This window comes from Plectropomus leopardus, chromosome 23 (assembly GCF_026936395.1).
Source record: "Plectropomus leopardus strain MGB_pleo_1.0 chromosome 23, ASM2693639v1, whole genome shotgun sequence".
Taxonomy (NCBI): Eukaryota; Metazoa; Chordata; class Actinopteri; order Perciformes; family Serranidae; genus Plectropomus; species Plectropomus leopardus.
Genome location: NC_142198.1, coordinates 18,613,747 through 18,683,907, shown reverse-complemented (window position 1 = coordinate 18,683,907; position 70,161 = coordinate 18,613,747). Strand labels below are relative to the sequence as shown.

General features: G+C 38.6%; 6 protein-coding genes and 1 long non-coding RNA gene across 7 annotated transcripts in view; 4 read left to right on the top strand and 3 right to left on the bottom strand.

The window, feature by feature from the left end:
• The window catches only part of smim20 (small integral membrane protein 20), a 2,838-nt gene extending 384 nt beyond the window's left edge, over nt 1–2,454 (bottom strand). Inside the window, exons 1-3 of the mRNA XM_088073779.1 lie at nt 2,278–2,454; nt 949–1,005; nt 1–573 (exon numbers count right to left, since the gene is read on the bottom strand). The exon at nt 1–573 is cut by the window's left edge and continues 384 nt beyond it. Coding sequence (XP_087929905.1) covers nt 530–573; nt 949–1,005; nt 2,278–2,386 — 210 coding nt within the window. The 5' untranslated portion in view covers nt 2,387–2,454 and the 3' untranslated portion in view covers nt 1–529. The remainder of the gene's footprint in view (nt 574–948; nt 1,006–2,277) is intronic.
• Nucleotides 2,455–2,504: 50 nt separating this feature from the next.
• On the top strand, nt 2,505–13,270 carry man2b2 (mannosidase, alpha, class 2B, member 2). Its single transcript, XM_088073778.1, has 19 exons — nt 2,505–2,753; nt 3,587–3,733; nt 4,299–4,404; nt 4,491–4,663; nt 4,780–4,895; nt 5,039–5,216; nt 5,317–5,515; nt 5,630–5,820; nt 6,330–6,501; nt 6,682–6,818; nt 6,996–7,273; nt 8,196–8,387; nt 8,469–8,712; nt 9,956–10,066; nt 10,145–10,337; nt 10,873–11,019; nt 11,858–11,970; nt 12,082–12,199; nt 12,985–13,270. Exons 1-19 carry the CDS (start codon nt 2,613–2,615, stop codon nt 13,080–13,082), a joined length of 3,054 nt encoding a protein of 1,017 aa, XP_087929904.1. The 5' UTR covers nt 2,505–2,612; the 3' UTR covers nt 13,083–13,270.
• Nucleotides 13,271–14,060: 790 nt separating this feature from the next.
• Nucleotides 14,061–19,165, top strand: LOC121962519 (uncharacterized). Its single transcript, XM_042512782.2, has 8 exons — nt 14,061–14,315; nt 14,612–14,683; nt 14,765–14,836; nt 15,588–15,778; nt 17,129–17,192; nt 17,276–17,441; nt 18,363–18,560; nt 18,726–19,165. Exons 1-8 carry the CDS (start codon nt 14,301–14,303, stop codon nt 18,848–18,850), a joined length of 903 nt encoding a protein of 300 aa, XP_042368716.1. The 5' UTR covers nt 14,061–14,300; the 3' UTR covers nt 18,851–19,165.
• A 2,651-nt stretch (nt 19,166–21,816) lies between these two features.
• Nucleotides 21,817–27,052, bottom strand: LOC121961792 (protein FAM43B). Its single transcript, XM_042511822.2, has 3 exons — nt 26,681–27,052; nt 23,613–24,344; nt 21,817–22,423 (listed from the first exon to the last, which is right to left on the bottom strand). The coding sequence occupies exons 1-3, from the start codon at nt 26,694–26,696 to the stop codon at nt 22,338–22,340; spliced, it is 834 nt and encodes a 277-aa protein (XP_042367756.1). The 5' UTR covers nt 26,697–27,052; the 3' UTR covers nt 21,817–22,337.
• Nucleotides 27,053–42,816: 15,764 nt separating this feature from the next.
• LOC121962029 (thialysine N-epsilon-acetyltransferase) lies at nt 42,817–50,723 on the top strand. Its single transcript, XM_042512209.2, has 6 exons — nt 42,817–43,067; nt 43,370–43,421; nt 44,359–44,442; nt 47,869–47,970; nt 48,051–48,091; nt 48,543–50,723. Exons 1-6 carry the CDS (start codon nt 43,005–43,007, stop codon nt 48,708–48,710), a joined length of 510 nt encoding a protein of 169 aa, XP_042368143.2. The 5' UTR covers nt 42,817–43,004; the 3' UTR covers nt 48,711–50,723.
• A 347-nt stretch (nt 50,724–51,070) lies between these two features.
• Nucleotides 51,071–51,465, bottom strand: LOC148185726 (uncharacterized). The gene is made up of 2 exons (XR_015775739.1): nt 51,287–51,465; nt 51,071–51,249 (listed from the first exon to the last, which is right to left on the bottom strand). It is a non-coding gene; the product is annotated as an uncharacterized LOC148185726 (long non-coding RNA).
• A 2,651-nt stretch (nt 51,466–54,116) lies between these two features.
• tnfsf12 (TNF superfamily member 12) lies at nt 54,117–67,724 on the top strand. The gene is made up of 6 exons (XM_042512787.2): nt 54,117–54,938; nt 57,549–57,630; nt 60,590–60,646; nt 60,796–60,819; nt 60,913–61,040; nt 63,245–67,724. The coding sequence occupies exons 1-6, from the start codon at nt 54,687–54,689 to the stop codon at nt 63,518–63,520; spliced, it is 819 nt and encodes a 272-aa protein (XP_042368721.1). The 5' UTR covers nt 54,117–54,686; the 3' UTR covers nt 63,521–67,724.
• The last annotated feature ends 2,437 nt before the right edge of the window (nt 67,725–70,161 follow it).

Genomic DNA, 70,161 nt, shown 5'->3' with positions numbered 1-70,161 from the left:
CAGGAAAGTCGTTTTTAAAAGTTACCATAAGGTATAATTATAATTCATTCAGTTACCTCACAGTTACATTGATTAAAACACACTGGCCAGTTAGTCAGTAATATTATTCAAAGGGTACACTCGTTACATATCGTTTTGTAACTTTTTATGCAACAGACTCTGAAAAAAAAAAACATGATGTATGAAACGGCTTGAAAAATGTTGAAGACTGCTGGTTTAGAAGCGAAGTGAACTAGCAGAAAATACACATTATGCTACTTGTCTCATGTCCATCTTGCACAAATTGTTTTTGTCATCACAATACCCACTAAAGCAAAAATGGTATTAATCCATTTCAATAATATTGTTTTAGTTTTCTTAGCTTTGAATTTTATTTTTATAGCATTTAAGGAATCTATTAACAACGAAAAAATGCACTCTGGGAAACACTCACTCACGCGCACACCAAGCACTCATCAAACAGGCGCTCTGTCTTCATCGTCCTCATCAGCATCAGTGTCGGTGGAATCGGTGAAGCCGTCGCTGGTCGTCATTTGCCTGCAGGCTTGAATGGATCCGACCAAATCTTCACACCTTTAGATTAAAAAAGAAAACAAAATAAACACTGTCAGCATGTATGCAACTGCAACATTACATCACTGTTAAGGCACTGAACTGTGTAAACGTATATAGTTGTATATAGTTTGTCCTGCATATTTTTTTTCTCTTATCTTGTTTGCAGTGTTGTTATTTTTAAGTGTTGTTTGTTACATGACTGAAGCTCTAAATATGCATGAGCCATGTATGAACTGACTGAATAAATAAGCAAAAACAAAAAAAGGTCTATATGGCTTCCTGCACGAGGCCCATTGACTCTCTCACTGCAGGTGTATTCATCTCGTGTGTTTCAGTCTCACTCATCTTCATCAGCACTAATTCACTATACAGAAATCTAATATATGCTCTCACCGACGGGTTGAACATCTGCCTGGTTGACTCCTGCCCGGTTCAGCTTTTGGACATCTCCTGGAGAAAAGAGAAGACACATTTCATTAGTATATATAGATTTGAGTAGTTTTGGAAAAGTTGAAAGCAAACATATGGGTCAGGTTGGGGAAAAAGCTCATATTACTTGCTTGCAAGTCTAGCTGGACAACCCTTTCAACTCTGACCACATTTAGCTAAAGTTGTAAAGTTGTTTTTATCCTTTTACTATTGTGGGAAGCTTTCGATTAATGATTTTTGGGAACATAAAGCCTCCAGTTCAGTATGTGAACCCTTAGGGACTGCTTGGCACATTTCAAGAGCTTTTAATTCTTATTTTTTTTGCTAATTCTAGCTTTGTTCATGCATATGGCAGAAAGATTGAATACTTTTGTTTAATGTTGTAATTTTCGAGCTCAGCTCCTATAATAAGTCTAAAATACACATGGAAACTATATTGTTACATTCATACAATGAGTCATTTAAGCATAAAAACATGCACTGTGTTATTTCTAGGTGGAATTTGTACTATTTTTCACCTTAAAAAATGGCATCAAGACAAAAACCTGGCATTTAAAGCATTAAAATTCAGAAAACTAATGAATATTTGATATTCATGATTAGGACTGATGTTGCTTAAAAAACAACTCAATGAATGAAGAAAATCATATCATTATATACTATTTTTATAGCCTGATTTTGACAAGCACATTTAGTGTGCAGAGGGGTATATGTGTAAAGATTTGAAACTGCACAAAAAATAAAAATGAATAAAAATCAATGTTGCTGCTTATCACTGACATACCCTGGGCTGTGATATTAAAAAAGATCTACTTAGCATGTAGTATATTAAAATAATTTATTTTTAGTGTCGTTTTTCTTTAGTTAAACATATAGTGGCATCAAGACAAAAACCTGACAATTAATGAATTAATATTTGATATTTTTGATTAGGACTGGTGTTGAGTCAAAAATAAATAACTAAATAAAAGTAGAACATAATTTTCATGTATAATATTTTTTAAAGTTTGACCCCGAAAAGCTCATTTTGTGCATAATATCAAAGCAGCTCTAAGGGTTAATTAGAAAGTATTATCAAACAGGTTAGCCAGCCAGCTAACTAAACAACCTATTAGCTTGTAGCCTCTAGCTAAACAAAGCTTGTTTTTTTGTCAGTAAATCGACATTTTGCTTAAATGTAACCATAGAAAATTACCACAATGCAAAACTTTATTCTCAGCAACACATATACTGACATTAATTGACTGTCTCGTTGTGTAATTGAAACTTTTCGGAAAGATTTAAGCCACTTACTGTACTCGTCTTTGTGCGCGAGCGGGTAGAAAAATATGGGGTAAAACGCGGCGGCAACAGCCGTCACAAAACCGCCAAATATCAACGCTATTCTGTTATTTCTCGACATTTTAATGCTGCATGAGGCGCTCCTCTCTCACCTCCAAGTGTTCGCAGTGTTTACAATAATTGTATCCGGTTTAAAGGTCACCAAATATGGACGAAAATCGGTTTTAAAGTAGTTTGGTTCTTCTGGGCTGCCGTACCCGAGTTGTCAGAGTCACGTGCTGCAACATAACAATAATAAGGAAGTCTATTGAAGATTTGGGAAGTTATTTTGCGCTTTTTTCCTGCAAATGCGGGCTAAAAAAATGAGATTTTTAGCCGTTTTCGCGTGTTTTCTTTGTTGCTGTTGCTCTGCAGGAGGAAACGAGCCAATTCAAACATTTGTGATTCCTCACAGTCACATGGATGTTGGCTGGGTTTACACTATTCAGGTGGGTTTGTGTCACAAATTTATTAATAAAGTGTTAAAGTTCACGTGCATACAGAGCACAGCCTCTCACGAAATCACTGTTATTATAAAGGTTTATAGTGACGATTGTGTGTATTTTTCATTTTTACATACTCTACCACAAAGAGTACAAGTTCTTTACTTGAGTATTTCCACTTGATGAAACGTCATACTTACTTTAACAAAGTACATTTGGTCAAGTACATTTACTCAGGTATTGCACTTAAGTATGAATTTCAGATACGTGTACTTTACTTGAGTATTGTCTTTTCATGCTACTGTGTACTTTTACTTCACTACATTCAGAGGAAAGTATTCCTTTTTACTTCACTACATTAATCTGACAGCCCACTTACTTTACAAATTAAGATTTTTACATAAAAAAAGAGTTTATCAAATATGATGTTTTGTTATAAATTAAATTACTAAAAACTTTATATAAGTACAGCTGTAACGGAAAGTTGATTAATCATTCAGGTGAGTTACGGAAAATGAATTGCCAACTATTTTGGTAAACATTTAAGTATTTTTTTTCTTAATAATTGTTAGGTTTTGGTTTCTTATATTTTTTTTAATTTAAAGTAATTTTTTAATTGTTTTGAATCATTTTGAGCTTTGGAGGTTTTTTGATTTTTTTGTGGGTTTTTTTTTTTATTTCCTGCATTGGGTGCTTTTACTTTTAGTACTTAAAGTGCATTTTCCTTATTTCTAATGCAGGACTTTTACCTGTAGTATAGTATTTTCATAGTTTCTCAGTTCTTTTACTGAAGTAAAGGGTCTGAATATTTCTTCCACCACTGTTGTATTTTTCCACAGGAGAGTATGCACGCCTATGCGGCCAATGTGTACACCAGTGTGACGGAGGAGCTGTCGAAGTCTGGAGACCGCAGATTCATCGCTGTGGAGCAGGAGTTCTTCAGACTGTGGTGGGACAACGTGGCCACTGACTCCCATAAGAAACAAGTAAGGACACATGATGGGTTAATACTCTGCACTGACATAAAATAGTTTCCTGCAAGCTAAATTGACTTACAGGGATACTCCTGTTTTGCATTTTAACCCTTTGAACTCTGGATTGACGTCACTTTTCTAGCGCTGCGTTTACACAAGCTCACAAATATTTAAACCTATCATAATTATATATTGATTAAATTATTTTACATTATTATTATTATTATTATTAAAACAGTTTCTTCAGGTCATTTTATTGTTTGTTTTTTAATTTTAACTTATTTTTCTTTGGGGTTTTATTTTGTTGGTTTTCTCTTTTGCTATTTTTTATGTAATTTTCTTTTTTTTTTCACAATATTTTTTGCTAATTTTTAGGTAATTTCTCCATAAGTTTCTAAGTGTGTTCCACACAAGTTTGGAAAGAAATCAAGCCAATTTGCTCCAGTTTCAAGAGTTAATAAAGTTTGAGGACTGGGAAGAAACAGATTACAGACAGAGTGCATCAGAGTTGTTGTTGGAGTGACCCTTTAAATACACAGTAAACATTTAACACATCACGGTGCGGTTGGCTCTGTAGGTACGACAGCTTGTAAAAGAGGGTCGACTTGAGTTCATCCTCGGGGGCCAAGTGATGCACGACGAGGCTGTAACTGATCTGGACGACGAGATTCTACAAATGACAGGTAGTGCAACACATTTCTTGCATCTGTAACTTACAGTTTGAGAGGAGGAGAAATGTAGCAGACTTTCTTCCTCTGCGCTGTCTCAGAGGGACATGGTTTCCTCTACGAGACATTCGGGGTGCGCCCTCAGTTTTCCTGGCACGTGGATCCGTTTGGAGCGTCTGCGACCACGCCGGTCCTCTTTGCCCTGGCCGGCTTCAACGCCCACCTCATCTCTCGCATTGATTACGACCTCAAAGACACCATGCAGAAAAACAAGGTATTAGTGTACGCATCAGTCCAAATACTACTGCAGTCAATAAAAATGTACAACTTATAAAAAGTATTCCTTTTAAATGGTAATGACAATGGTGTCTATGTATTGTTGTTTTGCAGAAACTGCAGTTTGTATGGAGAGGTTCTCCCTCTCTAAAAGAAAAGCAGCAGATCTTCACTCACACTATGGACCAGTTTAGCTACTGCACCCCATCATACCTGCCTTTCTCCAACAGGTACTCCATGTTCATCTTACTCCATGTTCTGTAACAGAAAGAAGCGTATTGAACTCACCATAATTCCACATCCACATTTATAAAATTAGTATAAGATAAAGTGGAGATTTCTAATAAAAAGGAAACATGTTCTTACTCGTCAGCTCTGGTTTCTATTGGAATGGCGTTGCCTTGTTCCCCGATCCCCCTAAAGACGGCGTTTACCCCAACATGAGCCTGCCCGTCACCAAGGAGACGGTAAAGGCCTACGCCAAGACGATGGTGAAGAACATCAAGCATAGGGCTGCGTGGTTCAGGACGAACCACGTGCTCTGGCCATGGGTGAGAAAAGAGAAAAACAAATAAATTTACTGGAATTAATTTTGCTTCTCTGCGCATGAACATGTAACTAAAATCCCCCCGCACTCTTTTTGTGTTTCAGGGTTGTGACAAACAGTTCTACAACTCATCCGTCCAGTTCAACAACATGGACCCTCTGATGAAGTACATCAACCAGAACAGCAAAGAGTTTGGGGTGACAGTCCAGTACGCCACTCTTAGTGAGTACTTCAAAGCGATCCACCAATCAGATCTGGTCTGGGATCTTCGTGGAAGTGAAGATTTTCTACCATACTCCACTGGTGAGAATCTACATCCTAAAACACGACACAAAGCATCAGTTACTGCGCATTAAAAGACGCAAAAAAGGCAGTTTTCTTGTTTTTATCATCTACTGTGGCTGATTTCATTCCCAGAGCCGCACCAGGCGTGGACGGGGTTTTACGCCTCCAGAAATGTTCTGAAAGGAGTGGCTCAACGTGCGAGCTCTCAGCTGCATGCAGCGGAGACGCTCTTCACCCGCTACCGAATCAGCTTCCCCGACGGACCTGTAGCTAAAGACTGGGCCCTGGACAAACTGAGGGCGCTGCGCTGGGCTGTCTCAGAGGTGATGTGTCGAAAATATTTGACTCTTTTAACAGGAAATAACTCCATTTTCAATCAGATTTTATATATAAAAGTTCATTATCACAAATCACAATTAGCCTCTGAGGGCTTTACTGCATACAGCGTCTCTCTGTCCTCGGACCCTCACAGCAACGAAGGAAAAACGTCCTCCCAAAAACCCAGATAAAAACCTCAGGAAGAGCGACCGGGGAGGGATCCCCCTTCCAGGACAGACAATAGACAATAGATGTCGTAAAGAACAATAAAATAATAGTAGATGACAAAATGATAAATAGGAAAGAGAGAGAGAGGGCAGAGTACACAGCAACAATAATAGTAACAATAACATATAACAATAATAATAATAATAATAGACATAAAAATGAATAACTGTAAATGGAAAAAGGAAATTTTGTCCATTCACAGTCAAATTCAGGATAAAGATTCAAAATGTGAGTCCGTATGTGTTTGATTTGAACAGAAAATGTTATTCACCGTGTGTGTTTTTAGGTGCAGCATCATGACGGCATCACCGGCACCGAGTCTCCCAAAGTGGCGGACATGTACCTGCAGCATCTCAGGCAGGCCATGATGGGCGTGGAGGAGCTGCTGGCTGCCCTCTTCCTGCTGCCCCACAGGCTCGAAATACCCAGCATCCTCGGCAGCCGCTACCACAGAAAAGGTGGAAACATTTAGTTGCACTTTGAGCTCAATGCTCCTTTAAGATTAATCAATGAGGGGTTTTCTGAAGGGAATATCTTACCCCAAAATGACCGTTTGTGTATCAATTACAAATTGTTGTATTCTTTTAAACATTTATGCTTCTGTTTAAATGACGCACTCTTAAATCTCCTGGAACCAGGTTTTCATGAGGCTTTGGAGCAGCACGTCATCGTTTACAACCCGTTAGCCTGGAACATCACCACCATCATCAACGTCACCGTAACCTTCCCCACTGCAGCCGTATTTGATGACGACGGACAGCCCGTCCCTGCTCAGGTAGCTGTTGTTTTTCATTTGTGAAAACTGACAGTAATAAGTGTTAAAGCGTTTTGTTTTTAAAGAAAAAACTATGAGACTTTTGCAAAACTAAGGCTACATGCGGCAGTTACAGGAACAGCAGCATTGTGAATAAAAGAGAGAAAATCTATGTAATGTACTATAACTGTGTTACAGATCCAGAGGTCAGCACAGTCCAGTCTGACCTACGACCTCTTCGTCGTGGTTAAACTCGGAGGCCTCCAGCACAGGAAATACCTGATTAAGTTCTCTGGGAAGAAATGCTCCGCGAGGTCCAAGTGTGGCTGGACTTACGAAGCTAAAGGGGTTTTGTTTGAGAGACGTTACACCCGGGACTCACTGAAAGCAGGGAGGAGGCTGCTGCCAGTTCTGAGTCAATGTTACAAGCTGATGTTTGACCAGGATACAAATCTACTGCACAGCATCACGTATCTGTAAGAATTTAGAGATTTTGTGGCACTGCATGCAGTTATGCTTCAGTAATAGCTGCAGTATACTTAAGGATGAATTTAAGTACAGTTTGCAGAAAATAAATCTGTAATTATTAGTCATTTAAGACATATTTAAGAAAAAATCACTGGTTCAAGCTTTTAAAATATCAACTAGGCTCTAAGCAGAATACATTTTTATTTTGGACTTGAAGGAAAAACTAGCAATTTAAGAGTCAATCTGTGCTTTTTCAAATTATGACAGTCACTGTTTACTTTTTTCTTACTCTTTAACCCTGTAAAAACTTTCAAACGCCTTTTACAAGTATTTAAACATTAGCAAATTGGTTTAACTTTTTTGAAAAAATGTGAAAAAAGGCAAAGAGCAACTTAGCAAGAAATTAGAAATTTAGATTTTTTTTTATCTAGAGGAAAATGTCCAGAGAACTGTATATATATATATATATATTAAATTATTTTACAGAATTATCAAAATTTTTAAGCACCTTTTTCCCTGGGTCATATTCTTTTTTTACTTGTTTTTTTGTTTGCTGTTTTTGTTTGTAATTTTCAGGTAATGTTTTTGTACTTTTTACAGAATTATTACAATTTCTAAGCACTTTTTCCCCCAGGTCATTTTCTTTTTCTTTTTTTTTTTTGTTTTATTATTTTTTACTTTGTTGTTTTTGCGCTTATTTTCAGGTAATGTTTGTGTAAACTGCTCATTGCCTTCCTCCCAGGTTTTTGAAAGAAATCAAGCTAGTTTGCACAGGTTTCAAAGGGTTAAAGACCAACAAATTCACCAGTTAATCAAGAAAATAATAATAAAATAGCTGCATTTATCATTAATGCATCCTAATTGTGCAGCTTTTAATGGCGTGTAAAATGCTCTCTGCTGCTCTCTGACCTTTGACCTCTGTGTTGGCAGTCAAGAAAAACGGAGAGTGAGGATGACTCAAGATTTCTGGGAATACCACGCAAACGGAGACTTAAAAGCCGGGCCCATCTCTGATAACTACATCTTCAGCGCTAACGGTTCGGCTGTGCGGGCGTACGCGGCTGTGGAGATGGAGATTCTCCCCGGGAAGATTGTGACTGAGATCAGGCAGCGCTTCTACAGGTGTGTAAACAGCTGTGGTGCAGTAAAATTAACCCTAACTGCGACATTCACACAAACATTTTGATAAACTGCATCTTCTAGAGAGGAAAGTGATAAAGACTTCACTTACTCCATCACCACCCGAGTCCCAGAATGCTTCAGGAGCAGACCGCGGTGTCGGAGGCTGGAGCAGACGTACTCGCTGGGCCCCCTCCATCTGAACACAGAGGTCGTCCTCAGAACCAGCTCCTCGATGAAGAACAACAGGACCCTGTACACGGACGACAATGGCTATCAGATGATGAAGAGGACGTACAAGAATTTCACTGATAACACTTTAGCGAGAGTAAGTACCTGGATTTATTTAAAAAAAAACTGGTTTTATTAAAAAACTTAAAGAGGCCCTATTATGCTCATTTTCAGATTAATATACGTATTTCGGTTTCTGCTATTGCCTGTGTCTTTATGATTAAAAAAAGGCCAGTGTGCTCTGATTGGTCAGTGTTTCTGGGTCATCCATATCTCTTTGTCTCTATTTATTTATTTATTTATGATTTTATTTCTACAGAGACAGTGCACATTAACAAAACAAAGCCAAAGGCAAATTTTCAACTGTTGTGCCAGGTGTTAAGAAAGACATAAAAGCAAGTAAACAATTAAAAGCATGAATGAAAAAAATATCCAAATTGTTAGCACTTTAAAAGCACATAAAGAAGAAAATTCTACGTGATAGAACATAAGCAATTAGTCTATTGCCGTATAGCAGCATTTTATACCATGAAAAATCTCCAATGAAAGCTTCTGAACACAACCAAACATGTTCCAGCAGGAATATGATTGAAGTTGCCCTGTTAGCATGTAGCTACATGTAGCATTGTTCTTACAGCTGAGGGAATAACTCTAATAGACTATGGGGGCACATTATACTGTGAAAAATCATCCAAAAAAAGCTTCTAATAATTCTACATTGACAACATCAGCAACCAAGGTTACAAATTTGCCTGGGGTTAGCATGTAGCTAAATGTAGCAATGTATATGCAGCCAAAGAATGACTGTAACAGAGAATAGTAGCACTTTCCATTATAGCAGGTCACCAAAAAAAGCTGCTAAACTAGAACTGCTTACTTTCTAACACGTTCCAGTAGAAATACAATCCTAAATCTGGGAGAAATTAACCACATCAGCCAGTTACCCTGACGTTAGCAAATAGCTACATGTAGCAGTGTACTGGCAGCCAGGGACTGTTAACGACGATAGCACCACTTCCTGCCACGAAAAAATCACCAAAATCTAAACAAACAGAAATGTTCCAGCAGGAATATGATCCAAAATCAGGCCACGATTCAGCTCTTCCCTGACATTAGCATGTAGCTACATGTAGCAGCGTAGCTGTAGCATTCCTGGCTGTCATGATCTGACGTCAGTTCACAGGGAGTACTTTTACGCACGTTTACCTCTTGAAACTTCGGTCTCCTTTAGTATGAACATCCGACACGGCAACATGATATATTTGACAGAAAATACGGAAAAGCATAATAGGTCCCCTTTGAACTTGTACTATAATCTATACATAATATGTATTTTGCAGAACTACTACCCCATGGTTCGTGCAGCCTACATTGAGGACGACCTCAGCAGGCTGGTGCTGGTCGGCGACAGAGCTCACGGTGTTTCCAGCCAAGCCAACGGACAACTAGAGGTACCAAAACATACATGCATATTTCTCTTCTAATTACACTAAAATTTAATATTAATATTACGTTTTTTTTCCCCGCAGGTCATGCTCCATCGTCGTCTCTGGAACAACTTTGCCTGGGACCTCGGCTACAACCTGACCCTCAACGACAGCTCGGTCGTACGGCCCACCCTGTGGATGATGCTGGGCTCCGTCAGGGACACCTCCGGGCTCTACCAGAGGGAGGCGATAGAGCTGCAGCACAGACCTGTCGTCATGCCAATAGACCAGCCTCGTGAGTACTTAAGGGCCACGCGCCAAATCTGGCCCCTGATAGGCTAACAGGTGGCCCCCAGACCATTTTCTATTTCACAATGAAAATAAAGTGATTCACACGGGGATTTGTTTTGGTATAAGTATAAGACAGCATCAAATAAAGCTTGTTTTTTTAGGAGGATCCCCCCCCCCGACCCAGAAATGTCCTAAAATCCTACAAACATCCTGAAATCCTCGAAATATCCTAAAATGCTAGAAATGTTCTTAAATCAGAGGGTTTTATTTAAACTGTCTAAAATTCCCAGTGTCCCAAAATCTTAGAAATGTCCGAAAATCATAGAACCTCCCTGAAATTCTAAAAACGTCCTAAAATCTGAGAAACATCCTTAAAACATAGAAAGGTGTATGGGGCTGCTGCGACTGGCCCCTGGCCTCCTGTCATTTTGTAAAAGTGGCCCCTGAGTAAAGCAGGTTGAGTATCGCTGCTTTAAGGGAAAAAACTACATGTTTCTAGTTTTTTTTAGCATTTATTTGTATTTTTCTGTCGCTGTCAGAGCGGCCCTGGCAGGAGAAGGAACCCAGAGTGAGTTCTCCGGTGCGTTCGGTGGTCCTGCCGCCAAACCTCCACCTGCTCAGCCTCAGCGTCCCCGGATGGAACTACAGCTCCGATCACGATGTTCACGTCAGCCACATAAACTCAGGTCAGCTGTTACAAATACTCCTGTTTATACTGCAGTGGTGGAACGTAACTAAGTACATTAACTCAAGTACTGCACTTAAGTACAAATTTAAAGTAACTGTACTTTACTTGAGTATTTTTTTTTTCATGCTTCTTTATACTTTTACTCCATAACATTTTAGAGGAAAATATTGTTTTTACCAAACAGCATTTATCTGGCAGATTTAGTTACTTAACAAATTAAAGTTAAAATGAGTAGTTGATTTATCAGTTAGCTGATTTTCAGAAAATTAATTGGCAACTAATTTTGATAAACATTGTCATTTATAAGTCATTTTCTATTTCTTTTTAAATAAGAAAAAAAACTGAAAATAAATTTTCAGTTTTTTATTTTTTGCATAATGTTGAGTTTTTACCAGTGTTTTTCTTTTTTTCTAGTTTTATAATTTTGAATTTGGGAGTGTTTTTTTAGTCTTTGGGCGTTTTTCAACTTTTTTGTATTTTTGGTGTTTTTTCTATTTATTTATTTTTTATAATATTCAGGTTTTTTTAAGTGTTTGGATGCGTTTATCTGTTGTTTTTTGGTGTTTTTTTCCATTTTCTTTTTAATAATGTTGAGGTTTTTTTTAATTAAATAATTTTTGGTTTTACTTTTAGTTTTAATACTTTTAGTACTTTTTCCTAATTTTACTTTTATTTAAGTAACATTTTCAATGCAGTACTTTTACTTATAAACTACTTAAGTAAGGAAACTGACAACTAGTTTCACCACTGTTATATTGTGAGGTTTTTAAAGCCTCTGCTGACTTTTCTCGGGCGTGTTTGTCCTGTGGATTAAATTCAGAAAATTTTTCATCAAGGTAAAGATTTGCACTCGGAGCCCGACTACGACCGAGTTTTGTTGAGAATCATGCATCTGTTCGAGGAGGGAGAAGACCCGGAGCTTTCGAAACCGGTCACCATAAACATGAAGGTTCAACAGAAATTTCTACATATTACTTCCATTATGAGGAAAGTGTGGTAATTTTAAAATAGTATTTACATCATCTTTTTCTTTTTAACTGGTCATTTCCTGTGTGAACAGGAAGTTCTGCAGGGCTTAGGGGAAGTAAAAGTGCTGGAGGAGCGTTCTCTCACAGGAACCTGGAGTATCCACAGTCTGCAGAGGTGGAAGTGGAAGACCGCAGATAACTTCGAAACGAGTAGGACAGACTTCGTTTTTTGGCTCATTATGGGATGTTTCGAATGACTCATTTTCCTGATGTTTAATGGCCAGAAAAGTGTTTTCACTTAACATTATGATGTCACAGTGAAGCCGACTTTTGACCATTTTAAAATAAAATGTCACCACTTTATCATTTTATCCTATAAGACATTTCTGTGAATTTTTTTTAAATTTGCGCATGAATTCTTGAGTTTGGACGTTTGTGCCAAATTTGAATAAATTCCCTCAAAAGGTTTTTGTGATATAAAAACATAATACCTCCAGCTGTTATAGGGGCATAAAAACACTCGGAAAACTGTCAATATTAAGACAAAACATTGTCTGATAAAGGTATTGCGTGATAGTAAGAGCTGTTTTAAATAATTAATTACAATTTTAAATATTTTAGTATTTTCAATGCAGCAGAATTACGTGGCAGTTTGCGCAGTGCTTTAAATAAATAAAACATTAATAGCTGACACAGACTTAATTTTTAAGAAGCAACGTGTGATGAGGAAGACATGACATTTCAGTGCCAGTCATGTCCGTATGTAATTCAAATGTATACGTCATTAAAATCCTAATTTTAGTAATAAATTTAACTGGCAAGTACTGCTGGTATTAATTATTATGGGAGTTATTATGGGAACAATGTTTAATTGAATAGTCGACTAATTGCATACATCCCTAATTTCAACAGACTCACATTAATATGTCCTTTTGAATAAAATGTTAGTCACTTCTCTTTGACGTACCTTGTTTTTTGTGTTTTCTTCACCTCAGGCAGCAGAAAGCGTTGTGAAGACGAAGCGTTTACTGTGACCGTCTCACCCAAAGAGATCAGGACCTTCTTCGTCCACTTCGCCTCCGCGAACTTTTAGCTCGTCTTCTGTGAAGAAAAACAGCCTTTAAAATATGACGTGATGCTTTTAAACATTTGATGCTTTGCTTCTCTGTCGATGAATGCTCTGTTTGCACTTTATGTTCATTTGTTGAGAAACACTGATGTGTTGATTGGATGTTCTTACTCTGAGTCCATGTTGACTGAATAAAGTGATTATTTTTGTCATTTCTGTACAAATGTCTGACTTCAGAGGCACTGACCAACCAACACCACAGTGAAGTTTGTCTGATATAGAACTAGATGTTACTAGATAGAAAATATGATGCTAAATTAAATTATTATACTACAGCTGCAACGATAAATTGATTAATCCATCAGTCAGTTCACAGAAAATTAACTGCTAACTAGCTTGATCAACATTTAAGTCTTTTTAATAGAGTTTTGAGTTTTTGGGTGTGTTTTTTCTATATTTGACATATATAATTTTGAATTATTTAAGTTTTTTTTATCTTTTCTGACAAGTTTGAGTTTGGGGGTTGTTTCCTCTATTTTTTTTTTTTTAATTTTGCATTTGGGGAGGTTTTTCTATTTTTATTTTTATTTGTTTATTTTTTTTAAAAGTCTTTTTAATATATTTTTTTTAATAATGTTGAGTTTGGGGGTGTTTTTCCTATTTTTTTATTGTTTGGAGTTTTTCTATTTTTTTCTTTTTTAATAATTTGGAGTTTGGGGTGTTTTTTATAATTTGGAGTTTGGGGATGTTTCTTATAATCTTGAGGTTTTTTTGTGTGTTTATTGTAGATTTTTCTGCATGAGTACTTTTACTTTAACACTTAAAGTGGGCCTTCATTTTTGTGATTATACGTATTTTTACTTAAGTACCATTTTCAATGCAGGACTTTTACTTGTAACAAAGTATTTTTCACAATCTTGTGTTAGTACTTTTACTTAAAGAATCTAAATACTTCCTCCACCACTGATATTTGCTGTAATATTTCAGCTTTAATCTGCAGTCCTTCATCATGGCCGCTGGGGGCGTCACTTCATCTCCATCACCAAACCAACTTCAGGCTGCGACAGTGAACCGAAACGGCAACACCCGAGGAGGACAAAACCTGTGTCTGTCTGTTATCATCACGGCAGCGAAACAGGACAATGAGACGTATTAAAAACAGCACAGTCTGAGCTTTTAGTGTCTGCATATTTCACGCCATGATCGCCGGTGAAGGAGACGTTGTCTGCAGTTTGGTCCAAGATGAGCGGCGGCAGTGTGAGTTGTGTTTCCATCATGATGAGCTCTTTTATCAGCTGCAGGGTCGGATCACAAAGATGATGCCTAAAGCTTGTTTCTGCATTTTGTTGCATGTATCACGTTTATACTCTGATTATTTGCAAAGTCCCGATTTCCCATCGAGTCTTTATTATCGACAGGGATGCAGGATGCTGAGGGGAGGTGTTATGTGTGTTGCTAGGAGACTGGGAGGGGGCTGATGGGTTTTATTGAGGTCACAATTGAGTGAAATTAATTTGTTTTTTTTGGCTTTTGCATCCTGTGTGACTGATCAGAAACGAGAGAGGGAGCAGAGGAGGAAACTGCAGCATTTTCTGAACGACCTGGCTTTACTTGGATCATTACAGGTTAGTGACAGAGATGATTTGAAGATCACATATCAAACTGTTTTATTTTTATTTTTGCAATTATTCTTGTTTTTGTTGCAGGGCTTTAAATACTTCCAGCCTTGGCTCAGAGGGAAAGAGGAGCTGCTGCTGACAGTCGTTAATGAGGATCTGGTTAGTTTCTGTACATCTCTGTGATAATCAACTTACAGCCCGCGGGCCAAGTCTGGCCCCAGACAAGGTGCTGGGAGCCCCCCAACCATCTTTTAATTTACATAATAATAAAGTGATTCACACTGGATTGCTTTTGTACTTTTAGGTGCCAGAGTGCATAAAACAGCATCAAAATAAAGCTTGTTTATAGAAAAAAGTGCCACTGAGGATCCCCTGCACCCCCGACAGAGGTCCTAGCTGGGCCCTAATGTCCTTAAATCCAAAAAAATGCTAAAATCTTAGAAATGTCCAAAAATCATCCTCAAAACATCCTAAAATCTAAGAATTTTCCTAAAATCCTAAAAATTTCCTAAAATCATAGAAATGTCCTAAAATCATAGAAATGTCCTAAAATCCTAGAACCATTCCAAAACCCTAAAAGCATCTCAAAATCCTATAAACATCCTAAAATCCTATAAACATCTTAAAATCCAAGAACTGCCCTAAAGTCTTAGAAATGCCCTAAAATCCTAGAACCATTCCAAAAAATCTTAAAAACATCCCCAAATCCTAGAAACGTCCTGAAATCCCAGAAATGTCCTAAAATTCTAGAAATAATCTTAAATCCTATAAACGTCTTAAAATCCATGAAAATGCGACTGGCCCCTGGCCTTCTGGCATTTTGCAAAAGTGGCTCCGTCTACATATTTCGATGTGTATTTATCATCATCAGCAGCAGCATGATCGATCTCGTACCTGTCCTCTCCTGCAGGGCTGGCGCTCCCCGGGTTTCGTGGTCTCCAGGGCCTCCTCCTACACCTCCAGCAGCAGCAGCGATGGCTCCCCCAGCAGCAGCTCCCCCAGCGTGGACAGCCGCAGCAGCTCGCCCCTGCCTGGGGAGCCTCCGGGCCCACGAGACCCTCCGGCGCACACTCACACCAAGACGCAGCCACAGACTGGAAGGTGATTGAGGTATATGTGTCTTTTCAGATGTGAAATTGGACTAACTTCGAAGAATCTTTAAGGACTTCCTTTGGTGCATCACTTCCTGTTGGTACTCTGCAAAACAAAACAAAACAAAACAGTATGTCAGGATTTTAATTAATGCAGATAAGGTTTCTGTGGCAGTTCTTCAAGTGAAAATGAAGAGCGAGCCACTATAATGATGCTCTGATACAATAATTATGTAGCTCAGAATTTGCTAACAATGACAAGCAGCATCGATTTCATGCACAGCACATCCCCCTCCATATTTACAACATGGTCCATTGTCCCCTTTAACAAAAACATGAAAGTAGCCAAATTAAAGATGATTACATCATACATTGATGCAGAAAAGGCAAAGATCCATGCATAAAAATTCACCATATTGCAGAAAATTAAGTGTTAAGTGTGCTTTTATTAAATTAAATGTTGTAAACTGTTTTTTCTCGCATGCCTCCACAGTGAACGAAGAATCCAAAAAGGTAGAAATTCTTGATGTACTTAAGTAAATCGGGCCCACATTTAACAACAAAAACTATATCAAAACATCTGTTTACAAATTCTCAAACAACTTGTGCATGTTCATCCAAGTCTCATTTATTCAGCTGTATGCACAGTACTTATCAAAAATATGCATTTTCAGTAAAAAACTGAACCTAAAGTGATATTTAACTATGCTCTCTTCACAGCCAAACTCCATTAACAAAAATGGTAATTTTACCTCGCTGAACACTGGAGCTGCTGGTATACCGCTGCCTCAATCAGTTAGTTTGATTTTGTTGTTGTGTGACTTTTGTGTTTTAACGGGTTAATTTGGGTTCTCCAAAGTCACACAATAACACAAACAAACTAAGTGATAGAGGCGGTCGTAGACCAGCAGCTCCCGTGTTCAGCAAGCTAAAATAACTGATTTTGTCAGTGGAGTCTGGCTATAAAAAAGTTTCACTCTTAGTTCAGTTCCTTGTAGGAGAGCGCAGTTTTTAAGCAGTACTGAGCCTACAACTGAACATATGAGACTTGGATTAAACTGCATAAATTGTGAGACCGTTTGTAAATGTATGTATTTATATAGTTTAGTTATTAAACATGGACCCCATGACTTCAAATCATCAAAAATTTGTTTTTGGATTCTTCGTTCACAGTGAAGACATGCAAAAAAAAAAAAAAGTTCTCTTCACAAATTCAACAAAACACAAGGGGAGTAACTGATATACAAATGGTCATTTTGTGGGTGAAGTATTCCTTGAAGTAAGTACTACTAATTACGCTTAAAATAAAGCATTGTATTGCAGACTTTAGACACAAAGTCATTGTTCTCTCTGTCTTTAGGGACCCCAGCAGTGAGGAGCATCTCCTCCCAGCTTCTCCCAGTGAAAGAGAGATCGCGGTGCCTGTGAGTGCTTCACCCAGTCTCACTTTAACAAACAATAACTCGCTCACTCAGGTCTCACAGCGTCGACTTTGCCCCCTCGACAGGAGGTGAACTGCACTCTGTTTTTACTGGCCGGCTACGTCAAGTACGGACGCCCCTACGCCTGGATACGCTCCAACCACGAGCGCCTGGTCAACATCGGGGGCACGGATTCGATGGTCAAGGACACGCCCATGAAACTCAAGTCCATCGCAGACTGGCAGACACGAGGTATGGAAACAATGTGAGGAATCCAAACATGAGAGAGCTATTGTTTCACTGCACAGATTCAATAATTACAACTTTTTCCATGAGCTTAATCAGATGCAGATGTCTCAGCTCGAGTTTAACCTTCTTAGAGACTACTGTTTCGTCTGGATTAGGTCTGTGGAAAAAGCTGCGGGTGCTTTAGGTTTAAAAATTACTCTACACACCAGAGATACTCTTCCTGTTTTGTTTTAGGGGCCACTTTTGCAAAATGACAGGAGACAGGGGCCAGTTGCACATACACGTTTCTAGGATTTTGGGACATTTCTTGTTTTTTAAGAGATTTCTAGGATTACAAAGGGCATTTTTTAGTATTTTGTACTTTTTTTAGATGTTTCCAGGATTATAGAACAGTTCTGGAATTTTAGCAAATTTCTAGGATTTTATGTATTTCCTAAATTTTTGGATGTTTCTAGGGCTCCAGGACATTTTGAGTATTTTAGGACGCTTCTAGCATTTGAGTACATTTCTTGGATTTTAGGACATTTTTTTGGATTTTAGGGAATTTCCAGGATTTCTGGATATTTCTATAAATTATATAAATATAAATATAAATAGAATTTTAGCACATTTCTATGACTTTTTTGAATTTTAAGACGTTTTCACGGCTTTAGGACATTTTTAGGGTTGTAGGACGCTTCTAGGATAAGAGTACATTTGTTGGATTTTAGAATGGTTCTTGGATTTTAGGATGTTTTTTTGATTTTAGGACGTTTCTAGGATTTGTGGATATTTCTAGGATTTAAGGATGTTTCTAGGATTACAGAACAGTTCTTGGCACCTGACACCATACTGGGGACCAGATTTGGCCCACAGGCCGTAAGTCAAATATTTATTCCAGTTTGTTAAAAAGGCACGTCTGTCTTTTATTGTTTCTGTTTTCAGGTATTCGTGTTTGGGACATCATCAGTGAACTGGTGTGTTTGTGCACCGTTCCTTCTCCCTCCAACCCCTTCGCCCTCGACATGCGTTACATCAAAAGCCTTCCCCTCCCCGACCGCTTCCTCGTTACAGGCGCTCTCCTAAACTTCCTGGAGATGTATGTCGTTTACGGAAACCGAGACGAGATGCACTATGACAAAGGTGAAAAACCTTGAAAAGTCACACAGAAGTACATTAATACACTATTATTATTATTAATAATGAGGCCAGCAGGTGATGCTGTTTAGCCACATTTCAAATTGATCTCACAACACTTCAGTCCACGCTGGGATTTCAGGGTATCAGTGAGTGTTTTTCTCCTTTCAGTGGTCGAGGAGGTGAAGCCTCTGAGGCGTCTTCACGTCCAGTCTCTGCTGGAGTTACAGCGACACAGAGAGAGCTCCGAGTCGAGCGGCACTCCAACAGTAAAGGACTCCTCTGGAGAAGAGTGACTGTTATGATTTGCATCCAGACGAGATATGGCTGCACTTTTATTGGCTTTTTTTTTAATAGAAAAAGACAGCAAATAGGTTCAAATGTGTGAATCTCATCAGGAGGACTGAATTTAGGTCATTTTTTGTGATGTTTTTTTGTTTAAAGAAGGCTCTCGCTCTTTCTCGTATTGTGTACACACTCGGGATGGGCACGAAAACTCAAGTACTCGATTTAGACGTTAGTAATCTTTCAGTGTACACAGTCACAGCCCAACCTCCCACATGTGAACATGACTTTTTTTTATGTCACTACATAAAATGCAGTGCAGTGTATTGTGGCTCTTTCTTGAAACTACCACTCCACTACTACTTCCCAAAACGTATTCCACATGCACAAACACAGCCAAAATTGGCAAAAAATGAAGAATGAAAAGTGTGTAAAATGCACTAAACAGGCTCTAAGGGTTAAAGTGCACGGATGGAGGTTGTCAGGCAGAGACCATAATCAGCCTCAGGATGCAGTCTTGACCTGTATCGGTTTTTCAAATAGGTGAGGGAAGAAACTCCATTTTCAAGTTATTGCAAAAAGCAAAATATATGCAATGCATGTAAATATGCATCTTCAGACATTTTAGTTTAAAAGAAAACTTCAAAGATTGCCAAAAATATAATTTGGCAGCCGTCTGCAGTAACACCAAGGACCCCCTAGAGGTCCCCAACCCCCTGTTGAAGACCCAGAACCAATAATTTAATGCAAGAACTGGAAAAGGGAAATGACTAAAAATGCACGTGTGGACTGTACAAACACAGTGCAGTTGTATCTGTATCTGAACTACACTTCGAAGGTCGTCACATGTACAAGAGTTGTCTAAAATATGAAAACGGCAGCAAAATAACCCTGGGAAATGAGTCACATGACTGAGATTAAACATCCCAGGACCTCTCTGAATGTCCTGCCCTGCTGCCACCCCCCCCCAAACCCTTCAATCCTGCTCTCCCACACACGGCCTCAGGCCAAATATAACATCTTAGAAGTCGAGCAGAATCATTCATCAGGGTCAAAGCTGCAGAAGTTAAAGCTGGTTAAATATTTGTCTTCTGTAAAGTTACAGCGGTTCGAAAATAAACACCAGCAGACAAACAAATGTTGTATAAAAAGTTTTAATATTCCATAAAATACATAATTAAATATGTTCAATAACATAAAAACAATACATTGATAAAATACGCTTTAAAGCAGGCACTTTGACCCTCTTTTGTGAGATCAGGGCTGCGCCGTTTGTAATGGAAAAGATACATCACGAGTACAAAAAAATGTTTAAATTAACTGATAAAAACCGTGTGGCACATCAGTCAAAAACACCTTTCCTGTCAAAAAATAAAAGGCGAAATCTCTAGCTTAGTTTTGGTCAGAAAACATGGTAGCCTCAGGGTGTACCACTAATCCTCACATCTCATTTGTAAACCTTAAGACTGAAATCACCACCACGAGGGCGAGTTACGCAACACTGCAAACATCAGTGCCTTTAACCGTCACTTCGGGCACCTTTTATGGCTTTGATAATGCGAACTAGCGGAGAGCTCGGAGTTAAAAGCACACTGTAGCATCTACTTGCTCAGGATGCAAAGTCATGGTTGGGCATTTCTCAAATTTCCCCCCATTAGGAATGCAGGTGCATGGCCGCGCATTCCTCACTGAGGCTCCACACAGGAACACAGCGTTCCCAGTGTTCGGACACAAACAAACCCGCAAGTCATGGCCGAGTGTGCTTTTCCCCACATAAATGCAAATAATTCATGGCAGTGGACAGTTGGGATGTGTTTTTTTTTGTTTTTGCAGGATGCTGCTGTGGAGCCTGAAGCAGGATTCTGTTGACCCTGCTGGTTCTTGTTCAATTTTTTCCATTTATGATGCAGGTGCTACTGACCTCCTTAAATATGGGAAAATGTAAAACTTGTGATTTCCTGACGAGGAATTAAACTAATGTGTTCAGATGTAGAAACTTAACAAAAAGTGCTCAGAAATTACTAACTGCATTTATGGGCATTTCTATGGAAGCGTAATGCATTCACTTAAGAAAAAAAGTCCCCTTTTGGCTAAACTGACAAGCTTATTATGTCAGAATTTTCTTTACTAATACAGTAATTATCCCAATATTCTGAAAAAAAAATTCTGCATTTTTTTTTAAATTAAAAAGATAATTATCTTAAAATTCTAGGGGGAAAAAGAAATTATTATCCAAGACTTCTGAGAAAAGATTTCACCGGGAAAAAAAACAACTTTATCTAATTCATTTTCATAAATCAGTTTTCAGAATTCTGACGTAATCTCATTGATTCTCGTTTTTCCTAAATTAACGACATACTAATCTTGTTAATTTGAAACAAAAAAAAACATCTTTTCGCATGAAAACTTAATTCTGAGATAAAAATCTCATTGCTTCAGTTTTTCTTGATTTAATACGGTAATAATCTTGCTAATTTAGAAAAACAAGGGCCGATTTTTTTCCTTGAAAACATTTCAGAATGCTAAAATAATATCATTAATTCTTGTTTTTCCAAAATAAGATGATTGTCTCATTCATTCAGAAAAAAATATTGTTTTTCCAATGAAAACTGTTTTTCAGAATTGTAAAATAATTTATTTTAAATTCAGTGGAAAAGGCATTTTTTAATTAACTGTCCCATAATTTTGAAGTGTAATCTTATTTTGGATAAAAAGCATTTTTTTTCTTAAGTGAATGCATTATGCTTCCGTATTCTGCAGACTATAATCGGTTTTACTAAACGTTTTTAAACGCATTTTATCTTGGTATCTTTACATCTACGTAATCTTGGCCAAAACTCTCACAATGGAGATGATAAAAGGTTGGTTTTGTCCATCCAATTAAAAATAAAAGAAACATACTAGTGCCACAGGGTTAAAAATAATAAAATGAAATCATGATGACCTGTCACAAATGTCAGTTAAATAAAAATCAGCCTTTTAAAAAAAAAAAGCTTGCCGTCTTTTTCCAGTTTGTGGTCGTCGTTTGTGGCTCATGTGGCCAACAGCCGCCGTCGTCGTCGGTTTAATTGTCTCTTTCCGACAGACCGAACTCTTCGGTGGCTTCAGTATCAAGAGGAACGCATAAAAGCAAACAAGCCGACCAAAAAAAACAGACGGAAACGAACCAGCCCCGTCCTCAAATGGCCCCGCAGCCAATCACATAGCCGCTGACAGGCGAACAAAGGCAGCCGCCGACAGCGTTTTGTGCAACGCTGGACGCCGCTCTTGCAACAGACAACTTTGCTGCACCAAAAAACCTTCACGTCCATTCACACACTGATTCAACATCCTCACAGAGTCCTCACACACCCAAATATGGACTCTTCACACTTCAGTTTCAGTCCGTTTGTCTTTCCCTCTGTGTTGTAATCGCTCCCTCCCATCAGTGCTGTCATCCTTGAGGTTGTCGTCAGGTTAACGCGGTCCCGTGTTTCAAGGGTTGAAGTGTTTCGGGGTTCAGTTCCAGCTGTCGGAGGCGGATCCTCTCCTGGTGATGCCTCTGAGGGGGCTGCGGGACACTGAGCCCCTCTTCTTCCAGCGAACTGAAAAAGGAAAAGAGTCAGTGATGAGTCAGCGGTGAGAAGCCGGACAGCTGCAGACGAGCAGCTCGGATGTTAATCATGAACATTTCAGACGGTTTGTCAGCTTCCACTCCCGAGCGTCCCGGTGACGGTGTTCATTTACCGCCAGCGACCTCAGCGCTCGCTTTTCATTACTTTCACTAAATGTTCTCGCCGCAGTGGAAATTTTATCTTTTTAAACAACTCGGCGGGCAAAAGGAAAGAATGATGAAGACAAAGACTCGGGGAAATTTAATTATCCATGAAAGAGCTTTTTGGTTTTGAACTTTTCCGCCCCGTAAAGCCAAAACGCAATTTTTACATAATCAGTCAAAACGGAGCCAAAATATAAAACTTATTTTACCACTAAAACATAAGCATTATTTGGTGGGAAAAAACTGCATTTAAAACTTGTAGGAAGAAGAGAAGAAATAGGACGATTTCTGATTCAGTAGTTCCTCAAAATGAAAAACATCAAAATAACTTCATAATTAAGTATATTATACTACGTAAACAAGGCTAAAACAGAGGCTAGCTTGACTAAAAGCTAATTTAGAGTTTTCTCTTAAATGCCTAAAGAATAAGGCCAAATCTTTATTGAAAAAAGTGACACTGGACGTAATATTACATTAAATAGATAAAAAGTAACCAGCCTAGCTTAGCATTATATAAAGCCTGGCTTATTTTCCCATGTTTCTGTGTCTAAGTGAAGAATTCAAAAGTTTTTGAATGAAGTTCAGTATTGAGCGTGTGACTGTTTGAATCTTTGTCAAAAGTGATTCCTGAACCGTCTCTGGTTCTCTCTCTGTAGAGATCCTTTCCATAATGTTGTCAAACACTTAAAATGTGAGCCTGTTGGTGGCAAAAACAAGCACTTTTCATGGAGGTAAAGTGACAAAACTGAACCAATTTCAAATTTGTTGTTCTAATTAGTGACTTAGACACAAAAACGTGAAAATAGATTGAAAAATACCAAATTTAACCTTTAATTAGATTTTTTTAACATAGGGTGCATTATCCAAGTTTTTTAGACTTCTTTGTAAAATAGGAGACAATGATCAGTATTTGAAGGCATCTCATTTTATAATGTATCATTTTTGTTGCAGTTTGGCTCAAACTTGTTCCCATAGTAACGTCTATCTGCCTGTATGAAGCAGTACTGTCATCTCACCTTTTCCCAGACTGGCGGGCAGCGTCGAGCTCTTCGTGTTGGCGGGAGAGTTTGACGACTCCTCCACACGTTTCCCCTTCCCCTCTCCTGGCTGCAGCGTGGCCGAGCCGTCCTGCCAGTCGCTCAGCGCCCGCTGGAAAGAATGCGCCAGACAAGCCGTCATGTCTCGCGCTCGCTCTGCTCGGCTGCACCAAAAAACCCGACACTGCAGCTGCTGCCCCTGATGCTTGCAGATGTACAAGAACACGTTGGGCCGGTTTGCGTCCGCCGCGCAGTACGCAATGTCCTGCAGGTACGTCTTCGTGAGCTGCCGACCCGTGCTCAGCTCTTTGACCTCTACGTATCTCGGGCGCACCACGAGGGCGTGATCTTTGCTCAGCTTCTTCCCGTTTGCGATACCCTCCAGCAGGCGGCTGATGGCGTCCTGGGCCTGCTCTCGATCCAGAGAGAAGATTTTCTCCGTGCCCAGGTAGTGGACTTTAAAAAGAGGGTCGCCGTGAGATAACATCTCGGTGCGGTCGCGGCGAAAGCGGCGACGCAGCGCAGCAGGAGAGTTCTTAAGAGTCTGCATGAGGTGGAAGGTGCTGAGGGACATGGTGCGCTTCAGGTTGAGTTTGGAGGAAATTTTAGCTGAGGCGTATGTGCCGCTGGCCAGCTGGTCCTCTTTAGAGCCTCTCCCACTCGTCCACCTGTCCTCCACAAACGGAGCGTAGTTGCATCCACTGCTTTTATCTGAAAAGAAGCAGGTGGTGACGTTAGAAGATGAATAATTGAGTGAGACAGATGCTTTAAAACAGGGATAATCAACTCGCTTTGCCCGAGGGCCACCAGGGGCCAGTCACCGCGGCCCCATACATGTTTCCAAGATACGGACACCTTTCGAGGAATTTAGGACAGGATTTCCGGACATTTCTAGGACTTTAGGTCTTTCCTCGGATTTTAACACGTTTGTAGGTTTTTAGGACAATTCCTGTGTTTTAAGACATTTCGAGGATTTAAGCACATTTTTAGGATTCTAAGACGTTTCAAGAATTTTAGGACAATCCTAGGCTTTTAGGAGGTTTCTTGCATTTTAGGACATCTCTAGGATTTTAAGTTGTTACTCGGATTTTAGGACATTTCTAGGATTTTCTTACACTTCTAGAACTTAAGGACATTTCTCAGATTTTAGGACAATTGTAGGAGAAAAGGATATTAGAGGTTTAGCTTCTATTTTGGTGCTGGTTTATGCATCTTGTGTAAACTAAAAGTACAAAAACATTTCCCATTGGGAATCATTTTATTTTATTTTGAATTGGAAAATGGTTGAGGGGCCAGATTCAGCCGAGGGCCGTAAGTTGAGTATCACTTGTTTTGACTTTTTTTCGTTGGCGTAAAAGCGACTCCTTTGTTATCATTTTTGTGCAATCTTATACTTTCAACTCCTTGATAAGGAAAAAAAAAACATGCACTCAGCACAACTTGTACCGCAGCATGGAAAAAACAAAAGGCCACCAAACAGGATCAGTTACAAAGGTGACGCACGGGAGGAATATTCATTCACCACAGACACCAGCCATTAAATATTTACTGTCAGGTTTAGGCTTTGTCGTCAGAGCAGTGAACCCGAAAGAGACACACCACAACCACTTGAAGGTTACTGTAACACACTAAAGTGGCACACGGATAATCACAGGTACATGAAACCAGTGCCAAAAATGACAAACACTTATATCAGCAGGTTGTTTCTTACTGGCAGACTTGAAGTATTCCTTGACCTTGCCAACCCAACTCTTATGCAATATCCACATCTGGCCCCCCATTGTCTCCTATCCTACAGAGCACCAGAACCGCCCGATCTCCATTGTGTCAAACTTTATTTTTTCCCCTTTCTCTTTTCTTGGCCATTCTCTCAACATCCGAGCTCCTCAGAAGTGAGCTGCGGAGAGTGAACCACCGACTGTTCCAAGGTGGCGGCCATTGTTAGCGGGACCCCTGCGCAGGAAACAGCTTTGCATTCCCCTCCTAAATATTTCTCCTGCAAACAATGGCGTGCTTTTGTGAGTGTGTCACATCACAAAAGAGATGCGAGTTGACATAGAGGCTGGGTCCGACCCCGGGCATGCAGACATACAGTTACATGTGTGGGTTGCAAACATGTACACAACTTTCACTTGAAAACTCACACACACACACACACACACACACACACACACACACACACACACACACACACACACACACACACAGGTGGCTAGCTATTTGCATTTAACCAATGTTACTGTGCAACACTGGTTTTCTCTGCAACTTTGTACAAGTCTAAACTCAATTATCAAACAAATAAAAACCAAATTTACACAGATTTAAGGCTCCTTAACTTTATGTGATCTAAATAAACAACTATCCTTCAATCCGTCTGCAGACAAAACATCTGCTAATATTAACCTTAAAAACTTAACTATAGAAGCAAGGGGATAGGTTTTGTTTCTACATTTCGGGGACAAATGATCAGGGGTGCCAGGATGTGTGTCCTATGTCCCCCAAAATCTACACCCATGTGTAATACATCATACTAATATTTTTGCCCTAAATCTATTCTAAATATGTGGTAAAAATACAAATACAGAGCATAATAATGTTAAGTATGGGGGGATAGTAGAGACTCTTCATTTCAGGATTTACCATACAAAGTGGAACTAATTTAGACAAAACATATAACGTGTTTGGTTCGCCTGATCTTAAAAGCAAATATGAAGCAGGAGCTAAAAAAAACATTTTGTTCATGTCAGGTCCTGCTCACGTGTATGCCGAATCCAAAAACATAACCTAGTTATTACAAAAACGCCTAAAAAGTTACGTTGTGGTACGTATACTTTCAGAAATAAGCGAGATGACTTTAAATTGGCAGATTTTTGTATGCGGTTCGGCGAGCCCCGTAGCCTCCCGTAAAACAACCGCCATACTACCGCGAACCAGTTACATTTCTCAGTACATACTTCCAGTTAATGTCAATTAAACAATGACTTAAGTATCATGTATTTCATTAACTTAACAAATCATAATTTGTACTTTTCAAAAAAGTGTCTTACCTGGCCACAGTTTCATGCAAACGATGTCCTCGTGCGTCTCAGGTGAAGTGCAGAAAGTCTGAGAGGTTTTTAAATTCACCGGGCAGGTGGAGGTTTCTGTGCTGCGCGTTCACACAACACTCGTTTGACTGTTAGTTCATGAGAATAAATGAATTAAGCGATGAACCGCGCGGTCGGTAACAGGTTTTCCAGGTAACTCAGTCTTCCTCGTGCGTAAATGAACGACAGAGAGGCGCGTGCAGACGGAGACGGTTCACGCGGAGACTGAATCATGCCCTCCTCTCCAGCCCGACGTGTTTGAGTTGAGTGAATCACGGAGCTCGTGGCACAACCGTTTTTAAAACAGCGTAGGCGCGAGCTCGTCACACACGTGGACGAGCGCTTGCGTCTGAGAGCAGCGAGGAGGAGGCTGATGTTAGAGCAGGAGGAGGAGGAGGAGGAGGAGGAGGTCTGAGGGGAAAGGAGTGATAATTTACAATAGAAGAAGGATTTACAGGACATGGCAGGATGGATAACAATTGATAAACATTTGTTCTTTTACTGGCACTGGTGTTTTAAGGAAGATTTATGGCACTCCGCGTTTATGCACATATTTACATACCGCTTATAGTTTTCCAGGGTAGACTGGGTCATATATTTTAATGTCCGCAGGAATATTAAATGGAGTTGTGGAGATATAACAATAGTGTATTTTTCTGCACATTAGGTCTTAGAAAAGTCTTTGCCTTATTTCTTCCTATTTTTATGAAAGCAACTAAACAGTCTGATGACTTCTTATAGGTTATAATTTATCATTTAGCAAGTAAAAATACATACTGGCAACATAGTATACATTGATGGATTATTTAAGGGAGCTACCAGGCCCCAAAGATTTAGCCTTATGTTTATAAGGAGATATAAAATGATGCAAAAAGACACAAAACTATCTATCAAAAAAACAAGAAGGAGTCACAAAATAACCACAAAAGGGGCAAAGCAACCTACAAGAGACACAGAATGACTACAAAGTAATCTAAAACAACCAAAAAAAAGACACAAAATCACTGAAAATCACTCAAATTGGTCACAAACTGCAAAAAAGGAGTAAAGCAAAAGGGATTAAACAATAACCAAACCACACACATTGACTGTAATGAGAGACAAATTGACCTTAAAGGGACAAACTGACTAAAACACACACAAAGTGACCTTAAAAAGCAAAAATAACTACCAAAAGGGGTAAAACAACCAAAAGGAGACACAAAATGATGTAAAAAAAAAAAAAAAACAAAACTAAAAAACAAAACACAAAGTCTGTATGTCTTGTTACTTACTATGTAGCAGAGGTGGTGGGGCCTTTTGCATGTTTTTGCTCAGGGGCCCATTTTCTCATGATCCGCCACTGAGGCAATTCCCCCTTGTATTATGAAGCAATCTGTTTTTGTTGAGTAAACCTGCAATAAAAAAAAAACATTTTTACAATATTACTCTGTCAGTTAATAATTTAGTCAGTAAAAACATCTAAAAAATAGCAAAAAATGGGCACCAGTTTACCCAAGCTAACCATTAAAAATAACTTTTGTCCGATTTACATATCGAAACCCAAAGATGAAACAAAATTATACAAAAAAATTGACAGAGACAGCAAATCCCTGCATTTTATAAACTGACTCTAACAATTAATAGACTATCAAAAATATTTAATTCTCTCAACTAATAATTTCAGCACTAACTGTCAATATCAACTGTGAAAAAATGTAAAATTTTTCCATCAACATGACTAATAAAATTTAAAAAAATTTTTTTTTTGTCAGTGTATTAGTCGCCATCATGTCACCAGCCCCTGACGCTCTGTTCTACCACCTCAAAGTTTCACATTGTTTACTACAAATATATGTTCAAAACAAGGCTGCGGAAACACGTGAAGCGCAGTACCTCTCATTAGCTCTGCACTGCGTCACAGCCCGTCTCTAAAGGGGATCACTGGCCTCACTGGTTCAGATCTGCCTCCCGTGTTTATTCTGGGGGCATTTTGAACAGTGGCAGAGGGAAAAGCTAAACGGTTCCATGTGTGTATGCGTCTGTGCATCATGTGTGTGCGGCTGGGTGTGCCTGACGCGGGGAAACAGTAGGGCCCCTGTTCCTCCTGGGTTTGGCCCAACAACAGTTAAGTTGTGAACGTCACACTGGCCTCAGTAACTCGCAGGACACACTGGAGCTATTCTCGGGGCACCGGTGACATAATGGACCATCTCAGACTGCGACACACCCTCCATACGTATCTTGCAACGGACAGCAAGAACGCAGTCAGCATCCAAACCGCCGCACAGGCAGAAGTGCAGCTGCAGGTCTACAGACTTTACAGGTTCAAACAGTCAGCAATGTTTCTTTTATTTTTAGCTCTATTTGGTTGTTCGGCAGTACTGAGATACTCTATTCACACCTTGTGTTTAATTCTGTCAAAGGCATATGCGGAGGAAGGCAATGAGTAACTTAAAAAAAAAAAGGAAATTTATGAAACTTTACAAGAAGATGAAACTGAAAATGAGCAAAGAAAAAAAACACCAAAAATGACGTGAAGAAAGAGCTAAAACAAAAGAAAAAGAAAAAATATATTGAAAAATGTTTTATTTTCTAGAATAACTCTAAATGTATAAGTTGGTTTTAGAAATGATCATTTTTGGACATTTATCCCTAGATTTTTGATAATAAAATATCACCCCCAGCTTATTTTCAGATGATTTTGTTATCACCGTGTACCTTTTTTTTTTTAGTAAGTTGACGCTTGTGTAATATTGTTTGTTTGCATTTCTATCACTGCTTTAAAACAGGGAAAATTAGTGGGTTGGGAATGAAGAATAGATGCATATACTAAAATGTGCAACTACTAAAAGTAAATGATAGCTACTAGGAACAAAATAACAAAATATATCATTTTTTAACCATCAATTTTTGACACTATTTCCATGCTTTCTGACATTTCTGCTGCCCTGAAACATCACGCAAATGTCACAAGTCTGCAACTTATTCCAATTTTTCACTTGGAATTACGAGTTTGGAGGGTTTACGCGCCTGTAACTCGTAAATACGAAGTTTCATACGAGTTTAAAAACCCTAACCCTGTTTAAATGCTGATGTTTTTGCATTTTAGGTAAAGTACAGTCTCAGAGAGCTGCAAGACTGCAGACTCTTAATTTTGTTAATTTTCCTGCTGCAGAATAATTTGCAGCTATATTTATAATTTTTTTCAGTGCCTCAGAATCAGTTCGCAAAGTCTTTATTTTAGATCCCACAATTAGCCAAAAGACATGATTATCAGTGGGTGTGGGCGCTATTACAGACACACCCAGAAACTAACTGGCCGGCATTAATTCGAATGTCCTGACTGCTACTTGTGGTGACTGAAACCAGCCGAGTGTCCGATTTTCTCAGGAGGTTATTAGCAGTCAGTGCGAGGAAACAAAGACAATGTCTTGCGACAGAAAGAGGCAGGACGAAGGGAAATGGACAGATAATGAAAACATTAAGTTCACAGTTAAGCTGGAAGGAAATTTGGAGATTTCAGTGGAACAAAATCCCACTGTGAGCCTTTAAAGAAGCAGAAGCAAGGCGCAAAGAAAGGGAAAATGAAACGTTTGTTGATTAAATTAGCCTTAAATTCACACTAAAACAGACAATAACTGACCCAGAGAGTCCTAAAAGAAGGTCATTGTTCCACGAAGTAGGTTTACCCAGTTATTTGATTTCCCCGAAAAGTTTTCATCACATTCACAGGGTCACACCCTCTGTTCTGTCATACTTTGTCTTGAGAAGTTGAACAGGGATGTAAAACTGCTATTGTTGGAAGCCGGGTAAACGCAAATTTAGGAAGTAAATTAAGCTCCCACCCATCCGTGGTAGAAATGTTCTCTGCTCAGTTCCCTTTTTCTGAGCTGCTGTAAATCTAATATCTGTGGCACTTTCTGATTTATATCTGCAGCAGCTCGGTTTGTCTTCTCCTGTCCCCGGCACCATCACAGCCGGTCACAAAAGAAGAACGAACTTTTACCTCCATACGATAATCACCTGAACTCTCAGTCACTTTTTGAAAGCATGAAAAAAAACTTTTCCATGATCTTGTCTTTGTGTTCAGTGCTAAGAAGCTAAAATTATCGTGCAAAACTAAGATAAAAAGGGTTAAGTAGCTAAGATTAGCATGCTAATGCGTCAAACAAAGATAATAAATGTGCTAAATAACCAAGATTAGCATGCCAAGACACTAAACTAAAATAATAAATGTGCAAAGTAGCGGAAATTAGCATACAAGGACGTTAGACGTCATCACACTGTACACAAAAACTCATTCAACCCGATCGCCCGCCTTTACAGCTTTATAGCAACACGCACTCCAACAACTAGATTTATGTTAACTGTTACGCTTCAAAACACACAAAAGTGGTGTTCATCTGTGAAGATTATCACGCTGAACAAGACGTGTAAATATCATAAACTTGTGTTTATCACAGAGCTTATTTTTGGTGATTGAAAATCAAATAAGGTTTTTGACAAGGGCACCAATGCAATGCTAACTTCGGGGATGGCCTACGAAAATACGCAAATCTGTTAAAGGGTCTTTTAAAAATTTTGTTGGCTTTATTAATTTGGAGTGTTTGATGTCTCCCAGGTACATTTAAGGTACCAATATTGCAGAAACAGTTTTTACTCAAGATTTTCTTACTACATTTCAAAAGGACACAATTAAATAGAAATGTTACCAAAGTTTTTGCTGCATGTTGTGTAACCTGACTTCCAGTATGTTGTTTGTCAGTGGCTCATTGTTCTGTTTTTGCAAAGACAAATGAGATTTTATCGCATTATTCCTTTGTGGCGACCATGAAAAAAACAAAAACAAATAGCCGCCTCCTGAGTCAAAAGAAAGAGAAAATCCATAGAAATAACGTCATAAATTGCCAGTTTGAGGTTCATTTCTACAGTCGACTACATAAAAAATATTTTCAAAAAAAAAGTGCAACATCATGAATATAATAACTGCCATAATTTTCATTTAAAAAGAGTTTTCATGTCATCATACATGTTAAAAACCGGTCTTTCTGCAACATGCCACATCTGACCCAAATTCCAACATCTCGTCTGATAACAAAAGTTATGTAATTTTTCCAGCCTGATCACTTCTAGTGTCACCACTTTATTGTTATTTACTCAAACACCACACACACCCTTACAGTGTGTTCCAGCAGAGCTTTTAACCGTACGGGGAAGTTAGATGAGGCGTGACGAACAGGATGGGTCGCCCTGCACTGTTCTCAAATATGAACTGCAACAGAGAACGAGCTGGGAGGAGGCAGACGAGTGTTTAAGAGTCATCCAGTCCGAGTGTCGTAATCGCAGCGGAGGCACGTTGCATAATTTTATCTGTCAATCAAAAACTGTGTGTCCAGATTGTGAGAATGATTTTGTCTTTTCACAGAAAAATAAAAAGAAGACAACAACCAAATGCTGAAGTTCCAGTAAACTGCTACGATAACAAGTTCGTACTGTTTATCAGCGTTAATCCTTTGAAGACTAGTTCAACTTCAGTTTTCTTGCTGTGTTTAGACGCCTCTGAGAAGCTATTTCGACCTTTGAAACCTGAGCAAAATGGTTTCATTTCTTTAAAAAAAAATTATATATATATAATTTTGTGCTTTTGCCTTGGAATTTGTACTTTTTACTATTTTCCACCTGATGATGTCATTTTTATTAAATTTTGGCATATGGAGAAAATACATGCTTTTCCCACGAGGTGCACTGTCACAATCAAAGCTGCTGCAAATCATTTACATATCCCAGGCTGTGATAATTTAAAAAAAATCTATTTTGCATGTAGTATATTGAAAATAATTAATTTTGTTATTTTTTGTGTTTTTTTTCATCTAAAAACAATAGTGGCATCATGACAAAAGCCCGGCATTTAAAGGATTAAAATTCTGAAAATTAATTCATATATGATCTTTATGATGCGGACTGATGTTGGTTAAAAAAATTAACTCAATAAAAGAAGAAAATAATATTAATATATAATCATTTTTAAAGCTGGATTTTGAAAAGCACATTTTGTGTGCAGAGTGAAACGTGTGTGTGTAATATTAAAGCGGGCCCTGGGGGGTGAGTGTGAACAATTACTCCTATACGCTAATTTGTGTGTTTTCTCGCGTTTGACACACTCGAGTGACGACAGCTGCGCTTCCAGTGAAAGTGACCGGATTCAGTCATGTAAATTCAAGTCTTTACCGACTCCCTGGTTACACCTTCCTGAACAAGTACAGCAGGCCGCTGGTTTCACAGAAGGAAACGGCTCAGTTACAGAGAAGTCGTCGGTGGGGGTTTATTGTATCTGCTGGCCTTGTCGACAGGTTTTCCTGTTTTTCACCCAAAATCAAAGCTGTCAAATTGGAGGAAATGACTAAAGAAGGATAACAAAAAAACAAAGAAATAGGTGGCCGCTGCATTTGAAATTCTCGCAAAGTTCGAAACTACAATCCATAGATTTTTTGTCTCTACAGGAGCTTTATTGCCACTTTCTTAATCTCACACACATTCCAGATTTTGGCAGCAGCCCGAGCTTTGATGTGTCGTTACAGTACGGCTTTGAAGGAGAGGCGATTTCCTCAGGATGTTGCTACAGTAGCTTATGTGCTCCTGAGTATTTGGAGTTCAGAGACGCTACGTGCATTTCACAAGCTGCTGTTTTTGTTGAAATAAAGGAATTTGTGGATCTAATGCACAGCCCTTTGTTTACCGTGTGCTCTCTTTGAGGGTGTCGGCTAAGTAAACTCTGCAGACACAACATGTGATTAAAGCGCACCGTTATCACATACTCAAAGCTTATTTTTAGAAACATGTGCATGGATAATAAATTACACATTTTAAATTAACCATATGCAATCATTTTACCCTGATTCATAATCATTTTAAATAAATCATGCAGTTAAATGTTTCTACTGCTAATGATTTGCTTTGTTTTTCTTATTTTTTTTAGGCATGTCAGCAACATAGCTCAGAGGCCGGGCGTCAAAATATTTTTTTGAATGGGGGCCAAATTGGATGATGTGAAAATATCATATGGATTATTTAAAAAAAAAAAAAATCACATGCAAATGACACAAATGTACGGAGCCCCTAAAGGGACATGGGGAAGAAACAAAAAGTTTCACTAGCAGCATATTAACATTGTCATACAGTGTCGAAATATAGGGCTAAGAGAACATACACAAGCTCTCCTTGGGAACTACCGGGGTCCAATTTAACCTGATATCAGCAAAAACAAACAAACAGTGCCGCATTTAGAAAGTTTCAAAGTTTAAAAAGGTCTTTATCAGGAAGTGCTAATCTGTGTGCAAATATGCAAGAGAGCTCAACATTTGCACAGCAGCCCTGAGGCGTGTAGGAGTATTATTACACCTGAAAACTACTCATAAGCAATGTTTACAGTTGCAACAGGTTTACACGTGAGTTGTTGTTGTCTAAACTTTGTTGACGTCGGTTTCCACCTGCCCTAAAGGCTAAAAGGGGGGCAGGAAATGTATCTTTTGCAATGCAAAGAGCTGGGATCAAAGAGAGGAGCTGGACGTGTTTATGAGTGGAATAGAAATATGAGGTCTGTAAATAACACTTCTTTATTTGAGTGTAATTGATTGATAGCACTGACGGGATGTTTGCCAGAAGCTTCCAGAAAGCGAAGTGTTCTTAATCCATTTAACTGGATACTGAAACATCCTTTCCTGACAGGAAAGCTAGTTGTCTATTTATTTTTACCGTACCTGCTGTGTTATTGTTTAATTTCCCACTCGGCCCCATGATGAGCAAGTGACCAAGTGACCTGACCTTCACATGAATCACATGACTCACAGCGTCTGAGCGATGTCATGAGAGGCACGGGGACCAGAGAGTAAACCAGAAAACAAAAAGCAGCATCTGCCAGGCTGTCAGCTGGCTGCACATGTCCTAATAAGGCATGTTAATGGGCTCGTGTGGCGCAGAGGGAATGACACCGCGTCTGCTTTTCTCTCCTCTAGTTATCTTTACATGAGGGTTGCGTCAGTCTGCTGATGAGCTAATTTCCTTTCTTTCTTTTTTTTCTTCGCCTGACTGAGCTAACTGGTGGGGGCTTAAGTGTAATAACATGAGCAGGGGGAACGGTACGTCTGGGGGAATTCCTTAAATCACCATCGTCATTCTGATAAAGCCTTTTTTGAAATAGGTGATTATTATAGCCACATGCAGCAGGACACATGATGCTAGTGACACTCAACTTATGCACTCTGGAGAGTGCATTAAAAAGGCATCAAAATAATGCTTTTTTATAAAAAAAAAATTTAAAGTTGGTGGAGGACCCCATGCACCCCCACAGAAACATCCAAAAATCCAAAAAATGTCCTAAAAACATCCTAAAATCCAAAAAATGTCCTAAAATTCAAGAAACACCCTACAATCCAAGAAATGTGCAGAAATCCTTGAAACCTCCTAAGATCCGACAAAAATCCTACACTCCTAAAAACTTCATAAACTCCTAAAAATGCCCCAAAATCCTAAAAATTACCTAAAAACAACCTAAAATGCTAAAAAAAATCCTAGAAATTTGCTGAAATCCTTTCAATGTCCTAAGATCCAACAAACATGCTAAAATCCGAGAACTGTGTTAAAATCCGTGAAACTTTTTTTTTTTTTTACCTAAAAACAACCTACAAACTTAAAAAAAAGTCCTAAAATCCGAGAAACGTCCTAAAATGTGTTAAAATCCTAAAAATATCCAAAAACCCTAAAAATGTTCCAAAATCCTAGAAATGCCCTAAAATCCCGTAAAACACGTATGGGGCTGCTGCGACTGGCCCCTGGCCTCCTGACATTTTGCAAAAGTGGCCCCAAAACCCAAGCAAGTTGTGTATCCCTGAATTGTGAGAGACCAACTTATTATATAACATCCCAGAATAAATCAGAAATGTGATTTTAACGTTTTGTCTTGTTGGCATGAATTCCCAGAGCGAGCTATTCACGATAAGCTCTTATCACACCGCTCTCCCTGCACTGGGCTGTGCATTCATGTACACTAATTTGGTACAGTATCTCATTATAGGGGGCTCTTATTTTGAAAGCAAAATAATGTCCAAAGATGGAGTTTATGTGAGCTGAAGCAGGGAGGGTGGAAGATGTCAGCTGCGATTCCTCTTTTGTTTTGACTGCATTGAAATCTCTCCCACTGCCTTTTTCTTGGGGCCACTTTTAGCTTTTTTTTAAAGAAATTGATAAATGTGGTGTTGACTGCTTTGTTGTGCTCTCGAGCCCAGGGACCAATCAGAATCTAGACTAAACAGGAAGAGGAGCTGGCTTCCTGTTCAGCCCTGAAGGAGGTGACATTATCCATTACTGAACCCTGACAGCAGCGTACAAATTTATCAAACTAACAAGAGCCCAAATCATGTTTTTGAATGAAATATTCAAGCTAAAGTCAGACAATTAAATACACAAGGTTTAGTGGGATTTAAAAGTTCAAACACTTCCCACTCAGTCTTCATTAATCATCAGCAGACTGCAGGCGTTTTATTCTGTATTTTTCTTTTTTCTAATAATTAACTCAACACTGGGTTGGCTTAATGACGCTAGCAGAACTTGGCTGTGAAGCTTTTTCCAATTGAAGTTGGCACACAGAAAGCCATCTTTTTATTTATCCAGAGGTGTGAATAATGTCGGCGTTATGTAATCAATGGTCTATTCATTAGTGATGAATAGGAGTGAGGCGATCTTGGGCTTAACTCTTTCACTGCTCGCAAGTGTAATTCAGCATCAAAGACGTAATTCTGTGTATGACAGCATTGTTACCAACATATGTGACAAATGACAATGTTGCTGCTTTTAAGCACTAAAAAGGAAGAAACAAACCAGTCCTATTTTCAGCTTTGCGACAATGTATTTTTCAGATAATCCAACATTTTTTAATTTTTAATTGTTTATTTATCTTAAGAAGAAAGAAATAATCAATCTACAGAGAAACATTTAATTCTTATGTTTATCTGAAAATTATTATAAAATTATTTTAAACAAATTTGGAGATATACTAGACATACTGCATAAAAGTTCGGACAAGTGAAGAGTATTTCTGTCATTTTCCAACATATATGTCAAATACACACACACAAAAAAAATAGTTATTACTTTTCAAGCAGAAGCCAAAGCTGACTGAAAAGGCTTGAAGTCTTCGCTTATTGCACAAATTATTTTTAGAATTTTTTTGTGCTGTGCTCTTTATATAATAAGCAGCTATGTGATTATTAAAAATGCAAATATGGTTGTTCACTAATTATCTAAATGTGAACACAAAGCATTAAATATATTTATATACTACCACGAAAAAGCAATCATAAATTGATCATGTAAAAATTTAGAGAGCGGACACAGAATTATAAAAAAAGGGACGCAGACAGACAAAATTAAGAAAGAAAAAAAAAAGATTTACTGCACACCCTCTGCCACATTGACTCTAATTCTGTGGGAAATGCTCAAGTTGCCATTTGAGGAATTGCAGTTTTTGGCACTTTCGCATTGTTTTTTTTTCATCCCCAGAGGCTGTGGCTTAGTTAAGGGTAGATATTATGGAAAAAATTCAGATTTTGAAATACATATGATGCACTCTGGCACAGCATCAGTGATGTAATGTGGGATCCCTGAAGGTTTCCAGTCTTTCATCACAGGACACCCTCACTCAGAGCAGCAGCGCTCCCACTGATCCCGGCCCTCACAAACACTAAGAATTGCCCTTTACTTGCATACCAATCATCATTTTCTCTGGGTTTTTGTGGCGTTTCTCAGACGCACACAGCCCCGTGAGCGGCCCCACTCTCTCTTACTCACAGTCCACTGACTAATATCGTCTACAATGTTTCTAGCTGCCTGTGAGTGGGTCTGTAAAAGCTGTCAGGGGCTTCTTACGCACGTCATCAGCAGCTCCAGAGAGGCTGGCTGATGAAAACGGTGGCAGAGCTCTGTTTTTTCTGCTTGCGTCGTATGAAAGGAGCCATTACTCAGTCTTAAAGCGCCACACCGTCCTCCTGCTGGAGCTATTAATAGCCACAACCTCTGTTTTTTGGGGGTTTTTTTGAGGGAGAAAGCTGCCTACAGCAAAATCCCCCATTCCCTGTTCATTTCCTCCCCACCCACCGCTCTGCAGAATGCCGTGTACTGTGACAAATCTCACATAAATGTATTTTTAGCCCCGAGCACACCGCAGTCTTCTATTTATACTGTAATTTCAGTAGAATTAACATGTAAATAACCAAAGACGCTGAGGTCGACACGGTTATAAACATGCTGTTTGTGATTCTGAACTTTAAACATCAACTCTGAGATATTTGGCTGCTGAGTCTTTCATCAATTATTAGTTGAAACCGCACGTGATGGCTAAACCAGCTGTGGTTTCTACGTTGTCTGGTTTCACTGAGAATCATTACGCTACTCTTTAACTAAAGCGTCACACTGAGAAAATTAACTTTCACTACAGCTCCATGGTTTTGTGAATAGCACAACTACACAAAAACATCAAGAAGTACTTCATAAACACTGTTGCACTGTAAGTGAAAGTCTGCTTTAATAGGTCTGAGTTAATTTACTTCAACTGTCCTAGTAGTGGAAAACGTACTCAGCTCTTTTACTCAAGTAATACTATTAATATTACAATGTATAAGTAGGGAAGAAGGGGGATGTTTGTATCATTTTTGACATTTCTTTTAAATCAGTGCATCAAAAATTCTGCTTTTACCTGGTGTGGCTGTTATATCTGTAACACAACCCGAAAAAATGCATGGTTTATGCATGCAAGTGAAATGTGACAATTGTAGTAACATAACCTTGAGTCAAATGTGACAATATGAAATAAGAACTATGAAAAAACCCAGCTTAAAACCTAAACTTCTTGACGATTTTGAAGTTAGCTTCGTCCTGGTTCCCTTGTCAAAAGGCCTATGGGATTTTTCCATTAGATTTTGGATTTCTTTTGCAGAAAATAGCCCCAGGCTCATCCTAAAATAAGCTTTCAACTGACCATCATCCAGGCGAAGCTCCTGCACAAGCTGGTTGCTGGTCTGAGAGTCTAATGATCCCACACGGATCTCTGTTTCCCTGCGACCAACGACCATCTGGGAAAAGCATCTCGCCCTAAATCAGAGCCAGAGCACGTGCCCTCTGCCTGGATATTTTTAATGCAGATACATTTTCAGGTATAGAGCTGTTTGCTTTGCAGAAAAACCGCGGTCAAGCCAAGGACATGCGATTCAGTGGTTGCGAAAATTACAAAAAGACGTTGATCAGGGCCTAAAAAGTCACAAAATAAGTCTAAGTTGCCATGAGATGATAAATGGCAAAATAAAGAAAAAGCAAAAAAAATCACAAATTTCTGTTCATGTTTTGGAATTTTCTCTAATCTTTGAGTTTTAGTTAAATATTGAACAATTTGACCTGAAACCTTGATTTAAAAAGTATCAGCTGGCAAATAAATGCAGGGAAGTGAACAGCAGAACTAAGATGTAGTTAAGTAGAAATCAAATGGGCTACCTCAAAATTATTCTTGAGTGCAGTATTTGAGGAAAAGTACTCTAAGAAAATGTTGTGAATGAAAATCCTGAAGGTTTTTGTTTTTGTGTAAACACAAAAGTTTGGCTTGAGCACAGATGTCACAGATGTCACTGCCTCAGCTTCAAAATAAGGGTCTCACAACTGCGACGTTTGGAGTTAAAAGACGACCTCGAGGTATGAGACGCATTTCACGTAATCACTACATCAATATCAACATTAGCTGGGAGCCTTTGTGGCATCCCATAGTTCCTGTCTATCTCTGCTGTCAACTTTATATTATTTGTAATTCATATTGTGAATTTTTGCTCATTTTCTGGTTAATATTTTGCACATTACAGCACAATCTCTATAGGTTTTCCACTTTAAAATGTATGTATTTTTACATATTTCTTATAGTTGTTTTGTTGTAATTTTTCTATTTTCTATTTAATCTCTTATCTTTTCGACTGTATTTATTGTTATGCACCAAAAAAACAAAACTAATTACTTGTTTGTGCAAACCTACTTGGCAATAAAACTGCTTTTTCTGATTCTGAACTACCAAAACAAAGTTCCTATTTCCTTCAAACCTTACTAATTTATTTATTATCCTTACAGTGACTAATACTGTATAAACATCATTGTGTCGAGTAGAACATAAATACTTTATTCATCCCGTGAGGGAAATTGTTTTGTTGCGGTAGTAAATAAGAGAGCAGCAACTGAATGAAATATTTGTTAAAAAGGGCAAAATAATGCAAATACATAAATACAAAGGAGGGCACTTAACATAGAACAGAATAAAATAACAATAATAATAATAATAAGATATGTACAGTATGTGCAGAAAACAAACAAACAAATGCTTAAAAGATTAAAAAGAGCAATAAAAAAGAAAAAATGTGTGTAATGACGTAGTGATGTTACTCATGCTTTCAGTTTTAAACAGATGAACATCACAGACTGATAATGACTAATGTGAAATGATGCAGGGGAGCCTGCAGGAGCGTTCGCTTCACCCTCAGGCTTTGGGTGCGGTACATAAAGTTTATTGACGTGTCTGCTGAAGCTCATTATGTAGCAGCTGGTATCAGAGAATGAAGCCGTGAATGAGGCATTTTGACAGATTTTTACGAGATAATGTCATTCTTTAGTCTCAGTCTGGAGAAATTTATGTGTCATTCCAACCCTTTTTTTCCCACAAATAATGGTTTAATTACTTATTTCATTGAAAGAAAACGTGGATTTTTTTCAACTATATTTTCTGATGTTTTTTGTTTCTGACTGACTAATGAGAACAACAGTTTTGGAAACTGGTCCTGCAGCTGGTAGCTGCAAAACAGGCTGCTGAGTAACCACTTAGGGCATGTTTGCACCATAAATGTGCGTCTACTTAAAGTGTTTTTTTTGCCACTGACAGGCTCAGATTGTTATTAGTCTGATAACATCATGGAAAGATCCCTACAGAGATAGACCTTTTAGTTGAGGAGTAAGATCATTTTTGTTTAACATGAAACAGCCTGAAGTCGCTTTAACCAAACCCACCAAACTCCATTTAAATAAACAGTATTTTTGGTGTGTATTGAGCCAGCATATCTTCACATCTTTCTGGGTGAATTTAGGGTTTATTTCCACCAACTTAGAGTTGGTGATTGTTGGAACGGCGCAAAAGATGACCCAAGACAGCTTTTGTGACATTTGTTTTGTTTCTGTCGACTTTGAATAAAGTGTTTTTTAAGATGATAAAATTACTGTTTATTTAAATGGAGTCTGGTGGGTTCGATGGTAGCGATTTTTGTTTTTTTTTTTTTTTGGTTAAACAAAAGAATCTTACTATTGAACAAAAAGTTGTGTCTCTGTAAGGATCCTTTGAATTGTGTTATCAGACACTTAGCACAATCTGAGCCTGTCAGTGGCAAAAATAAACACTTTTAGTGGTTAATGGTACGATATTACTGCTTTAGCACTCTTGCTCAATAATGCAGCAATTTCAAAAATAGTTGTTCCCATTAGTCAGACACAAAAACATAGGAAAATAAAGCCCAAGTTAAATTAAAAAAAAATGGTTTTTTTTAAAGAGCTACTCCTAACATATACATTTATATGAATTTCATTCAGACACATGCAGCTCTTCAGATAGTTTTCATTCATTCATGTGGTCGTTTTTCAGTCTAAGGCGTTCTCAGTTCCTCAGATGTTTGGGACTTACCGTTATGTCTGTCTGAAACACTAAATTCATGAGATCATTCTTATTTTTGGCGCTTAAGTTCACAGTATGCTGACATTTCCACAATGTGCGTCATCACAGGCAGCTTAAACGAAATATAGCCTCTCCAGTAGTGACACCTGCTGTGAAATTTAACTGTTTTTTTTTTTAGTTATATTATTTTTGGAAGAGATTAACACCCTTATAAATCTCATAGAGTATGATGAAACAGCCCTCCACCCAAACACAATAACCCACACAGACACACAGACTCTAGTATAAATATGTACTAATATATATAGTATTTTGTATGAAGCGAAAATGGCATGAAAAGTATAAAATGATGCTCCTGGGAATAAAGTGTTTCAGCCTTTGTGATGCAGGAAGTGAACTATTTCTGCTACTGATCCCACAGACATGAACACATTTATCAGAACTGCAAAAAGACTGAACACTATCAGTCCAACACCTTATAGCGCCCCCCAGAGGCTGCAGTGTTTATAACATCCCACAGAACTAAAGTATTTTACAGAAATGTAGGTTTATCCTGAAGAAACTCCATGTGTTAGTGACCTAAACCAAAGGGCTCAGCTCTCAGGAATTTTGTTTATCAGGTTCAGAAGCCAAATTCACAGTTTTAAGGTGAGACATGCAGGTTATTTTGACTCCATAACTATTATGACTAGTAGAGAAAAATAGTCAGAAAAATTCACACTTAGGAGTTTATTTCAGTTCACATTTATGTTCTTGGAATACAAATTTAATGTATGTTTAATTAAATAATGCCTCTTTTGCATATTCAAACCTAAATTTCAGAAAACTGGTTATTCAAAAAAATAACCATCTTAATGTAAATCATATCTCATAGTTATTATTTTTTTACCCTGGTCATTTTTTCAATCTATAAAAATTTTTAAAATTTTACAATTCATATCTTTAAAGGCTGTTTTCTCAAATTGAATATTTTTAATACTTTGAGCCAAAAAGTTTCCACTCCAGCAGCACTCTAGTACATAAGATTTTCAATTTATAATCCTACCTTTATTCTGAAGGTTTTTACAAAGGCGGCTTATATATCATCCCTAGCTTTATTTATATATTTATTTACATTAAATACTTTTGTTCCCAAAAATGATTCAAGTTAAAAGTACAAATTCAAATTATGAATTTCAAAATATTAAAAAAAAAAAAAATCAAATTATGCCACTCAAATTAATTTTCTTTCCTAATTCAGTTTCAAAATCAGAAATGTAAGTTTTCTAAAATCCGAACATTTTCTGGGATGCAGGACTGTGATAAATCCCAAATGGTTAGCAGCTGAAGTTTCTAAAGCTTTTCTACAGGATGTTTTGTGATCCGATAATGCGCCTGTTAGTCCACACGGGGAGCTGCTGGTTTGGCGACCCCGTCACTTCCTGGAGGAGGGGAGCGCTCGCAGCCCGTGTTTTCGGACCTCAGCTTCAGACCTCCACAGTCGGTTTTTTGGCGTTACATCCGTCAGGATCCACCGGAAGACTACCACGCACTGTGAGCATCACATCATCAGACCCACGCGACAACATGGACTTCTCTATCCGCGCGGCCAATGTGGAGGACTGCAAGGACATCGCGCGGATGATCATGGTGAGAGGACACGTGCAGCGCAGCTGGATGTGACACGGAAGACGTTTAGTAGCCTGTGATTCATTGAATTACGTCAATACATGCTTCAGATATACAGGATGCAGCGATTATTAGATTATTGAGATATTATTGGATGTTTTCTTAGAGCGCGCGCGCACACCAGATGTTAGTTTCAGTGCAAATAAGGCCGCAGGATAACGGACATTTCTAGGTTAAAGAATTGTGGTGTTTCAGAAATAGTAAAAACAGATCAATACTGATTATATTTGTGTGTGTGTGTGTGTGTGTGTTTTTTTTTACAGGAGTTGGCTGAATATGAGAAAGTCTCAGAACATGTGAAAATCACACAGAGAGGTACTGTATTAACAGCTGTTCCCCAAAAAATATTCAGCTAAAAATTACTGTAAATGTACCGTTATATACTTTGACCTTATTTGACCTTCATTAAAAAAAAAAAAACAATCTAAAATTATGCTCAATATAGGGACTATGGCGTTCAATTGTTATTGCAATGTCTATTTATGCATCTAAACATATGGTGAAGTATTGCATACAGGGATTTTTTTTTAGTTAATTGAGTTAAATTTTGAGTTAATTTCAGCAGAAAACTGCACTTTAAAAGAACATATTCTTTCGTTTTTTTGATATAAAATTAAACTGTTACATTTTTGCAATATTAGAAGCTACAAAAATGAAATACACGTAAAGGGGCAGTTTACTCCTAAATAAAAAAAAATGCATATTTTTCCTCTTACCTGTTGCAGGGTTCCTGCAGTTTAAAGCATGCTAGATTTTAGACATTTTAAGATTTTTAATGCCACTCAGAATTAAGTTTAAGACCAATTTTCTAATAAAAATTTTTATTTTGCCCATTTTTTTTTATTGTAACATAAACATGACTTTCTCTCTTGGTCCAGAAAAAAAATTAGATTATCAACACCAAAGACAACCCTTTTTGGAGTGAAACACATCCAAAGAGAAAGACTGTGACCATACTGTATTATCATTGATGACTTCAATGCCATTTAATACTTTTTAAGGATCGGCGGGAACCCTGTGCGGTAGTATTTTTAAATCTCGATACACTACATCTAAATACACTGAAAAACTCAACAGCAATGTCTCTCTCCAGAAATCATGACCTGGTTACTCAAGATAATCCACAGATTTGCCAACTTGTTACAGCAGTTTCAGACCTTAAGAACATCATGAAATATATGACGTGAATTTCAGGGAAAACCATCACAAGAATATCACATATACAGTATGTTTTTTTCTATTTTGTGTGCAGACTTGGAGCAGGACGGCTTCTCCAAGAACCCGTTCTTTCATGGGATCGTCGCTGAGGTGCCCGAACAGCACAAAACCAAAGACGGTGAGGGGAGAACCATCAGTGACACTGTTTACTTCACTATCACAAATTAGCAAACAATCATTTATATGTGGATGCATACCTATAGTTTCATACAAACTAAAAGATAAGTGTTATAAAGCTACACTTCTGCTACCATGCAGCCAGTGATCGATGTATCAGCAGGTAGTTTAATCAGCTCTCTAAAGGAACACGTCCGTTATGACCTCACTGTTTGGACTGTGACCAGAAGAACGACATCATTTAAACTGTTTGCACAAAAATGACAAAGCATCAGCATTTTTCCTGCACTACAAGTCAGGCCTGATTGTCCCTTTAACCCCTTGGAACCTGGATTGTCATCATTTTTCATATTTAACCCGCAAAACCTGAGCAAATTGATTTCTTTTGGAAACATGAGGATGTTAAATGTGTCTATGTTAAAATGCTAAAAACTATACTCATAATTATCATAATCATATACTTTTATAGTAGATTTTACAGAAATAAAAAATCTATGCACTTTTTTTCTCCAAATTTTCTTTTTTTTTTTGGTGCTTATTTTCAGGTCATTTACTTGTTACCTTTTTTTTTTTTAATTTCTGCAAATTTTGAGCCATGTTTTGCAAGTTGCTCATTGCCTTCTACCCACTTTGCTCAGGTTTTATTTGAGTTTTAGCTTTACCCGTGGTTCATGAATTAAATGGGAATACCATTATTTTGTCTCATCCTTAACCCCAAAGATTGACTATTTAACGGGAGGGTTAGCTCAAAAAGATACATTTGGACTGTAGCTAGGAAGAAAAAATAACCATTTAGGTTTGTTTGGTTGCTGTTTGATCAATGTGTTTTTGTGAAATCAAGAGGAGAGAAAGTTGTAATATGCATGAATCTCTTAAAGAAACTGTTTACCCAGAAGTGACATTTGTGGTCTCTAAGGTTGTTGAGGCAGTTTGTGCAGTCTGGCCTTTGAAGCCACTCAATCTCACTTTGAGTCCAAAAGTCTGTTTTTTCTTCGTTATCTGAGTTTTCAACACATGCAAAGCTCTTTTAGCTCCTATCTACCCTCAAGTGCCTCTCGCTCAGACGCAGAAAGTCATACACTACTCTGTAAAAATACACTGTTTAAAGTTAAAAAAGTAGTGCCCTGGCTGCTCTAAATTCTCGAGTTGAATAAATTTAACAGACAAGTTGAATCATTACAAAATTATCTCAACTTGTCCTCTCAAATTCAGTCGACTTTAAATCTTGAGGCAGCCTGGACACTAACCTTTTTAAGCTAAAACAAATTTCACATTAACATTTTGCCTTATAAAGTTTATACTGGCAAACTTGTCAACAAATGATTGCTTAATCAATCATCAGGATTATTTAAACAAATATGGAGCAAAAGATTAATACATTTAAAGTTGTGTTTCTGCTGGCCGGTGAAATGTAAATCCAATTTTCTCTCTCTTTTAGCTCTTTTTTTGGTCTCCACCAACTCTTAAAGGAAACATATTTGTCTTTAGCAGCTAAATGTTCCACAATGTTCACTGGTTATAAGACAACCTCGTCTTTCTTTTTTTGGATAAAAACAGCTGATAGAGCAGTTAGGGTGCACCAAAAAGCAGTCAAACACAGTCATCTCACAATTGTGTTTTATCGATATTTCGAAAATATCACTTAAATTTTGCATAAATCTATGATGGAAAGTTTGCATGGAAAAGAGTGGAAAGGTGATACTGTGTGCTTGATAAGTAAAAACATTTGAACTTAATTGCTTTTTTTTAAAAAAAATTTCATACATCACTAATAAGTAAGATCTTTGCTTTATCACTACTAATTTACTAAAATTTTGATGAATAAAACAACCAAGTCAACTCTTCTAAATAACCTTTTCTTAAATTATGAGTTCATAAATGTACTTTAGAGCTGCTGAATTTAACACTTTCTGTCAGACAGTCACCAGGTCCGTCAGTCTACATTTATTAGCTCTGTTACCTAATGTGACGGCACGCTGCCGAAGTGACCTCTCTCGTCACACAGCACTTATATAACAACTCTAACACACTGCTTTTCCTCAGAATACAGCAACGAGAACATTAACATACGCTCTGCTGCCCAGCTGGGCCCTTTTCTTCCATGACACAGTGCTTTTTCCATACAGTCACTGCTGTCTGCAGACCTCTGATATCCAACTCCACACTGAGGAGCGACCGCCTGTCTGTGTATGTTTGACTTTACCACCTCCAGGCCGATAATCAAACACGTTCATAGCCAAACGGCTTCTCCGTCAACTTATATATGCATAGAATCAGCCTAATATGCAAGATAGAAATTAAGAAAAAGGCAAAAAATAGGTGGTGATTTCTACCTTTTAAAAAGATGCTATCTTGTTTTTGTCATAATGAAAACTACAACCAGCATTTACGGCTGGGCAATTTAAAGATATTATCTCGTATCGCTATATATCGTCTTCGATATTGGATATTGTTATATCGTGATATGGAAATAAATGTTTTTTTCCTTATTATAAAGGTTGCATTACAGTAAAGAGATGCAACTTTCTCAACCTGGTCATAAATAAAATAATTAATAAATAGTTAAAAAAATGTTCTATTCTGTCTCCCAGTTCCAGCATTAATAAAGTGCTTTTGAGAAGACTTAAAAATAGAGATATATATCATGTATAGAGAGACATAGCCTAAAAATATCCACTATCATTTTCAGCCCGTATTGCAGTCCTACCAGCAATGAACAAGTTACAGCAATACGAACAACCAAAACGTATAATCCCTCGATTTTTCTGCTTTGTTGGACAACAAATTCACTGTTGAATCTCTTTTTTTCTGACACTAAAAGGCATGTGGTGCAAAGAAAAACAAACGGGTGACTTGTACAAACACAAATAGACAAAAACTGTTGTAAACAAGCAGTGTAAACGCTTTAAATCTTAAACAGTGGCTTTAAATAGCAAACAAGGAGTTTGACTTTTCCTCGTTGTGGGACTATTGAAGGAGTATAATAAAGGATTATCTTGTTTTTTATCTTAACGTGTTAACACTTCAGTCTAAAGGTTAGGTTTGAAGCTTGAAATGATCGCCCCTGCTGAATGATACCGGCGACATTCTTTCCCTATTATCACGCCCAAATCTCAAAATTGTCCAAACATGCCGGGCTGCACCCAGTCAGTGTCTGTGAGATCCTGTTTGCCATAAAGTACTGGATTATTAATCATAACTTCACTTATGTAATATTACTGGCCACTGAAATCAATCCAAAAATGATAAAACCGTCACTTAACATCTCCTTTATTCCTGGATGAAGGCAGAGTAGCTAATTTAGGAGAAAATGACTGACAGAACGAATAATCCAGTTTCCTATAAAAGTTGATGGCTGTAACTCAAATAACCTGCTCTCTACCACTCCCTGGTGCACTGATTTGACATTTCTTTTTTGTGTTTTTAGGTCATACGAAGATCGGATATGCACTTTACTTCTATTCCTACAGCTCGTGGTCGGGCAGAGCCGTTTATATGGAGGACTTGTACGTGATGCCTGAGTTCAGAGGTACGGTATAGTGTTGAGAAAATGCATATTGTCTGGAGGAAAAAAGAAGTCTGAAGTAATTTGTGGTGTCTGACTTTCAGGGAAGGGCATTGGCAAAGCACTGATGAGCAAAGTCGCTCAGGTGAGTAAAAACAGTAATACATACTTTAACTGTGACTGTACAGGAAATGTATTATATACGCTGAACGAGGGACCGCTGAGAATATTTTTGACAGGTTTAAATTTAGCTACTCTTCAGCTTACTGCACTGGGTTGTACACTGAAATGGGTGTTATGTTTCCAAATGTTAATGCAGCTGGTCGGCTGTGCATCAGCAAAGCCAACAGAAAGCAAAATATAATATAAGATATTTACTTTACAAAACATCAAAATTTCACCAACTTGACTAGTTTAACTTGGACTAAAAGGAAAGCCTCTTGTATTTCACATCATTTTGCAGTTTTTTTCTTTAAAAATGACCAAAACTGACCTTTGAGGAGGTCAAATAATACATATCTCTTGGAGCGTGCATGCATTTACACATTACGCATTCCCACACATCAGCGCTCGTGTCTGTCTCCCCGCTCTTATAGCTCGGCCTGGCTGCCGGCTGCAACCAGCTCAACTTCACCGTCCTGGACTGGAACAAATCCTCTATGGACTTTTACATCAAGCAGGGAAGCTTCAACGTCACGACTACCATGGGCTACCACTGTATGCGCTGCGAGGGAGAGGCGCTGGAGCACCTGGCCCAACCTTAACCCGACGGCGGGCTCATGACGGCGTCACGCAGTGCAGGGATAGAGCACCACTCAGTGGCCCCGTTCCAAAACTTGACGATGACAATCGTTAATCTGGTAAAAGCAGATTATTGAAATAGTTGACTGTTTGTTAAGCTCTGCACCCCTTATTTCTGGGACTATACCTATCAAGTTTTCCATGCCAGTACAGCACAAATGCGTCTAACAATTATAACTGAAGTGGGTTTACAATGACAATAGTTTACAACAATGGGTCACGTGTTTTACGGAGGTACACGAAAGAAGGTTTACTCATTTTTTCTGAGAATTTTGTCTCACAACAACTAATTTGATTAGCTCTGTTAGCTTGCATTAGCTCATATGCTGACACCAACTCGTTTTATTTGCTGAAAACAGCTGTTGTTAGCCAGCAGGAGCTATCAGAGCCCTTGTTTCATCATCAAAAAGCCAATGTGATTTTTCAATTGGTTTTTAAATCATTGCAGAAAATAAGCTCTGTGGCAAACGAACATTTGAGATACTTAAATCTATACTACAGTATTATTATTTCAATTAAATTAGCTGTACTTACACCTAAGATATTTAATTATTATTTGCCTTATGTGGAACAATGTGGATTGTGCAGTAACTGGTTATTTACAGGGTTTTAGTCTAGTAATGCATTATTTTAGATAATTAAGGTGAAGGACAAATTATATTCTCTTTTTTGTGGTTGCATTTATATGTGAGTGTGTGAAGACTCCCCTTACCTTTTAACAGTCAGGGATAAATGTCTGAGTTTAGTAAACATCAGTTCATTTTAAAACATACATATTAAAATATTCAAAGCAATTTAATAAAATAATTCTGTATAATTCTATGCATAGTATTGAGTATTCCAATAGGATGTATTACAGATAATGATGGCAAAGGAGAGAAATAAGACAGGGAGAAAGGCGGGCAAAGAATCAGGTTAGGAAACTGTTTTAGGTCTTTTAACAGACTTTTCAGTGTCCCACATGACTGTCCCACTTTAGCAAATCCTAACTGTCTGATATAAAGTGGCACTAAGAGTACTGATATGTCTGACATTACTTTTATGTGTGCAATATCTCTATTTTTATTTGTTTTTTGGTCATGTTTTTGATATCCGGAGCAGCACTGGTTGTGAATTTAATGTCTTGGCTTCATATTGCAATATATTCTATACATTTTGAATGCAAAAATGAAAAAAGTCCAATATTCACTCTACGAGGTATCGCTATAGGCACACCGCTTCAACATACACCTGCTGTGCCTTGCTATGGTTCAAAGAGGGGTTTTGCAAACAGTCAATTTGCATATATTAAGAGAGTCAAAGATGCCATTTTAAGTATTGGAATGGGGCCTATGCAATACATTAAAATAATATGTAACCGAGGCACTGAAATCAGCGATTTGTGTTTTTCCTTTTTGATTTGTTATGACCCAGAGCACCTTTGATTTTGGCGTTAAATGGATCAGATAACTTCTCTTCCTGTTAGTAAATGCAGAAATGATTGGGGGAGAGACGAGAAAAGGTCCGACACGAGTGTGCATGTGTGTAGTGTAGCGGTGGGGATTTTAGAGAAAGTCCTTCACAATTTATCGTCTAGGATATTTTGTTTTTTGCACAAAAATGCAGAAAAACCTTTTGCATTGCTAAGCCGAGATGAACGATTCGTTGTGCGATTGTTGGAAAAGAGCGACTTTTTGGTGTGTTATCCCTTTAAATTACTTATGACAACAGCAACCAAAGAGTCGGTCGCCTCTCCCCCTCGTCTTCCAGATGAGGAGCTGTGAAGCTGTTGTGAAGCACAATGTTGGTATTTGCACTGTTTTCTTCCTTTTAAGCCATGTGTGTACTCAGTGATAGAATTAGAGGAACCAGTTGAACCTTAACTTACTTCCATGTAGAAAAAGCAACTTTTTGGGCTGGTTTCAAAGGAATGAGCCCAGAATCAGACAAAGACGATCCATCTGGTGGAATTTAAAAAATAAAAGCCTTGGACTGGGCTCAGTGCGTGTCTTTGAACCTGTCCTGCTAAAATGAAAGGGGCATAAGTCTGGTCTGCACTTCTGTTTCATATCCAGTCTAATTTTTCTTTCTGTATCATTTCCAGAAATTTAATGGAAACAGTCTGACTTGTGGGTTATATTTAGTTGGTTTTCTCTCACTCTAAACAAGTAAAAGCCACTGACCCTCCTTTGTAGCTTTTGCAATTTGTTTCAAACTTTGTTTACAAAATAATTTAACTGAGTAAAGAATGCACTTTTGTTTTTTATTTATTTTTGGGATATTGGGTTGTAAAGTATTCCTGTATGTAGCCCAAAGGGTCAAAACAGGACATTTCAGAAAACACGATATCTCACATAACATTTAACAAAACGCTGACATTTCACAAAAAACACAACAACTTTTCACAAAACACAACATTCAACAAAACGCTGACATTTCACAAAAAACACAACATTTAACAAAACTGACATTTCACAAACAACACAACATTTAACAAAACGCTGACATTTCACAAAACACAACCTTTCACAAAACACTGACATTTCACAAAAAACACAACCTTTCACAAAACACAACATTTAACAAAACGCTGACATTTCACAAAAAAACATTGCAGAAAACAAAACGACATTTAAAAAAACACATTTCACATATTTCACAAACCACAACAAAACATAAAAATACAACACAGACCTTTCACGAACAAAACATTTTAAGACACAACACTCTTTCACAAAACACAACATTTAACATGACACTGACATTTCACAAAAAAAACGTACTATTTCACAAAACACACCATTTCAGAAACAAAATGACATTTAACAAAAAAAACAACTAATTAGAAAACACAATATTTCACAAAGCACAACCTTGTTTCACAACACACTACGACATTTTATAACACATAACATTTCACAAAGCACCACAATGTATTTATGTTTTCTGAAATGTCTTTTGTGAAATATTGTCGTGTCGTGTCGTGTTTCTTTTTCTGAAATGCTGCGTTTTGACCCGCAGGGCCAGTGTGCAAAATCTACACACAGAAGTACATTTAATGTGCTGTCGTTTTGCAATAACAGAGTGCATGCCCTCAAGATCAATATAGAGTCCAAGGGAACATCAAGAGATATTTATAAACCATCATGTCTGCAACTTCCCATCAGCGTGCCAGACTCAGAGCTAAAAGTATACAACTTGATACTTTGTTCCCAGCATGGAAAACTGAATCCAAATCCAAGTTTAACCCTGACTCCGGTCAAATCTCTGCAATAAATCGGACTTTGAAGAGCATTTTGTGCTTTCGAAACACAAGAAAAATAAATAAATATTTGAAATGTTATTCAGCTTTTAGTGTGCAGGGTGTGTGATAACTATACAGCGTAACAGGAGACAACTATGTTGATGTGCTGGGCTCGTTTCTACTACTGATGCTGTTAAGTTGTCAGGAAGAGACATGACTTACTCAGTGTATCATTCACACTGTAAGATATATTCAGTACTGAGTTCAATACTGTGTCATTAAATGCTATGTGAAGTCTTTGATGTTTTCTGCCAGCAGAGGCGTTTGTTGTAATCTGTCTGATTTTGTCAATAGAGATGATCCTAGTTGAGTGGAAATCCTGTGAATCCAAAAAGTAAAGTTTTCAGGGACATTGAGAGTTTAAGACTTCTTCTAAGGAGTTTTTAAAGGGCTTCACGAGATAACAAAAAAACAGAAACAACCTCAAACCACAAAAGGAAGGAAGGAAATTTGTTAACTGAGACATCTAAGTGATTCACAGGTTTTTCACGTGACCAGTGAAAATGTTGGATGCCATGATTTCACTCTACAAAAAACACATTTAGTGTAATTTACTGTAAATTATGATTCATTAGAAAACATCTAAAGCCATGTTACATTTAGAACGTGCATGAGAAAAGTATTTCCTGTGGTCACCAAGTTTTGAAAACCAAGGCTGTGTTTTACTGTTTACTTGTTTGACTGCTCCGTCTCGTTGACACAGAGGAATAAAATCTCTCTGACTGCAGTTAAAAAACAGTGTTGCTTCACAGCTGTGTGTCCACGTCACAGTCTCTTCAGTCTGAGTGAATTTAGCAGATAAGCTCGATTACTCAGGTACGTGTAAACACATATGAGGAATTTGACTTTTTTTATTGTTTGTTGTCTTTTTTTTTGTTTGTTCTAATACAAAGAAATAGAAATAGAGCTTAAAACAACAACAAAGCTGAAGCAAAGAAGACAAATATTTAGCTATTATGTAAGTACAATTGTTGAAAGAAGATATAAAGTAGTGCATAGGTCTTTAGGTCAGACTTTCTGTAAATTGTAAACAGTTACTCAGTAGTGCAAAGCTGCAGAGTGCAAATACGTCAGAACAAATATTGAATGATTAACCCTTTGAAACCAGGATCAGCATCACTCTTCTTGTGCTGCGTTCACACCTTTTACACGTATTTGAAAGCCTGAGCACATTGGTTTGCTCTCTTTTGAAAACATGAGAAAAAAGGACGATAACAAGAAATGTTCCACAAATTGGAGGAAATTATTTTTAAAATTGTTACAGGGTAAAATCCCCAATTAACTATATTTATAAGTATCATGATTAAGTATTACAAATGTTTTACTGAATAAATGTTATTTTTTAAAGCTTTTTTTCCAGGCAATTCAATTTTCTTGATAATTTGTTTGTTTGTCTTTTGTATTTTCAGGTAATTTTCTTGCACTTTTTACTTTCTTCTTATTTTTGGGTCAAACTTCTTATTTTTTTAAATTTTAGGTATTTATCTTGCAATTTTTTGTAATTTTTTCGGGTCAAGTTTTTTCTTGCCCCTTTCCTGTGTGTTTGAAAGAAATCACGCCAATTTTATCAGGTTTCAATGGGTTAATGCAATGGGTTGCTTATCTGTGCTTATCTAAATTCAATTAATGTCAATCTGAAATGATTCGCATTTGGAAAAATAACTAAATATATAAATAATGTAAGACACAGCTCAAAAGCAAGAAATTAGCAAAAGAAAGAAAGAAAGAAAAGTAATTAAGAAAAGCAAAAAGTCATGTAAAAAATAAAAACAAACAAAAACGTTGCCTGGAAAAAAAAGGTCTGAAAAATATAGATTTTTAAAAATATTTTTTCTGTCACATAATTTATAATAATTTATAATCATTATAAACACCCCCTAATTATAAATCCATGACCCTGGTTCAATGCAAGAGTACTTTATTGGGAGATTTTCTTTTAGATTTCAAAGTATAAATTGTCTACTGGAATCAATATCAGTTACAGCTCGCCTGCTGATGATTCACCGGATATTCAAGTCATCACCTATACACTACAGCCACCGTGTGGTCACAGACGGAAGTGTCACACGCGTGAATGGCACATATTTTCAAGCCGTGCAAGTTGATGAAAGTGTCTGGAGCAGCAGAGGAAGCCCCGGTGCGCCTCCTGTGTTTTTCTCGCGCTCACCTCGTTGGTTTTTACGGCGGATGCACGCTGGTATCACAACATCAGAGCTCACCGAGGGCGCGCGGAAAGTTCACCGCCAAGTATGTGTGTTTGTGTGTCTGTGTGTGTGCGTGTGCGTGTGTGTGTATGTGTGTGTGTGTGATTTGACGCTGATGTGTGCTCGGTGTGTCTGTCTAATAGAGTGACCCCCCAGCGCGCTGTTTAAAGGGAAGACAAGAGAGCTGAGTCAACGAATCACAAGGAGAAGGATGCAACAGTTGATGTGCGCGAGTTGCAGTTTTCGTGTGTTTGGAGGCACGCGGAGGATGGTGATCTGTTTGGATGTTTTGTTGCGTTATTAAAAACCCTTCATCTGTCACATAAACTGAGATTTACACACACAAAAAAGATCGTCTAAAAAGCAGTGGGTGTTTGGTTTTAAGCTGTCCACTCGCGCGTCTTTGTGCACCAAAATGGACATTTGGACAGCACCGCATTTGGAGCGACTTCATGCTCTGCTGGAATGAAGTTGAAGCGGGGACTTTGGATGGTCTGCGGCGGCGAGTAGCAGCGCAGTCTTGCACCAACATGCATCGGATTCTGCAGAGGAGGCGAGTGCGCAAGCTGCGGGTCGTCTGGGCTTCTCTGGCCTTGGTGGCTCTGTCTCTGGCCGCATGCAGCGCGCTGTTTACGGCGTGGACTTGGCGACAGACGCGGGACCTGTCCCAGTCTTTTAAGATCCTGCAGGACCGAATGGAGCAGGTTTGTATCATACTTAAAACCCAATCAAGCCTGCAAAACACGGTTACCACGCATATTTGCACCAACAATAATATTTACCCGCCTGTAATTATCACAAAGTGTTTGTTATGTAACTTTTTTTTGTGTGTGTGGCTGCGGTTACGGGAATCTTCGCGGGGGGGGCATGGAAAAATGCGATTCCACACTTCACCCCCCTTCTCTCTCCAGCCTTGCACGTACTCTATTGTATTGCACCATATCTCTGCTTGGCACTTTTATTGCTTACCAATAAGTGCAGTCAGGTTGTGTGGAGTTACTGCTTATTTTTGCGTCAAGTCCCCCCCTCCTCTGCTGCTCCCCCCGCCATGTTTAATTACTCCGGTGCCAGTTGTGCTCCAGTTTTATCTCAATTTACTGGAAAGCCTCAACTATTTGCCGTGTGTGCACTTTATACCCAACTGAGTGCACAGAGTGAAACAGGCTGCATGATTTAGTGTGGCAAGTGTAGAGCGTTTTGCAACATGCAAGGCCAATTCTCCTGCACAGATAGGAGCAACTATCCTTTCTGTTAGTGACATTTGCAGAAATTCTGTACATTCAAGGGAGCTGCAACATATGAAACAGAGAGTTTGGGGTTCCTCAGCAGGAAAATTCAAGCATCAAACAATTTCCTACAGGGGTGTAGCACAAAAATGCTGGGCCCCATGCATCTGCAGTCTCTTTGGACCCCCGACCTTCCTCTCTTGAGCCATGTCTGTCTTGCACATCTTTGCACCAAAAGCGAGGTGTCTTTTAACAAGACATCTGGGCATTTCCAGTTGCAATTGTAGCACCAAAAGTACGTTGATTTTTTTTGCAAGAAATCGCAAATTTTCCAGCCCAATTCTGTCATTATAACTGGGTGTTTTTATCAAGCCATCAAGGCATTTTCCTTTGCGAACGCAGCACCAAAAACAGGTGCTCTAAAGCAAGAAATCAAAGTATTTCCAGCCCTACTGTATCACTATAACTGGGTGTTTTTCAGCAAAACAGCAAGGTAATTCCAGTTGTGATTGTAGTACGAAGAGCGGGTGCTTTTTAGCAAGACATTGCAACATTTCCAGCCCAATTGCGTCACCATAACCAGGTGTTTTTCAGCAAGACATCAATGCATTTCTAGTTGCGAATGTAGCACCAAAAGTAGGTGTTTTTTCAGCAAGTAATTGCAAGATTTCCAGCCCAGTTGTGTCACAATAACTGGGTGTTTTTATCAAGCCATCAAGGCATTTCCATTTGCAAATGTAGCACCAAAAGCAGGTGCTTTTAAGCAAGAAATCAAGGTATTTCCAGCACAATTGTGTCACTATAACTGGTTATTTTTCAGCAAGATATCAAGGTATTTCCAATTGTGATCATAGCCACTAAAGCGAGTGCTTTTTAGCAAGACATCGCAACATTTCCAGCCCAAATGTGGCATCAAAACCGCATGCTTTGCAGCAAGATGTTGCAAACATTTCTAGCAGGGATTGTGGCACCCAAACTGGTTGTTTTTTCTAGCAAGACATTGGGGCATATCCAGTGGCGATAGTGACACCAAAACAGGTTTTTTTTTTTTAGCTAGACACTGCTACATTTGCAGCTGTGATTGTGGCATCAAAACAGAGTGCTTTTATAGCAAGAAGTTGCAACAATTCCAGCTGTGATATTTGCACCAAAACTGGGTCTTTTTTGAGCAAGACATTGGGGCATTTTCCAGCTACAATTTATTAAATTTATTGGGGAAGACGAATGCACACATTTTAAAATTGAGGGCATGTTGTCCCCTGTGTAAAATTTACACCCATGTGAGCAGGCTAAATGCAAAGTGCAGTTTTGAAACTTCTTACACTTGTAGCAAATGTTGAGACTCCAGCACGAGGGTTGCATCACAAGGCAAATTCTCTAGAAGCAGCCAAAAGGAGCTGATGGAAATTCTTCTGGTTTTGAGTTCACAGTATTTACAAAACCAGGTTGCACTGGATTTGAGATCAGGAGGACAGGTTGGCCGTGGATCATGTTGACAGACCTGCGCGCACACGCACACACACACACACACACACACACACAACACCCCAAAAATTGGACACGTGGAGTGTTGATGCTGGAGTCTTTCCCAAGGGGCCCCGTTCTGTCCATTTGACCGTTGGCCAACTCCTGATGAGAGCCAGCGAGTGAACGTCTGGAGAGCGGAGAGCGACTCGCTGCCTCCATTTCCACAGTAGCAGTAAATTTAAACATACTTTCCCTGAGCCACGGTTCCTCTTACTTCATATAGGCCTCCTTCGGTCATTCAGCGGGCCCCCAGCCAAGCTTTTCAAACTTTGCTGGCTTGGCAAAAATCCTTTCTTTCTCAGAAATGGGAGTAAAGATGCGAGGAATGCAAAGCACTAAAAACATGCATTAGGTGTTGCAACACGTCTCTGAGGAAGTGGCAGACCTGTTCTAAAGCGAGCATGGCAGCAGGGGCAGGATACTGGAAGAGACGAGTCTGTTTATGTGGCTGGCTGGAAGAGGCCGTCTGTGGCTGCGTGGGACCCGCGCCAGAAAAAAGTCATAATAAACTTATTGGACATTTGTTAATAGTGCGTTCTTTCTCTCTCTCTCTTTCAACAGGTCAATACACAGAGGAAGGCCATTGTTCAGCTCATTCTGGAGAAGAGAGAGCTGCTGGTGGGGCAGAGAGTGAAGAGAGACGGTATTGCAAATTTCCTTCCACAGCTGCATTTTCTTGACTCCAACACCAGCAACATGAAGTTTTTTGCTTTCTCGCCGCCCCCGAAATCACCACAGACACAATACTTACCAACTGTGCTCTGTTGTTTTTTTTGGGAAGAACATTTAACACAAACGCTGGCCAGTCTTGGCCCACATGCCACTTTGGTCGGGTCTAGTGGGCTGCAGGCACAGCCCGCTGCTAAAAGTTGACACAGGAAAAAGTAGGCAGCTGGATGACTGTTTCAGAAATTACAGGTCTGACCAGAACGGCCTCGAAGCCCAGAAAACCAGCTGGCGCGGGAGCGAGGCCTTGTTGCACGCTTTTGGGCAGCGGAATTGATTTTTTTTCTCTTCCCCCCTCTGAGCACACGACTGACACAGCTATGATTTGTTGTGAAAGCGGTGATATTTGATGACCTATCATTGCAGTATTTATAGCCTCTGCTTGCGTCACCATCACGGGATTGCTTGATTGTTCACTTTTTGTCCGAGAGTGAACTCTCAGGCGCTTTGGAGCTGGATTTCAGAGGAGGGATGAATGTCCAAATTTGACAAAAAGGATTCATTTAGAGAGCTGCATTTCTCGCCAGAATATCTATATTGCTATCCTGCTGATATCAGCCTTTCTCTGCGGTAACCGATGTCTGACTTTGTCATCCAAAACGTATTAAACAGTGTTCATAAATTCATGGCTATCGTCGAGAATATAGAAAAAAGTCCAAACAGCTTTTTCCAGTTTGTGGAAAGTTGACCACCGCGGTGCAGCGTTTCAGCAGGACACTGCTGTTATGTTCTCTCCTGATGACTGACAGCTTGAGTCAGGAAACTCTGGCCAGCCTGAGGGCTTAATGCTCGCCCATAGCAAATCCTAAGTCTACAGGGTCACCCACCTGTGAGTTATTTTAGCGGGGACTTAATATTCCTATATGATGGCGGGGGGCCCCGGTGTTTGGCTGCTCTGTCTTGAAACATAAAGTATATATTTCTCAGTTACACTATTTGGGTTGTGTCTGTGTCTGAAATCGCTCCCCGTAGGCCAGATTGCGAAGCTAAAATAAACCTTTAGTGGGTAACAAGAGCAGGCGTTCTGCAGCTCTGGCCTTTTAGCGTTGTGTTTTATTTATTGTATTTATCCCGAGTGGGAGCCGTAGCTGTTGCTTCATTCTGTTCTTAATCGACTCGTTGAGTCTCAGAGCAGCCAAATACCTTGAATCTTTTTCTGGCTCTTTATTTCTCATATTCAGTGTTAGCTTTGTCTCTCAGACTGTGTTTTAGCAAGACATCAGCATCACAGCAGACCACTGCACACTACTGTTGGAGACCAACAAACAACAAACTGTGTCTTTTTTATTGAGACATTGCTGCATTTCCAGCGGCAAACGTGGCATTACAAGTCATCAGGGCATCGTCAGCCGCAAGTATGGTACCAAAACTGGATCTAAATAATTTTTTTTTTGCAAAGCATTGGGGTATATCCAGCCGCGACTGCGGAACCAAAACCAGGTGTTTTTTTGGGAGACATCGGCTGCATTTCCAGCGTTGATTTTGGCACCAAAGTCTGGCATTTTTAAGCAATATCGGGCATTTTCAGTTGCAAATGTGGCACCAAAACTGGGTATTTTTTAGCGTGACATTGGGCCTATTCTCGTTGTGACTATGGCAACATAACCAGGTATTTTTAGTTAGATATCGCATTATTTCCAGCTGCGATTGTGGCACCAAAACTAGGTGTTTTTTAGTGAGACATTGCTGCAGGGCCAGTCGCAATTTTAGCACCAAAAGCAGGTGTATTTTACGGAGAAATCACTGCATTTCTGACGGAGATTGTGGTACCGAAGCCGGGTGTTTTTTTTTTGCGAGATATCGATTGCGTTTCCAGCAACGATTTTGGCTCCAAAAGTGGGTTTTTAAGTAATTGTGACACTAAAACCAGGAAAAACAAGGCAATATTTCCCTTCACAATTGTCACACTAAAGCCAGGTGTTTTTAAGCGAGACATCAGGGCATTTTCAGCCACAACTGTGGCACCAAAACTGAGTGTTTTTTGGCAAGACATTGGGGAATTTTAAGTTGCCATTGTGGCATCATAACGTTGTGTTTACTAGCGAGACATTGCTGCATTTTCAGCGGTGGCTGTGGCGACAAAACTGCTACACAATTTTAAGCTACATCATTATATTTTCCTAACCATAACCAAGTGGTGCCTAAACCTAACCACACTTTGACCACAGTGTTGTTGAAACGTTTCAAAATATATGCTACACAATAACTTACAAATGTTACCCTCCCCGTAGGCCAGATTGCAAAGCAGAAATAAACCTTTAGTGAGTAACAAGAGAAGGCTTTGTGCAGCTCTGGTCTTTAAGCGTTGTGTTTTATTTATTGTTTTTATCGGAGCAGGGACTGAAGCTGTTGCTTCTCTCTGTTCTTAATCGACTCTTTTGGGTCACAGAGCAGCCAAAGACCTTTTTGACTCTCTTTTTCCGGCACTTCATTGCTCTTCTTTAGTGTTCTTAGCTTCGTCTCTCAGGCTACATTTAATGTTTCCACTTTTTACTGTCCATCTCGTCTCTGTCTGTCCTCCCTACACACACACACACACTCAGCTCTCCATCCTCCTTCACTCTATCTCTCTTCTTTGTCTGTATTTTCTAGATGACTGCGACCAGCTGGCACTAAGATTAGCCCCCACAGGCCAAAAAAAAAATGAGGCACACGACTGAAAATAACAGTTTGAGGAAATATATCGAAGCACGTGACAGGAAATCCTCTGTCCATCTGCTAACCGCGTTAAAAACGAGCCAGGTCGAATTTAAATGGCTGCAAATTAACACACCGTGTTATTAGACAGATACAGATGGGAATGATTGTTTTATCAAAAAAACCACAGACGTTATTTTCTCTGCCATTCATATTCTGTCTCTCCTTGCCTTGTGAAGGGGGGGCGCTGCGAGGGAGGAATGGAAGTGGAAAGAAAGCGGCGTCTCATTTTGAGAGTAAGTGGCTTGGCAGATCCCTTATAGCCGTCTCGTGTAGCATCTGCTGAAGTGGTTTCAATCATATACCCCTATACGATTGCACTCATAAAATCTTAATTGACTTTCCCTTTTCCCTCTCTTTCAATGTCTCTTTCACTTTCCACCAGTAACCAAAGTCTCCTCTCAGCAAGGTAAGAGTCGTAAAAATGAAAGATGGAAGATAATCTGTGAAAGTTTTGTCTGTGAGATGACTGACCCCGGATATGTGTCTGTTTGTGTGTCAGTGGGAGAAGGTGGCGTGATAAAGGGTTGGGAGGAGAGGACGTTGAATATGACTAAAGCGGTGAGGTACAACAAGGAACAAGGCACCTTCACTGTGGAGAAAGCAGGCGTCTACTTCCTGTTCTGCCAGGTGAGTTTGTGCTGGGAGTTGTAGTTTATTAAAAAACTACATCAACATCCTCAGATTCTCCACATGTTCACAGAGTATCGAAAACTGACAGGTACTGAATGTTGACTTGTTTGCAGTCTTATTCTTTGATGAGACATTTCCTAATTAAAATCAATGACTTGGCTAATCACAGACTGCATTTTATGTTGTAAAATGTATAGCTGAGATGAGACCATTTTGTCCAACGGGAAAAGAAGCCCTGTAGCCAGAAGACAATGTTGGCATTGTACATTTCTACAAACCACAAATATGTAACATTTCTGCAACCAAAACTGGCGGCATTTCCATCTGCGGTTGTGCCACCAAAAGTGGATGTTTCATAGCAGGACAATGAAGCACTTATAGAGAAAATTGTGCCACCAAAAAGCGCGTGTTTTTTAGCAAGACATGGGATCGTTTCCAGCTGCCACTGTGGCACCAAGACCGGTTGTTTTCTAGCAAAAATCTGGGCATCTCCAGCGGCGATTGTGCCACCAAAAGCAGGTGTTTCTCAGCAAGATATCGAAGCATTTCCAGCACCAATTGCTGCACCAAAACTAGGTGTTTTTCAAGCTCGACAAATGGGGTATTTCAGGTGCAGAATGCAGCACTAAAACCAGTTGTTTTTAGCAAGATATTGAAGCATTTCCAGCTGCAATTGTGAAAAAAGAAGATGTTTTTATAACAAGACATCTTGCCATTTCCAGCACTGATTGAGGCACCAAAATTGGATGTTTTGTAGAGAGACATAGACAAAATTGGGGGCATTACCAGTGGCAATTGTGACACCAAAAGAGGGTGTTTCTAAGTAAGATATGGGATCATTTCCAACTATTATTGTGGCTCCAAGACCGGCTGTTTTCTAGCAAGACATCTGGGCATCTCCAGCGGCAGCTGTTCCACAGAAAGAGGGTGTTTTTAGCAAGACATTGGTGGCATTTCCAGCTGCGATCGTGACACCAAACGCAGATGTTTTTAGTGAGACATCAGAGCATATCCAGCACCAACTTTCGACACCAAACTGGGTATTTTTAGAGAGACATAGATGGCATTGGGGGCATTACCAGCGGCAACTGTGCCACCAAAAGTGGATGCTTTATAGCAAGACATGGAATCATGTTCAGCTTCCATTGTGGTACCAAGACCTGTTGTTTTCCAGCAAGACATCTGGGCATCTCCAGCAGCGACTGTTACACTGAAAAAGGGTGCTTTTAGCAAGACAGCGAGGCATTTCAAGCTGCAATTGTGCCACCAAATGCAAGAGACATCAGCGGCATTTCCAAGCCCCCATTGTGGCCATGAGTTCCTCTGCTAAATAAACTAGCCAGCTAGTCTATTTAGCATTTGAATGCTGTGGTCAAATTAAACAGGTCATCGTATGTACTGATAGTATAAACCTTTCGTCTGTATCTGCCATTGTCCCACTGTTCATACCACATCAAGCCCGCCACTTGCTTGATTAGATCAGCTACCAAAGCCAAGTGTGACAAGTTGCATTGAAAATGTGGGAATATTTTAACTTTTATGCACATCTAAAATCCATTACAAAATCGCAAAGCGCTGCACAAGAGAGGATGGATGGGGCCTAGACTGAGCCTGCGCTTAAATTTGGCTTCCATAGTTCTCAAGTTGTAGTGAAGTAATCGATTTCAAATTTGCAACTACAGTGAATCAGCAGAGTCTTGGGACGCAGCCCCACGTCCAAGTTCTCTAACTGAATGCGGCTTTATAAAAAACAGCCTTTATCATGAACAAACATCAGTCATATTTGTACTGGTATGTATCATGTTTTTTGGAGAAGTGGATATCAGGTTACATGTAATCTCATGTAGCCAGACCTCGCTCTTGTCAAGTTGACAGAGGTCTGGAGAAAATCTTGCCAAAAGAAAGAAAGAATTATGATGGTGGAAAACTTGGAAATCCAGTGCTTAGTTTTCAGTTTTTAGTTTTAAATAATTGAGACGAAACAAGTTGTTCTGACAAGTTTGGGGACCACTTTTGCAAAATGGCAGGAGGCCAGGGGCTAGTCGCAGCAGATTCATTCATGTTTTCTAGGATTTTAGGATGTTTCTAGTATTAGTACTAGTACTAGAGAACTTTTTAGAGTTTAGGATATTTCTCAAAATGAGAGAATATCACTGTCCTAGTGTCTCTTGATTGATTGATTATCCTCTGTGTCTCCTCAGGTGTTGTTCAATGAGCAGCAGTCTCAGTATGTGAAGCTGGACGTGGTGACCAGCGGACAGAGGCCTCAGAAGCTGCAGTGCATGGAGGGTTACGGGACGACCCCCTCCGCCGGGCCACACCCTTTCCACTTCCTGAAGCCCTGCCAGGTGTCCGGCCTCCTGCGACTGGACAAAGGCACGGAGCTGCAGGCCATCACGGGCTCGTCCTTTAGACTCCACACTCTGGGCAACCCCTCAGCCTCGCCTCACATCTTCAGCATCTTTAAAGTCAACTGAAGCGTGGGATCTTTACACAAACTCATCCGAGAACAACAAAAGTTACTCTCTTTGTCTGGAAGAGGTGTTTTTTCTTTACGGTCAACAGTCGAGCAGTCGGGGCATCGCATCCGCCACAGCCTCTTCCCAAAGACGTTAAATTGAAAGACAATCCTGACATTTGTGGAAGTTGTTGTGGAATTTTTCCTCTGGACCACGGTGCTGTTTTGGAACGCAAAACACAGACTTTTGGATTTAAACCAAAACCCGAAGAGGACGAAATGCCGAGAGAACAGATGTGATGGAAGCTGCTCTGTAGATAAAGGGCTTCATATAAAAAGAAAAATACTTGGATGTTCATTTTAGCCTCTGTATCCTGTAATAAATTGTGCTTACACTCTCTTTATAAGACTGACAGTAAAGCTGTGCATGCACCTTCCACTTTTATATCGCCGGGGCCTCAAGAAGCTGAGAGCACATCTGTAAGCGTCTGATCTCGACACTATAAAACGGCCGATGTGAGCTGTCAATGATATTTTATACGATGTCTGTGTGTGAAATCTGATGAATCAAACTTGTTTATACTGATTTTATGACCTTTACAATGCAATGTGCGTCTGAGTGTGAACTTTTCTTTAAATGCTTTGTATATACGTCACACATATTTTACTTTGTGCTATCAAGTTCAGAGCTGGCAAAGAAAGGGGAACATTTTAAATAACGTGGATGTGAATTTGTGCTTATTTTTGTGAGGTCAGATTTGATTGTAAGGTATTTGTATGTATAGCACCAGCTTGAAACTTTGGAAAGTACTTCCAAGTTTTAGTGAGCAAAGCATAAAGGTTTATAGCTGTGTCTCTCTGTTCTGCTTTATATATTGGTTTGATAGATCATCAGATTATTGTTAATTTGCGATCAAGAATCAGTCATTAAATAATATTGGAAAGGCCCTCATACATCCAAAGCTATAGTGTGCGTTAATATTAAACATTACACAGATTTTGTATTAAAAAAAACAGCATTGTGTGGGATTTTCTGTCACGAAAAGTTAATATTTGTAGAACTAGGCTGGGCAAAATATCGAAATTATACCGATATAATGACATGAGGCTAAATATCTGCTTAAAATTTGGATATTGTAATGTCACAAATGTTGTCTTGTCTAGGTGTAAAAAATTTCAAGCCGGTTTGATATTTAGCTTAACGCTGCACAAGTATGCCAAATTTCACCACCAGATGTCACACTTGAATCGGCCGCTGCTCCGGACTTAAACATGGTGACCACCGAGTCCAAACAGCAAACTGACAGTAATATTGGTGCAGTTTTCAATTTCTCGATACACTGATTCTGCCAAGTTTCACCTCGTAACCCCAAAAAACACAAACTTTCTAGGAAACAAACCCATCGTGCACCACTCGTCGCTCTCCCACCTCTACTGAAACTTAATCTCATTCATGTCTCTGGTCTCAACTCAGCAATAAATTTAGCAGTTTGCTCCATTAGTCCGTTTATCAACAAACATAATTACAGATAGATAAGATATTTTACTGTCCGTTTTCATGGAAATTTGTCTTGCATCCTCAAGCTCTCAACAATCAATAGAATTGCATAGCAACAATAAAAAAAAAACGTTAAAAAATCTGTAAGGTCGCCCGCAAGCAGTCATCAGAAAGACTAAACAATAAGTGACCACATGCCTCTCCGACAAACGCTGTTACGTGAGAAACACATTCACATTATAGACACCGTACATTCGGACAAACTCCTATCCAGTCACAGTATACACGTGGGATGTACGATGCTATAGTGCTTATTACTAACGCAGTATAAGTTGAATTTAGTGCCATCAGCAAAGGTTGCTTAAGCAGTCTAACTTTAATTTTTCTGTTATGTGTCATAATTACAAATGTCGGTTCATCCAGTTTGCATTAAATCAAACTGTTTTAAGTTTGCACAGTGTATTTCAACCGAACTCTACAGTAAAGTGATAAACAGTCGGCTAGAAAAAATCTTACCAGACTGCTGTAGCTGTATTATTTGCCTTTGCCCACTATATCAAAATTACTGATGATTACTTAAAACAATTGCATTGTGTAGATATTTTGTAAAAGCACCAATAGTTGACTATACAATATCATTACAATATCAATATCGAGGTATCTTGTCATCAATAATATCGTGATATTTCATTCTGTCCATATTGCTCAGCCCTAATTTTACTAGTATTAAGAAAACTATTAAAATAAGCCAATAGCAAAACAAGAGGAAAGATGTGAGTTCTGATGTACTGATTTACACAAAAAACTGACAGTTAACCCTTTAAAAACCTGAGAAAACTGGCTTGATTTCTTACAAAAAAGTAGAAAGAAGGCAATGAGCAACTAGATAAGAAATGACCCAAAATTTAGCAGTACATAAATAAATAAATAAATAATATATAAAAAGTGTAAGAAAATTACTAAAAAAAACAGTAGGGCAAAAACAAAGAAAAAGAGTTTTTTTTAAAAATGAACTGAAATTAAATAACCTGAAAAAGGGCTTAAATAATAATGTTAATTCTGTGAAATAATTTTAAATATATAATTCTGATAATAATACAGTTGTTTGTTTTTTTACATTTTCCCTAGGCTTGAAAAAATCAAATCTACATTTGCAATTTACTAAAAAGTTCTTGCCAAGTTCTTCATTTGCTCAGATTTCTATGGTTTAAATATTTGTGAAGGCATCTGAACGCAGCACCAGGTTTTAAAGGGTTAACATGCTGATGTTAAGCTGTTATAAAGATTAACATTGGCCAACTTAATTAAACATGTTAGCTTTTGTGAGCACTAAACATAAAGTACAACAGAGGCAGATGGGAATGTTAATGGTTGTGCAAGTATTTAGCCACAAACCAAAGTATTGAAAATAAATTATACATTCGGTATGGTATATTTTGCTCCTCAGTGACTTGGATTGAATCATACAGAGGCCCTAAAGTCCATAAGAGTTAATGTTTTTTTTTTATTTTTCTTGCGTACAGAAGTTAATTATCTTGTGGGAACAAGATAATAACTTGTTCCCACAAGATAATTAACTTGTGTTTGCATACAATAAAAAAAGAAAATCCACCTTTTGGGACTTTAGGGCCTCTGCAGTAGTTTCTCCAAGTCAGAAATGAAAAATTTGCCCTGACCAACGCACAGCTCTGAAATAACATGGAAAAGATCCAGCCTGCATGGGTTTGGGAAATGACTCTATTTTTCTGGGTCATAAATACATCTTGATAATCTCAAAAGACAATAACTTTAGGGTTTTGGTTTTATGATTTAGGAGGAAGAAACAGTTAAAAAATCCAAATTAAATCCAATATTCATCACATTCAGCTTCTGATTTTTGTTCTGGGAGGTTTTTCTGTCACGTTGTAACTTTCTTCATTTTCATCTTGTTTTTTAGAAATGAAACTCCTTCCATTCTCTCATATGCTGCTGCTGCTTTCTGTAATATTCCCCGCGACAATACAAACAGTGTGTATTTCTAGCAGTGGGTTCAGCACTCCCACTCTTGTTTATAAGTAGTTTTTGTGGACAGACCGCAGTGGTTTCTCCTCAGCACTTTACTGCAGTGAACGTAGTGTTTTTAATTGGAGCCAAACATTCATGTTTTCAAATGGAAAAATGTCAGATTTTGAAGTGTACACGTTATCCTGTTTGATTTCCTCACCGTTTTCCTCCTGACTTTCGCTTATCCCCACCACCCCCACACACCCTCGTGCACCTCATATTTCCCTGTCAGCACCGATCAGACCGCACACACACACAGACACACACACTGAATCCCCAGAGTGTCCTCTGCACACACACCAGAAGCCATCTAAATTTTCACTTCCTGAATCTGAACCTGAACCACATAGCTGAAGGTCTTTGAGGAAAAACATGCCTCGTCCCTCAACGCGCGCACACACACACACACACACGCACGCACGCACGCACGCACACGCGTGCACACACCCACACACACACACACACACACACACACACACACACACACACAGAGACACACACAGACTTCCCTGCCCCAATTCCTATTTTTTGAAATGTCAAAGTTCATCACCACCTCGGAAAATTTTGTGAAGTCTTCTGAAGAATTTCTCTGTAAAATGATGATGTATGCAATGACTTTTTTTTTTACTATTTTTTCTGAACTCACTCATCATAAATGTTAAATAAACTTTTTTTGTTGTTATTTTGGAAAAGTTTTTCATATTTGTTTCATGAAAAGTCCAGAAAAACAGCTTGTGTGCCTTTAAAAATGAAGCTGAGCAGAGAAAGTTGTCAAAATGTTACAAAATAAAATGGATTGGATGGGACATACCATAAATTTAAAGCTGATTGATACTTTGTAACAATATCAGACTTGGGTTTATTGCCAAATGCTGCTTTTTACACACAAAAAACTGATTTGGGATATTGGTGCATAACATAAACATAGCAAGAGGAAGAGAAAATGAAAGTAAATTTTGCAAATAGATGAGCTATTAATATAGAAAAGAAGAAAATTACTGTAAAAATATGAAAAAAAAATACAATAAAAATCTAAACAATACATTTGAATAAGTATTAACAAATGGTCAATGAGTAATGTTTAATGTGGCGGTGCCTTTGCACATATGGCCATTGTACATATGGCGGTGTCCATTTGTTGCCATAATAAATAAAGTCATTGCAAAAAGTACCAACTGAGAGCATGTGAAGATCAAATGTCACATCATTTGGAGGAATTTCATAAACTGGACATTTCTGCTCTGACCCAAAATGAGAAACTAGAGCCTCATGCCTGAAACATACATGTAAAATGCATGTACAGTACAGAGGAGCACACACAGGAGACGGTCTATATATTATCCATAACGAGCTGTGGGAGTTAAAATAACCTCCAGGCTCGTCCACCAAGAAACATAAAGCTGAGATAACAGTAAATAGTGAACTGCGTGGCATCAATCTGTTCTGAATAACAGAGCAGGGTGACTCTTCACCTTTAGTCATCATGAATCACAAACCATCTGCTCCTCAAGTTTGTTGGTGTGTGTGTGTGTGTGTGAGACAGAAGAAAGTGTGATAAAGGCCTCTGAAGACGAGACACTGAATCATTGCATCGCTTTCACAGCCGCCCACACCCACATCTTCCTGCTTCAGCATCAGCAGACATCAGACGGCAATTATTAGTCTCCGAGGACGACTGTTTGTTCAGGTAGAGGCTAAATTTTATGTATCTTCATTGATCAAACTGTTTTGAATCTTCAAAAATGTTATTTTTTTCAGTTTTTTTTTTCAATCTAAAGGCTTTAATTTTACACGTGTGGTCTGAATCAGATTAATTTTGAGTTTAAAACCTGCTTAAGTTCAAATATACACAGTTTTTGGACAACTCAATATTTTTTTATACCTCCCAATCTGCCTTTATATTAGTGAGGTATCCAATAAGGTGTCATAAGTTTTCCAAAAAACAGTCTTTATAGGAAGTCCCTTATTCCCTTTGCCATTCAGGCAATTAACACAGAATAATTGTATTACTGAAAACAGCTATATTTTAAGATTTGCTCTCTTTTAATATTTATATAATTTATTGCTCTTACCTGCCTGTTTGCACTATTGTATCTTGTATTTTGTACATGTGTGTGTTTTTAATGGCTTATTGTTTTATGTGTTTGTATCTATCTATAAAAGAGAAAATTAAGCAATAAAGAGAGGTAGTATTTAAAGAGGACATTTAAAGAGGACAATTACGGTATTTTAAAGATATTTTAAAGTAAGACTATGTAACTATTGAAAGAAAAAATGAACACAACCATACTCAAAAAAATAAAAATCATAAGGCCTATTAAAAAATGTATCTTTGTTCAACTTAATACTGGTGTACTGGTTTTGCTGCACCACTACAGTCTTACTTGGTCAGTATGGTTAGCGTAGGGTCAGTGGCGCCCCCTTCAGGGTTTACCACACATTTATTTATCTGTGACAGGCCACCACAATGTGGTCCAATCAGCTGTGAACGGATAAACAGATCAATGATTCACCTCCTAAAAGAGAGTGACAAACTGCTGTGGAGGAAAAAATAGAAGTCATGGAGAGCTCTGCCTGCTAAGCTGCATTCACAAACCCACAAAAACCTTGGATTTTGGAGTGTGGACACAGGATGATAAAAAGGGACACACAGCCATTAAAAGATGCCAAAAACAACAACAACAAACAAACAAAAAATAACAACTAAAGTCACCCACCCTCCTGTCAGCTAAAGCAACACATTCACTGTCATTCTGTGGGAAAACTGCCCTTGAAGCAATTAAATGGTTGTGTTGTTATGCAAACTTCTACACAATAAATTGTGCATGTATACATTTTTGGATTTTTAAAGTAATCTTTTTTTTGTCAAATTATGTCAAGTATAAAGCCTCATTTCCACTGCACAAAAAACCTGCAAACACCCTCCAACACCTGACTTTTTAATGCAATAGTAAAGTGTACAATCGGCACTCATGCCAGGTCAAACTCTGCAGTGGTCACAGGTATTTATCACGTCCAACTCTGATTGGTATTGATGGGAACACAACCCCCGGGTGAGTGCGCTAATTTCAGATCCTAAACTGGTGAGATGCAATGACACGCTGCCATTAATTACCCTC

What these genes read in the sequence shown, in the direction of transcription:
- LOC121962519 (XM_042512782.2), top strand. An exon ending in ACGCAGCCACAGACTGGAAG is followed by an intron (nt 15,779 to 17,128) that starts GTGATTGAGGTA and finishes CTCTGTCTTTAG; the next exon opens with GGACCCCAGCAGTGAGGAGC. An exon ending in CGCAGACTGGCAGACACGAG is followed by an intron (nt 17,442 to 18,362) that starts GTATGGAAACAA and finishes TTCTGTTTTCAG; the next exon opens with GTATTCGTGTTTGGGACATC.
- LOC121961792 (XM_042511822.2), bottom strand. An exon ending in GCCCGCCAGTCTGGGAAAAG is followed by an intron (nt 22,424 to 23,612) that starts GTGAGATGACAG and finishes TTCCTTTTTCAG; the next exon opens with TTCGCTGGAAGAAGAGGGGC.
- man2b2 (XM_088073778.1), top strand. Translation starts at nt 2,613, where the DNA reads ATGCGGGCTAAAAAAATGAGATTTTTAGCCGTTTTCGCGTGTTTTCTT. An exon ending in CGAGATTCTACAAATGACAG is followed by an intron (nt 4,405 to 4,490) that starts GTAGTGCAACAC and finishes GCGCTGTCTCAG; the next exon opens with AGGGACATGGTTTCCTCTAC. An exon ending in ACCACGTGCTCTGGCCATGG is followed by an intron (nt 5,217 to 5,316) that starts GTGAGAAAAGAG and finishes TTTGTGTTTCAG; the next exon opens with GGTTGTGACAAACAGTTCTA.
- LOC121962029 (XM_042512209.2), top strand. Translation starts at nt 43,005, where the DNA reads ATGGACTTCTCTATCCGCGCGGCCAATGTGGAGGACTGCAAGGACATC. An exon ending in ACATCGCGCGGATGATCATG is followed by an intron (nt 43,068 to 43,369) that starts GTGAGAGGACAC and finishes TTTTTTTTACAG; the next exon opens with GAGTTGGCTGAATATGAGAA. An exon ending in CGTGATGCCTGAGTTCAGAG is followed by an intron (nt 47,971 to 48,050) that starts GTACGGTATAGT and finishes TCTGACTTTCAG; the next exon opens with GGAAGGGCATTGGCAAAGCA.
- tnfsf12 (XM_042512787.2), top strand. Translation starts at nt 54,687, where the DNA reads ATGCTCTGCTGGAATGAAGTTGAAGCGGGGACTTTGGATGGTCTGCGG. An exon ending in TGCAGGACCGAATGGAGCAG is followed by an intron (nt 54,939 to 57,548) that starts GTTTGTATCATA and finishes CTCTTTCAACAG; the next exon opens with GTCAATACACAGAGGAAGGC. An exon ending in AGCGGCGTCTCATTTTGAGA is followed by an intron (nt 60,647 to 60,795) that starts GTAAGTGGCTTG and finishes ACTTTCCACCAG; the next exon opens with TAACCAAAGTCTCCTCTCAG.